Source organism: Prosopis cineraria, unplaced genomic scaffold (genome assembly GCF_029017545.1).
Source record: "Prosopis cineraria cultivar Desert tree isolate PC_DT_omini unplaced genomic scaffold, ASM2901754v1 PC2, whole genome shotgun sequence".
Classification (NCBI taxonomy): domain Eukaryota; kingdom Viridiplantae; phylum Streptophyta; class Magnoliopsida; order Fabales; family Fabaceae; genus Prosopis; species Prosopis cineraria.
The window spans coordinates 30,291,332-30,363,420 of NW_026555333.1; the positions used below are offsets into that span (position 1 = coordinate 30,291,332).

General features: G+C 33.2%; 1 protein-coding gene across 7 annotated transcripts; it reads right to left on the reverse strand.

The window, feature by feature from the left end:
* Positions 1–12,940: 12,940 nt before the first annotated feature.
* On the reverse strand, positions 12,941–49,231 carry LOC129303463 (uncharacterized). 7 transcript variants are annotated; one of them, XM_054942799.1, is made up of 10 exons: positions 48,816–49,231; positions 47,918–48,058; positions 47,454–47,819; positions 44,725–44,970; positions 44,308–44,400; positions 43,788–43,988; positions 42,780–42,949; positions 39,929–40,007; positions 31,896–31,951; positions 12,941–13,361 (listed from the first exon to the last, which is right to left on the reverse strand). In XM_054942799.1, the coding sequence occupies exons 1-9, from the start codon at positions 49,140–49,142 to the stop codon at positions 31,934–31,936; spliced, it is 1,641 nt and encodes a 546-aa protein (XP_054798774.1). In that variant the 5' UTR covers positions 49,143–49,231; the 3' UTR covers positions 12,941–13,361; positions 31,896–31,933. The 7 variants fall into 7 exon arrangements, with proteins under 7 accessions (XP_054798774.1, XP_054798776.1, XP_054798773.1 ...); XM_054942801.1 differs by lacking the exon at positions 39,929–40,007 and having other exon boundaries at positions 48,816–49,230; XM_054942798.1 differs by lacking the exon at positions 12,941–13,361 and having other exon boundaries at positions 31,474–31,951.
* Between the last annotated feature and the right edge of the window lie 22,858 nt (positions 49,232–72,089).

The window sequence follows — 72,089 nt, forward strand, 5'->3', positions numbered from 1 at the left end:
ATTTTCAAAATAAGATTTGAAAAACTACATTATATAATAAATTATATACACATGAAATCAGAGTTTCCAAGGACATTTTTAAACTAAAACATTGCATGATCATCTCCAAAATACCCAAACAAGTGATTCGAGTGTTCTCACTAAAATATACAACAAAATCTATTCGTTAGCTTTAGCTTGATACCCAATCATTTTTATATGAAAAATCATATTTATAAACTCATTTAGGGCCCAAATGACAGTTCTCGAAATAATAAACTTCACTGCACAAATCAAAGCAAATATTTAGTGTGAACAACTTGACTACAACATAATTACCCACTTCATCATATACAATTTTTATCATCAACTAAACACAGATAAAATTCATGGTTGGGTTATTACCACCTAACACAATTTATATAAAACTGAATATAATTAAATTTTTCTTTAAAATATATATAAATCCTTGAACATAGCAAATTAAGATCATGAGTATCAGACACAACTCTCATGGCCAACATATACAGAGTATATAAAAAAACTAAAGTCTACATGCTTAATTATATTCAAAATTTTCTTAAGTTGGCAAATATACATTATATCACAAAATAATGAGGCATAATAACATACACCAAGTCTAAGCCTCAAATGCTTCTCCCAATAGACCCGCTCCTGTAAAAAAATATTAACCATAAAAAATGAGACATAAAGGTTCTAGTAACCAAAAAGTATTATGCCGTAATGCATGTTATGCAACTAATTATGCGATTGTTAAGTGAATTATGCAATATAGTTTCCAAACAATTTAATTTGAACAAATTCCAAACAATTCCAAATGTAGCCAAATAAAATATACAAGACTACCACCTTATCTCCTCCTTTCTCTGGGACTAAAGTCCATGCCTAACACCTAACTCACTAAGCCAGAGGTAAGCTAGTTTAGACAATAGAGTGCCACTCATGGATCAGATGAGGGCATACCATGTGGTATATTTTATTTCCGAACAAAAATCTCCCAAATAACCTCCTACAACTAAACAAGTCATGCATATATGATTTCTAACAATTATAATTCCAAACAATATTTTATATTTTCAAACATAACAATTTCATACCAAATATAATTATATATATCAATTTTTCATCCCACTTGCAATTTATTTCCAAACAATAATTATACATTCCCCAAACATATATTTTTGAAACAACACTTAATTTAAATAAAATACACATAACCATTACACAGCACACACAACACAGTAGTAAAGATTATGTTTGCTCTTTATAATTAAATTTCCCCATACACATGGCTCTTCAATACAATGATTGCCAATTTTTACAATCTACATGCATAATAATGCCAAAATATAATTAATACTTGTAATCTGACACTAATCCTAAGGTTAAGTTAATTAATCTCATTAATTCAATGCCCTTCCATACACTTTAAATCTTAAAACTTAATCATCTCTATTGTTAATTCACTTCTAATACATTCGTTTAATCTCCCATTAACATAATTAACCACTTGGGAGCCTTAATTAATCCTAAAAATTTGGGACTTGCCTCAAGCCACAAATCATCATTTCAATACCTTACAAATATTTTTTTGAAGCCCAAATAAATTCCTAATCATTACAAAAAAAATCCCAATTTTATCTAAACTTTATTTTCTTTAAAAATTTCAATTCACTACCACAAATAAATTTCTCCATCCCAATTATATTCCTATAACTCAATATCCTTATTTCGCTCATTTGAGCTATTAAAGAATAATAACCTTCTCAAGTCATCCTTAATTTCACAAATTCCAACATTTACAATACCTAAAAAATTTACTAATATTTACTTTCCATCATAAACCTCAAAATCAATATATTTAATTGTCAATAGAGCCCCCATTAACCTAAAATAAAATCATTAAATTTGAAATATATTACTACCATAATTATAAATATCAAATTTCCAATTATACCCTAACTGTAATTCCTCAAATCAACTAGTTGGGCAAAATCTAAATCATAAAAACTCTCATACTTATATCATTAGCTCTATTAAGATCTAAATAGTTAGCAAAAACACTCAAACGTAACGTTTGAAATCTATCAAAACCTGACATTCTCTCTGCTAATAATTCAGAAAATGAATGAATGAAGACAATAAAAAAAAATGTTTAGGGTACTTATGTAGTCTTAATATGCTGAAAATTGCTCAGTACCATATTATGAAGCTTCCTTCGTCAAATCTCTCCCTTACTCACATTCTGTTTCTGGCAACGCGCGAGAGACAAGAGGAAGAAGACGAAGGGACTGGGGCGGGGATGATTTTGCTGGAATTAGAGGAGTGGGCTTGGGCCCACGTATCCATACCCATTTTTTTTAAACTTCTTTCTTCTTTTCTTTTGCCATAATCTTTAAAAGAAGCATGCGTGTGTGTATATAATTTTTGTATGGCTCACTATTAGAGATAATTAACCTATTTCTATTTTTTTTTTGTTAGAACCTATTTCTATTCGATCACCACTTAAACATATAGCTCTTTTAATTCAATAATTAAATGATAAATTTTAATTACTATGAAATAACTCCATTAAATTCATATCAACGCTGATAATATGTATTACATTTAATTTTGTACTTCTTCATAAAATAATAATTTGATACTTTAAGAATATAATTAAGATGAATTTATCTCAATCAATATTTTTCCCAATTTCATTTTCTATTTCACTGAATCCAAATCTGATATACCTTAGTACCATAGACATAAATTAGGTTACCCTAAATGTTAATTTATTTAATAAATTATATTCTAATATTACTTAAATCCTATGAGTAAAAATTAGGATGTTACATTTTCTCTTCTTGTGGTGACTTTGTAATTTCTTTTTTTCTTATTTTGTATATATTATTTTTTTAATTTATATTTTAGAAATATATATATATATATATTTCTTGTATAATTAATATGTTATATGCGTTGATTTAATTTGACTTATTTATTTAATTACTGTTGAATATTAGTTTGGTTGTTTGGGAATTCAATTTAGCTAGAATAATTATTATTCATTCAATAAAAAATGTTTAATTAATCCTTTTAGGTATTACAAGTATTAAATAGAGGGTTTAATACCTTGAAAACTTTCATTTTTAAGTCGTTATATTGCTAATTTTTTTAAATGTTTAGTTAATTTGTTCAAATTTATTTTTAGTTTGGTTGTTCGAATTTCATGTTGCATGTTTCTAATCGGTTAGACCATATCCTAATTTTTTTAATTACCATAACTCATTTAATTGACTAATAATAACTCAAAAAAAAAACAATAGACATACTAGTTGACTAATAATATTATTAGTAAACTATGAGACAATGCCAACAAGTCATGTATTTAACACTTTCCTATAATAGGTAGAGTGTATGGATCAAAAGTGGATATTTATTAATCAGTTGTCAAATGAATATAGGGATGGGGTAAAAGAGTTTATTCATTTTGCAGTTGAGCATCTAAAAGATCCAAACAAAATTTTGTGTTCTTGCTTAACTTGTTCCTGTGAAAAACAAATTTTTCTAACTGAGTTGTTGGATCATTTAATATGTCATGGTTTAGATCAAAGTTATACACAAAGGCATGGGGAGAGAAATGATGTATCCAATGACATGGTGTATACCGTGAGGTCTTTTGAGAGATAAGATAGATGTGATGATATGGACAACAATGTATGTGAGACTGAATGTCTTAATGAAATGCTGAATGTAATAGAGGATGATCTTCATAATTGAATTGCCCTCAAATGTTTGAAAGATTGATAAGTAATTCAGAGAAACCACTGTATCTTGATTGTACTAAACATACTAGACTATTAGCAGTTATGATATTGTACGATTTGAAAGTTGCCTATGGATAGACTTATAAAAGTTTCACTATATTGTTTGATGCTTTCAAGGATATCTTCCCTATTGGTAATGAACTTGCCACTAAAACATATACAGCCAAGCAAATGCTCTGTTCAATTAGGTTGGACTATGAAAAAATATGTGCACGTCTTAACGATTGCATTTTATTTTGTAATGAATATGTTTCATTAGAGAAGTTCCCTAAATGCAAAGCATCATGATATGAAAATAAGTCAAGTTTTGTGAAGTGCTATGGTATTTTTCCATTATACTGAGATTTAGGAGCATGTCTTAAAATCCATAAGTTGCCAACCTGTAGACATGGAATGAGAATAAAAGCATTAAAGATGAAAAGCTTAGGAACCTTGTAGATTCTCCTCAGTGAAAAAGAATTGATTTTGTGTACCCTAACTTTATAGGTGAAAAAAGGAATCTTTGACTTGCATTGTTAACTAATGGAATTAACTCACATAGTGTTCAAAGCAATACCTACAGCATATGGCCGGTAATATTAATAATTTATAACCTATCTCCATGATTATGCATAAAATGCAAGTTTATGATGTTGTCTATGTTTAATTTTTGGGCTTAAACAATCAGGAAATTATATAGATGTATATTTAATTCCTTTAATAGAGAATTTGAAATTAATATGGGACATTAACATGGAGGTTTATGATGGGTATAGGAAAAAAAGCTTTAGTTTGAAAGCCATGTTATTTGGCACAATTAATGATTTCCTTGTTTAGGCAATATATTAGGATATAGCATCAAAGGACATGATGCATGTCCTATATGTGAAAGGATACTTATTCAGTACGGTTGGATCATTGTAAAATAGAAGTGTACATGGGACACTATAGATTGTGAAACAAATGTTTACAATCTTCTCAGATTTAAATGACACTTTAACCATAACTTTCCCTAATAGAGCAACTGAAATCAAGTTTTCTCTAACTTCGAGCACTTACAAAACATCGTTCAATGCCAAACTCTTTGTGGATGTGAACTTTAAGACCACTTTTCCTCTCCCTTGAACTTTTATAGTTCAAGAATTAGCAAGGTAAACATAATTTTCTCTTTCCTCTAAGGATGATAGGAGGTAAATATTTCCCTATTTGTATAGATGTGCTTGGTAGCCCTAGAGTCTACCATCCATTTTTTCACATTAGAAATTAAAAAAGCTTGAGACACCACCATAACAATCATTTCATCATCACAATTATCATCTCGTTAAACCAAATTCACATTTGGCTTAGGAGGATTATCATGATTCACTCTCTTTTTACACTGTGTTGCATAATGAATTGGTTTCCCACAAACAAAATAATCTCCTTTTTCCTTAATCAAAGAGGGGTTAGATGAACTAGGTTTGTAATTAGATTGTTTATTCTTTATCTTATCTTTATTTTTATAGTCATACATCTTGTCGTGAGGCTTTGTCTCCACCAAGTTAGCTTTGGTTGTCATTTCTTTACCTCTAGTTGCAAGGACCACCTTTTAGTTGGTGTTTTCTATAATGATGTGAGTGATTAGATCAATCAAAGACAGCTAATTTTTCTTATGCTTTAGTTATTGCTTGTAGTTGCTTCATGACTTTGGTAGCTTCTTAATGAGGATTCCAACAATAAACTTGTTTGGTAGGTTACTTTTCTCAACATGAAGCTCCCCAACAATTTGTGATATTCATTTATCTGCTCCTTCACATTTTTTCCTTAGTCATCTTCCATCTATAAAAATTGCTAACTACAAACTTCTACTTTCCAGCATCCCTTAGCAATATTCTATCATCAATGACTCCTACATTTTACTGGCTTCTTTATAGATACAGTAGATAGCAAACAAATCATTAGTTAAAGTGTCAACAATAGTATCTTGGTATAGCTTGCTTGTGTATGTCTAAGCATTTTTATGAGCTTGGTCAGCATTAGCAAGGGGTTTGGCTTGAGTAAGAGTAGCAACAACAGCATGCAAATCAAGAATGGCAAAAATTCATTCATGCTAGCATTTGAAATTTCTGCCATCGAACATCTCTATCTTAGAGATATCTGGGAATGGTTTCAGAAGAGGAACGCCAACAAGGATAAAGGCATCTCCTCCACTATAACCACCAACACCACCATTGGAAATGACGTTCTTGGTATGAATATATATTATAACTCTTACAATTATTGGATGTTAGATAATTTGACTTAAGTCATTCCTAAGCACACTATTCTTAAGAGTTATTCCACTACATCGGTTGAATGTGGCAACCCCTAAGGATTAAACGAACCCTTCTTGCATAAATTAGGGTGCTAGAACAACATAAATACAAACACAAGAAAGAAGAACTTAGGAGATGGAAGAGGGATACTTAGAAGCAAAGAACAATGTATTCTGAACATTCCACAAGCATGCCTTATATAGGTAATAGATGTACATGAATGTTGAGCACCATTAAACAACACCATTAAAACCTTTTAGAATTTCTAAGCACTTAAACATTGAATCGAGATCAAGAAACTCATCAATAGACATTGTAGATTTCAAAAAGGTTAGAGCTTTGAATAAGTCATCATTAGTTACTTACAAAATTCTAAAGGTTAATGTATTGAATAATTAACCACCATTATGCATTGCAAAATTCTAAATGTTTGAACATTGATTGGTCCTTTAAAATATTTTTTAAGTTTGAAAATATTTTGATAGAAGAACCCAACAACACATCTCACTCACATACAATGTATAAGCACATTCACTATACAATGTATAAGCACATTCACTCCTCTTCTTGATTCACCTTACTTAAATAAATTCTCATCTTAGCATTTATACACCAAGGCTTCCTCAATCTTAGGAAAAGTGAGGTTTCTTTTGACATACATTTATATAATATTATAATAAGATCTTCACAGACTCCCTAGTGACCACATATGGAAAAGGAAAGAAACAAAAATAAAATAGTGAAACCTAAGTGAAGCCTCATAATTACATAATCAAAAGCTTAAAGAGAAATAGTGTCACATACCTTGAGAGGGCTTAACTATGAAAATATTGATGGCAAAGTCATCAAAAAGTGAAGACAAGATTGAAAAGGGAAAGAATGACATCAAAATGCAGAAGATTGCCCGTAGCCTGTATGGAAGAAACCAAACTGAAGGAGGACTTTCTCAAATACATGGAGAGTGAAAAGAAAGCACATTGTACCTTGTTCTTCCACCTAGTGGTGGCAGGAATAGAATCCCACCATTAACGAAGATGAAGCATTGCTGATCTAGGGTTTTACTTGACTCTTGGTTGTACTTCCAATTGAAGAAGATGACTAATGGGTCTCCTTCAAATGTAAGATTTTCCTACAATTTCAAATAAATGAATATGAATAGAGAGAAATTGAAGTATTGAATATTCATAAATGTTAATCTCTAAGTCTTGATTTTCGTTCTCATAAATGAGTACTATTTATAGTTGTTGAGCTTGAAGTGTCCCTTAGACTCATTAATTTTCTCATTGTGACTTGTGTTGCTTTGTCCAATAGTAATCAATGCCAACAGTATTGAGTTGCCCAGAAAAGAGGAAGGAAAGATATGTTTTCGGAACGTGTTTTACACTAAAGCAGTTGAAAAGCAAAATATGCATTTAATGTTTTGACATTATTACTGTTGAGTCAATTTTGAAAATAATGAAGATTTTTTAAATTCACAAATAGGAAATATTTGACTATGTTTCGAAACAAAGGAACACTTTTAAAATACATAATTTTTCATGATTTTGGAAAATAAGATTAAATAAATAAGCCCAGGACGCAAGTTCAAAGAGCAAGTAATGACTTTTTGAATTGAGAGGAATATGATTCAAGAATATATAAGCAATGGGTTTGGGATTAATCGAGAAGAATTTTCCAAGGGAAATGTGAAAGACATTCGCTAGGTCATATTAGGTAAAAAGGAAATAATTCAGTACTTTCGAAATTAAGCCGAAAAGGAATTTCGAATTTATGACAGTTTCGAAATTGTTTCAGAAACCATGAGGAATTTCGAAATTTATGAGAAGTTTCAAAATTCTCAAGACCATTAGAAATGAACGAGAGAAGGAATATCGAAATTGGGAATGATTATCGAAAATTGGAAAGGTGAAAGTATAAGAGAATTTCGAAATACATGAATACTTTAGGAAGTCTGGTTCACTTTTGGAATTTGGGGATAACTTCGAAATTCTTGGGCAGCTTCGAAATTCAGTTTAGCTTTTGAAATTCTCTATCAGTAGCTATATCAACACGATTTTGAAAGACCCAAAGGTAGATTCAAAACCAAAAAGAATGATCACTTAAGTATAGGTTTTGAAATCGTAAACTCAATTACCAAAAAGAATGATCACGTTAAGTCCTGCCTTTGAAATAATAAACTTAATTTTTAAATGCGTACGAGACTAAGATCAAAATTAAACCAAATTTTCAAAGAGAGTTTTGCAAATCAGAGAACGGAAAGGATGAAGGATATAATTTCAAAAGTTGGGAGCGGTTTCAAAATTCTCAAGAAAATTTGAAAAAAGAGAAATTAATTAAGTTAATCCTTCAAACTTAATACCTTTACTTTTATTAGGGTAACATAAACTTTTTAAACATAACATGTCCTCTAAATTTGTCATAATCAAAACTAGGGAACATATATCTACATTTATTTTGAGAGAGTTTAAGATCAGTGAGTCTTGTTTTTGTATTAAGGTTGCAAGTGCCAATTTAATATTGTTGATTTAGTTGGAAACTTTCAAGTATGATTTTGTAAGGTCTAGACATAGGCCAAGTGGCTGAATCAGTATAAATCTTTGTGTCTTGCTTTTTATCTCTTCAAGCTTCATTTGCATCAAACAATATTTTCATCTTCATTGATTCATGGAAAACTTGATACGGGAGCCTATTAACTTGGCTATCACAAATCTAATCAAAATAGTAATTAGAATTAATCCTAATGTAATAAAGGGTCAATCTAGGTCATCTCCTTAGGATTGGCTAATGTTTGAAAATGAGGTTAACTAGTGGAATAAGTGGCCATAAGTGGCTCAAAATGTTGAAGTTGAATTATGGACCAAATTAACATACAACAACAACAACAACAAGCCTTTATCCCACTAGGGGGGTTGACTACATAGATTGCAAGACGCCATTGTACTCTATCATTTATCAAGCTTTTAGGAATATTGTTAATTAAGAGATCACATTCAATAACTTCTAAGAATGTTCTCTTAGGCCTTCCTTTACCCCTCTTAATTGGGCTCAAACTTATATGTTCCACTCTTCTTACTGGTGCCTCCCTTGGTCTTCTTTGTACATGCCCAAACGATCTCAACCAATTTTCTACCATTTTTTCCTCAATAAGTGCTACCCTCATTTTTTCGCGTACGTGCTCATTTTGAATTTTATCTTTATGTGTATGTCCGCACATATATTGTAATATTCTCATCTCTGCTATTCTAACTTTATACTCTTGCTGTCCTGTTAGAGCCCAGCATTCACTACTATATAACATTGCCAGTCTGATAGCAGTACGATAAAACTTTCCTTTAAGTTTATTAGGCACCTTACGGTTGCAAATAACTCCTTTAGCTTTTCTCCAATTAAACCACCCAACTTGAATCCTATGTAAAATATCTCCACTGATTTCACCATCACTTTGAATAATGGCTCCCAAATATCTAAACTTTTCCACTTGAGATATAATTTGATCTTTCAATTTCACTTTCAAATTACTGTTGACTAGTCTTTTACCAAATTTAAAATATAAATATTCCATCTTACTCCTACTCAGACGGAAACCTTTTGACTCCAATGTTCTCCTCCATAACTTAAGTTTGTAATTAACCTCTTCTCTTGTCTCTGCTATAAGAACTATATCATCCGTGAAGAGCATACATTTAGAAATTTCCCCTTGAATATGTTCTGTCAAAACATTTAGGATCAAGTTGAATAGATAAGGACTCAAAGATGATCTCTGATGTAGTCCAATCTTTATAGGAAAATCCTTTGTTTGACCACTAGCATTCTTATACTAGTTTTTACCCCCTCATACATATCTTGTATGACTTTAATATAAGCAATCCGTACTCCCTTTTTTTCCAAAGCTTTCCCAAGCATTTCTCTTAGTATATGGTCATAAGCTTTTTCTAAATCAATGAAGACCATATGTAAATCTTTATCTTTACAATGATACTTTTCTATTAATCCCCTTAGTAGATAAATTGCCTCTGTAGTCGATCTACCTGGTATAAAACCAAACTAATTCTCAGAAATACTTGTCTCTAATCTCAACCTGTGCTTAATTACTTTCTCCCACAATTTCATTGTGTGGCTCATGAGTTTAATCCCTCTATAGTTAGTACAATTCTGAATATCTCCTTTATTTTTATAAATAGGAATTAATGTACTCCTCCACTCATCAGGCATTTTCTTGGATCGTAAAATCACATTAAATAGCTTAGTTAACTATCTCACTCCTTCTTTACCTAAACATTTCCACACTTTAATAGATACACCATCAGGTTCGTTGGCTCTACCATTTGCCATTTTCTTAAGAGCTTCCTTTACCTCCTTATTGTAACATCCCAATTTAAATTTTAATAGTTAATTTGGGTTAATAGAAATTTAAAAAAAATAATAATATTTAGAGTTAAGAAAATTAGTAAGAGATGATTATTAAATCTAACTTAGGATATAATTCTAAAAAAAAAATAAAAAAAATAAAAAAATTATTAAATTATTATTATTATTAAAAAAAAGAAAAGAAAAGAAAAGGTGTAAAAACAAGAAAGGAGAAGAACAAGGAAACTTTCGGCCGCCGCACATCAATAATGTATATAAAATAATAAAAAAATAAGAAGAAAAAGAAAGAAAAGGAAGGGAGAGAGAGAAAAGAAGAAATAATAATAAAAAAAAAGATGTGGGATCCACTAAATTTTTATAAAAACTCACCCGTTTCCTTTCATTTCTTCAATTCTTTTCCTGCGCGCGAGCTGAGGCGGAGAGAAGCGAGTCGCCGGTGCGAAATATCTAAATTTTTAAGGTAAGAGTTTTTAATAGAATATTTAGGGTGTGATTTTAAGCTTTTCAAGACTAAGTAAGTGTTCTAAAATTTTTTTTCTTAGTCATCCTTCTTCTTTGGTTTCTGAGTTTGTAGTGGTAGAAAATTTAAGATCTAAAAGAGGGATGAATTTATGTTGAATAAATATGATTTTAGAGGTTGTCAGTAGTATAATAAATGTTCTAGAGTATAAATTTATTGATGATCTTTGAATCTGTGGCTTATGGATCAAATTCTAAACTAGATCTGAAAATATATGTTGATTTATTGAGGTTTAGATGATTATTTGGGATGAAAAATGAATTATTATGGTTATAGAATTATGATTCTAAGCTAGAGACTCAATTTTTAATTTTTGGATATTTTAGGTACGAATTTATGAAATAAAAAGAAAATTTTGATAATAGAAATTAGTTTAGAAGTTAATTTTTAGATTATTAATGTTTATTGATAATTAAAAGAGGAGTTAAAAATTTTACTTAATAGTATTAACTATAGATTTGTATTAAGATTGAGATTAGGAATTATGTTATATTTTTAATTCTATTATTACAATTATTTTATTAGTTTCAAAAATTGAAACTAATATTTATAAATAATATGTTATTTGTAGATTGTATTACTGGTGAAGATTGTGGTGAGAGAGAAATTTTAAGGAATAATTTATTGAAAAAGCCACAAGGTAACCATGCTTTTAATTTATGATTTGTGTTACTTCATGTTAATTGGGTGATTATTGAGAAAATTATGAATTTTGTAATATTATATAATTGTGCAATATTATTATGAATTTGTTTGATTATTGTGGGAGGTGTTGGAAGACTTGCTATTATTGTTGTATTTATGTGCCACGTGGTACGCCCCTATTGGAGCTCAATAGGTGGTTTGTAAGGGCTCGGGCTAATCTACCTTTGGCCGGGTAATTTAGCACCGAGTGAGGGCTACGGGTCGAGGTTAATGGAGGAATATAAGGATGGTTGTTTGTGTATATTATAATATTTCTTATATTTGTTGGAATTATATTATTTTTAATTCTCACTTAGTAAGCATACACTTAACTGTTTGTATACACTATCATAAATTGGCTTTAGTTACTGGGACTTTTGAGTCTCATTATGTGGTTAATAATTTTCAGGAGAAGAGCCACGAGTGACACGTGGAGGAGTCCCAGGGGCTTAGTGGTACAGATCCACTATCTCTTTTGGGTATTTAATTTATGATTTATAATGTGTTATATTGCCAATATTAGGGCTTTTTGTTTATTGTCAATTATATGAATATATAAATGTAATCATGCCTTTCAAACTATTTCTATTTTTAGTACAATTTGGATGACTGTAATTTTAATATTTGGTTTACTTTGGATTGGTTAAAATGGCATGATTATAAGGCCAAATAACTGGCTTGTGTTGAAAATTTATTAAATTGCTTATTTTACTTGTTGGGAGTATAAGGATGGACAAATGTGATTTAGTTTACTTGTTGGGAGTATAAAGATGGACAAATGTGATTTAGCCTAATGGCATGTGGGAGGTAAAAATTTATCTGAAATGTTATAGTGTATGAGTTGAAGCCAATTATAAAATATTTTATATTGAAATTATTGATATAAAAATGTGTTGGGTGGCTGTAACCCAACTATGGTTGAGTTAAATTATTTTAAAAAAAAAATTTTGATGTGTTGCACTTATCACGTATTATTCGATAGAATGACAAATTTTGTTCTCCTTCACCGGTTACTAAATTCTCCAAGTTACTAGATGAACCCTCTTCATCATTGAAAAGTTTGAAAAAGTAAGTCTTCCATCTATTATCCTAAAGAATTAACATAGCTTAGAGAAAATTATCTTAAGCCAGTTAACCTAATTAGTTCAACTCTCTAAGTTTTAGATTAAAGTCCTTAGATTATTTCACTAATTACTGCAAGAATTTTTCAAACGTGTCAATTAAATCCCTCCCTTTATATGCCATGGCCAAGAACAATTTATGAGCAACCACAAGATTATGTCAAATTACTTAATATGACAAGTATCAACATTACAAGATTATGCAACATCAATACAAGTAATTCATTATATGGAAAAACAAAATTATGTATTATTGACATAGTGGCCAAACATAGACTAAGACAAACAAGGGAGAAAATAATGTCACAAGCCTCTTTTCTTTACAAAAGGATTAAATTCACATTAGAATTACAAGGCAAAATGATAATTAAATCCTAGATTAAGGAATCTAATCATCAAGTGAAAAGAGAAGAGCTAGGAATTTAGGGAAGTTTAGTCATATGAAGCTCATAGTTCATCCACCATCTTCTTCTCTATAGGATTCCTCTAAAAACGTAGCCTCTCATCTCCATCTTAATGAGCTCCTTGAAGAACTTGCCATGACAGAACATAATGCTCACTTGGATGAAGATTAGAAGCTTGAATCCTTGTGAAAGTGGTAGGGAAAGAATTAGATAATGGAAATAAGAAGAATGGTGTTGGTTACATGTGAGTTTAATTGTGTGAGAATTGAAGGAGAAATGAGGGTGGTTGTGAGGTGAGAGAGCAAGAACAATGAAGAATATGAGAGAAAATGCAAGGAAGTAATAGGAAAATGTATGAATGAGGGAAAATCAAATGGAATCAAATTTGGAACCTTAACATTCAAGCCCTTCCTAATTGAAAAATAATAAAAACTAAACAAAAAATGTGGCATCCTACTTGCACAATGCCTTGGCTGAAAATGTGATTCAATTTTGGAGGGAAGGGTGATAATTCTTATGCTAGTTCATTTGATCACATGTTGCACATCCTTTAGAAGCTTAGGCTACACTATTTTTCCTTGTTTGTGTTACAGTTACGCATAGCAAATAGGAGAATTGGATTGTATTGATAGCATAAACATCTCAATCTCAATTATTACAAAAATGCAAGCATGAACAGAAAGGAAATAATGGAATTGTTAGAAGGTACAGAAAGGAGAAACAAAATATCAAAGGGAAAAGCTCATTCACATTCATCACACCCTCTCTTACTACCATTCGTAACTTAAATACCCTCTATCTCACGAAGCTCCCACGTGGGCTTCCTCTGGCGAGTGCTTCGATAAGTGACCTTCTCCAATTCAACATGTTGGTCTGGCCTGGGTCCCAAGCCAAGTGTATTAGATCGTGGAGGCCTATACCTATGATGCGCATCTATATTAGATGTGGATGTCACAAACGTGACAATACCTACCCTATGAGAATGGACTTTGCCCTTAAGGTTAAAATGGGGGTACAGTTTCTTTATATCCTTAAGTAATTCCTATGTGGGAGAATAAGAGCAATCTTACTAAACCAAAACTTTTATAACTTGCTCATCAACATGTTGACTTTGCCGAACTTCTAAGATATCATTAGGCTGCACGAGAGGACCTTCTGGTATAGAAGATAGAGGGAGTAGAAGAATCGGTCAAAGACCATCACCAAAACACCTCTTTAAGAGTGAGACATGGAAGATTGAATGAATGTGAGCCTCTGAAGGAAGGCTAAGATGATAAGCAACATAACCACTCTAGAATAGGAAATAGACCAAAATAGCACAAGGCAAGTTTTTGAAACTTGTAAAGTTGCATAGAATGTTAGCGGGTATGGTTAGAGCTTCACATAGACTAAATCGCCAATGTCAAACTGAGCTTTTAAATTGTGCCGATCTATGAAATGCTTCATTAGTTCTTGCACTTTTGATAGAGCAATGAGCAAGACAGCAAGAACTTCATCTCATATAGATAAGTGGGCATAGATGTCGAAAGAAGTATCTTCCAATGATGCATGATGAAGCACTAGGGGTGGGTCATGGCCGTAAATGATCTTGAAGGGTGACATGCTCAGTGAGTTATGGTAAGCCATGTTATGCCAATGTTCCACCTATGGTATGTACTCTAACCACCACCGCAGGTGATCAAACACATAGCATCTAAGATACATCTTGAGAGTGTAGTTCATAACTTCTGTTTGTCCATCACTTTATGGGTGATATGAGGAGTTGAGCTTAAGTTGAGTCCCCTACAATTGAGATAAACAATGCCAGAAAGCACTAATGAATGATTTATCTCAATCTAAAACTATTGTCCTGGGCAACCCATGCAACTTCATGACATGATAAAGGAATGCATTACCTACCATTTGACTATTGTAGGGAGTACACAGGGGTACAAAATGTCCATATTTGGACAAATGATCCATGATGATAAAAATTACTAAGAACCCACGTCCTAATGGTAGACCAATGATGAAATCTATTGAGATGTCTTCCTATATACGAACTGGAATAGGGAGGGGTTGAAGAAGGCCAGCTAGGTGCAGTTGTGAAACCTTATCTTGTTGACAAATTTGACATTTCTACATATAGTCACAGATATCATGTCTCATTTTGAACTAATAAAATAGGGATGCTATATGTTGGAACGTACAAAGGAAGCCTGTATAACCCCTACCATTGAATCATGAAAATCATACAAAACCCGGCGAATCAAGTCATCATCATCATGTGGAAGCACCAAGTGATTCTGCTAATACACATCTCCATGCTTCAAAACATAACCAAGGAGACTTGTAGAATCAGAGACTAATGCCTGATGCATTTTTCTATATGAGATAGGAAGATCGAATATGTTGATACACTTCCTCCATCAAAACTGATTGTACTTGAGTTAGTGACATGCATGAGACACGAGATAGAGCATCTGTTGCAGTGTTGGTGGACCCAGGTTTATATTCTTTGGTAAATTGGTAACCTAAGAGCTTTGGTAAAGCAGGCTTCTTGCTCTAGTATCTGAACACATTGATCTATGAGGTGTTTCAAGCTAGCATGATCTGTACGTATTATAAACTAATGGCTAAATAGATAATGTCAAAATTTTAAGACCACTTCTACTATTGCATATAGCACTCGATTGAAAATTGACTGAGCTTACCATTGATTAGAGAGCTTTTTCAAAAAAAAAGGCAATAGGATGCCCATCTTGACACAATACAGTGCCTATTCCTGTTCTCGACTCGTCTGTTTCTAATATGAAAGGTTTTGAGAAGTTGGGTAATGCTAAAACAGGTGCCTTCGTCAGGGCATCTTTCAAGGCATCAAATGCACGATAAGCTTTACAGCTCTACACAAATCCATCTTTCTATAATAGATGGTCAAGAGACTCGTGATGTGCGCGTACTGTCATATAAATCGTTGATAGTAGCTTGTTAAGCTAAGGAAAGCCCTTAGTTGGGACATTGTAGTTGGCACCGGTCAATCTCTCACAACTTGTACCTTTCCTTGGTCCACTTCAACCCCCTCTTGGCAAACAAAGTGTCTTAGATATTTAACCTTCTTCTATCTGAAAGAACGTTTCATTAGTTTTCATGCAAACGCTGTTGTTGAAGGATCTGTAAGACTAACTCTAAATGTTGCTCCTAAGAGGAACTATATACAAGAATATAATCAAGAAAATCAACACAAATTTGCGAAAATATGGTTGAAAAATAGAATTTAAAAGGGCTTGAAAGGTAGTAGGGGTGTTCGTTAGGTCAAACGACATCACCATCCATTCATACAACCCCCGGTATGTGCGGAATATAGTCTTAGCTCGATCATCTAGTTCCATTAATATTTGATGGTAGGTTGCCCTAAGGTTTAGTTTGGAATAAAAAACAGAGCCATGCAGCTCATCCAAAAGCTCGCCTACAGTTAGCATAGGGAAGGCATCTTTAATGGTCACAGCATTAAGGGCTCTGTAATCAACACAAAAGCGCCAAGACCTGTCCTTCTTCTTCACCAAGATAACAGGCACAAAAAAGGGCTACTACTGGGTTGTATGTATCCCTCCTCCAATAGTTCACGCACCAACTTCTTTATCTCTACCTTTTGACTGAAGGGGTATTGGTATGGTTTAACCTTAACTGGTCCTTCTCCTTTTTGTAGATTAATCTTGTGAACGTGGTCTCGAGGAGGTGGTAGTCCTATGGGCTTCATGAACAGCTCATAATGTCATCATAAAACAGCAACAAAGTCCTCAAGTAACTCCATTGGTAGCTATAATGGTGCCTCTTCATCCATCATGCCCTATTTCACTTGTCCCTGGTGTACAAACAACTCGATAATGGCATCAGTGTTATAAATCTGAATTAATTGGTGTAAATGAGCATAAGCAATAGGAGCTGATTTGAAACCTTTGAGGGTAATGAAGTTGCCATTCTGCAAGAACCGAATCATTAAAGCATTGTAGTCCGCAACATGTGAACCTAGTGTCTCCAACCAAGAGGCTTCAATCACGACATTAGCTCTAACAACTGGTAAAATAAATGTTAGGAATGTAATAATGTGACCACTAATCTGCACAAGTAACTTTGCTATGGTCGAATCACACTTCATCAACTGACCCATTCCCACCACTACGAGAAAAGGTCGCACTGACTTCTGAGTTTTACAAATTAGAGAACGTTTCTGCAATCAACATCATTAATTGTTTCTTCCCATAATGATGAGATGGAGAAAATTTCTTACCACAGAAATAGACAAGACCTTTCTCTCTTTGAATTTTCATTTCAGCAGGTGTGATCCTTTGAATCGGAGGTCTAGCAGGCGTTGAAAGCAATGTTAGTGTTGTTGGTTTGCTATTGGTTCTGATTGACAATCCCTTTAATGATGACGCAGGCATATTTGCTAATGGTTTCCCACCTCCCATTGGTGATAGTGAGAAGGTAGTTCGAAGACGTGATGGAGTGGTCCCCAGTGCGTCACGTCTAGAATATAATTGTCCTAATGCCACCACCTGTAGTAATATGGTTGATACTTGAGCAACGACATCACGACGTAAATCTTATTTCAACCCACCTATGAAGCAATCAATCAACGCACCTTCTGTCATGTCAACGGAATGGTTAGCTGAAACGGACTGAAACGGACAACAGAACTAATACACGAGAGTTACAGAATTGAAGCCAAACGTGTTCCGTTACCCTTCATTAAGCCAATAAAACGTTTAGCATTTACATTTGTAACGTTAGCTGATTACCTGTTTTCGTTCAGAGTCCTAACACTATAAATAGGACTCACTTTGTTGTAAGAGAGGGGACTAGAAATAAAATTCAGAGTTTTCTCTTTTCATTTGGTTTCTGTGCCATTTTGGTATCAGAGCTGGTCCAGAGAACGAGAGAGTGAGTTACAGTTGAGAAAGTACGCCGGAAAGAAGAGAGATTCAGAGGAGGAGTCCCTGACGTCTTCGCGTTTTACAAACCGGGCATTTTCTCAGAAAACTAACATCACCATCGTGCTCAGGAGGTCCGAAAACATGGAACAAGAGGTTCCCCGTCACCAGAACCAGTCGCACGCGCCGCCACGTGCCACCGTCGAAATACCACACGCCTCGCCGCCGGTCCACGCGCCGTCACGCGCTATCCGAAGGTTGAAGACGCTGACGTCAGCTGCCACGTCATCGTTCTGACCGGTCAACGACAGGTCAGACCAATAGTTTTATGCCACGTGTCACAGTCGCCACGTCACTGCGCCCAGTCAGCCAACTTTTCAGAAATTACATTTTCGCCCCAAATCTTTCAGTAATTCTAAATTTACCCCTTTTTTTTATGAAATTTCATATTATCCCCCAAATTTTTCAGAAATTCCATTTTAACCCCTAAACTTTCCTAAAATTACACTTTTGCCCCTTGATTTTACCTGAATTCCAGTTTAACCCCTATATTTTTCATAAATTTCAATTTGACCCATCATTCTTCTAGAATCGCTATTTTACCCCCTAGACAGTCCAAAATCCCCATTTTGCCCCTAGCCTTTTGAAAAAAAAAATTCACTTTACCCCTATATCTTTCAACGTTTCCAATCGCACCCCAATCTTTATCCCTAGCCTTGACATTTATTCAAAATGCCTCCAAGACGTAGACATGTACATGAGGTTGAGATGGAAGAGTTGAGACGTAGGATACGAGAATTGGAAGCCACTGTGGAATTGCAGCAAACTCTGTTAAACAACAACAGAGAAAACTTAGAGAGAGATTCGGGAAGTAGTAGTTCGTCATCTACTGAAAACCGCCGCCGCCCACGACCACAACAATTCCGCCCTAATGACATCAAGGTTGACGTTCCTGAATTCGAGGGAAGGCTCCAACCAGACGAGTTTGTAGATTGGCTACAAACTGTTGAACGAGTATTTGAACACAAGGAGATTCCAGATGCGCAGAAAGTCAAAATTGTCGCCCTCAAACTCAAGAAACATGCTTCTATTTGGTGGGAAAACCTCAGACGGAAGCGAGAACGTGAGGGAAAGTGCAAGATTGAAACCTGGGAGAAAATGAAACGCCAGCTCACCAGGAAATTTTTACCAGATCATTACCACCAGGATAATTTTATCCAGTTGCAAAATCTTCGACAGAGATCTTTATCTGTAGAAGAATATACTAGAGAGTTTGAACAACTCATGATGAAGTGTGATATTCAGGAGAAGGAGGAGCAAACAATAGCCCGGTACCTTGCAGGCTTAAACACAGATATCAATCGTCCAGTCCAGCTTCAACAATATTGGACCTTGGATGATGTCATCCGTCTGGCCGTGCGTGTTGAGAAGCAGATGCCCAAGAGATCCGCTTTCCAACCTTCATCCTCTAGGAGTTATCCAGAAGGCCGTAAAGTAGAATTTTAGCAGACTAACTCCTCAAGCAAGCCACAACCTACTGCTATGCGCAAACCACCATCCAATGCTGCCAAGGAATCTGGTTCCAAAGCAATCAAATGCTTTAAATGCCAAGGATTTGGCCACATTGCTGCGGACTGTCCTACACGAAGGGTTGTCACCATTCGAGAAGGATCAGGGTATGAAGCACTTGAAGAAGGTGAGGAGGACGATGAGTTCTACGGCACTGATCCCGTATATGACGAGGAGGTCACACCTGCTGATCAAGGAGAAGCATTGGTGCTTAGACGAAGTCTGCATACAACAGTAGTCAAAGAAGAACCTTGGTTACGACGCAACATTTTTCACACTCGTTGCACGGCCCAAGGAAAAGTTTGTAATGTCATCATTGATAGTGGAAGCTGTGAAAATGTAGTATCTAACTACATGGTGGAGAAATTGAAGTTGCCAACACAAGATCATCCACAACCTTACAAGCTTCACTGGCTCAACAAAGGGAATGAGGTAAAAGTTTCTAAACAATGCCTTGTGACCTTTTCTATTGGGAATCGATATTGTGATGAAGTTTTATGTGATGTTGTTCCCATGGATGCATGCCACCTTCTCTTGGGGAGGCCATGGCAATATGACCAACATGCTATGCATAACGGGCGAGCGAACACTTATTCTTTTACGAAAGATGGTGTCAAGTTTACACTAGCGCCTCTACCACCCAATGAGATTAGCCAATCTTCAAGGGAATCTAGTGTTTCTAAGCCGTTAGTGTCTTTGTTGACTAAGGAGGAATTCAAGGTATCAAAATCCGAAGCCCAAATGATGAGCATTATTCTGGTGCTTGAGGTGAACAATGAGACAGTCAATCCACCTGGAGTCATTCCGTTATTGTCAGAATTTTCAGATGTAATATCCGATGAGATACCACCAGGGTTGCCTCCAATGTGAGACATACAGCATGCCATTAACTTCGTTCCAGGAGCAGTCATTCCTAATAAGCCTGCTTATAGGATGAGTCCCCAGGAACATGCCGAAGTCCAACGACAAGTTGAAGAGTTGTTGAAGAAAGGGTTAGTTCGAGAAAGTATCAGCCCTTGTGCTGTACCTGTTCTTCTAGTACCTAAGAAGGATGGGAGTTGGAGAATGTGCATTGACTGCCGAGCCGTCAACAAGATCACTATTAAGTATCGGTTTCCGATACCTCGGCTTGATGATATGCTGGACCAGTTGCATGGTGCCACTACTTTCTCCAAAATTGATCTTCGTAGTGGGTACCATCAAATCAGAATTCGACCAGGAGATGAGTGGAAGACTGCTTTCAAGACCAGAGATGGCTTATATGAGTAGAATGTGATGCCTTTTGGGTTAACAAATGCTCCTAGCACATTTATGCGCCTGATGAATTAGGTATTGAGACCCTTCATTGGTAAATTTGTTGTTGTGTACTTTGACGATATTCTTATTTACAGTAAGAATCAAGAGGAGCATTTAGATCACTTGCGGCAAGTTTTGCAAGCCTTGCGTGAGCAGAAGCTTTATGCAAATCTCAAGAAGTGCACCTTCCTCACCAACGAAGTTGTGTTCTTGGGTTACATCATTACCACGGAAGGTGTTCGCGTTGATCTAAGCAAAGTTGCAGCCATTGACAGCTGGCCAATTCCAAAATCCATCCAGGAGGTTCGAAGCTTCCACAGATTAGCTTCTTTCTACAGGAGGTTCATCCGTACTTTTAGCTCAGTTACCGCACCACTTACAGACTGCACCAAAGGAGAGAAGTTTCAGTGGACAGAGCAAGCTCAGAAAAGCTTTGAGGAGCTTAAGAAGAAGTTGACCAAAGCTCCAGTCCTAGCTCTTCCTAATTTTGATCAAGTATTTGAAGTTAGCTGTGATGCTTCTAACACTGGCATTGGTGCTGTCTTAAGCCAGGAGGGCCATCCCATTGCCTTTTTTAGTGAGAAGCTCAATGATGCCAAGCTCAAATATTCTACCTATGACAAGGAATTCTATGCCATTGTCCGAGCTCTTCAATATTGGAGTCATTATCTCCTAAATAAAGAGTTCATACTTTTTTCGGACCATGAAGCTCTCAAGTATTTGAATTCCCAGCAGAAGATCAGCCGCAGACATGCTCGTTGGAGTAAACTCTTACAATCTTATCCATTCCTTCTCAAACATAAGGCTGGAACTCTGAACTCCGTAGCTGATGCCCTTAGTCGTCGCCATGTACTACTTACAATACTACAAACCAAGGTTGTTGGATTTGACCTTGTCAAAGAGTTATATCAAGATGATCCTGATTTCCGAGGAGTGTGGGAAGCAACTATAAATCAACCTTTCCACCAGTTCTACAGACACGACGGGTTTTTATTTCGAGGTAAAACCCTCTGTATTCCACAGGGTTCCTTGAGAGAAGCCATAATTTGGGAAGCACATGATGGTGGATTAGCTGGACATTTTGGACGAGATAAGACAACTAACCTAGTGAAGGAGAACTTTTACTGGCCTCGACTTGAACGGGATGTCAATAGGCATATATAGAGATGCAGAATTTGTCACTTGGCTAAATCCAAGGGTCAGAATACTGGACTATACATGCCTCTGCCAATTCCAGAAGCACCTTGGGAAGATATAACTATGGATTTTGTTCTGGGTTTACCACGGACTCAGAGGCAAAAAGATTCTGTCATGGTAGTTGTGGATCGCTTCTCAAAAATGGCCCATTTCATCCCATGCCAGAAGACCAACGATGCTGTTCAAGTAGCCGACTTGTATTTTAAGGAGATTGTGCGTCTTTATGGCATTCCTAGAACTATCACTTCTGACCGTGATGTGAAGTTTCTTAGCCACTTTTGGCGGACGTTATGGAAGAAGATGGGAACTAAGCTCCAGTTTAGCAGCGCTAGTCACCCCCAGACAGACGGTCAAACTGAAGCTATAAATAGGATTCTTGGTAATCTTCTTCGCAGTTTCGTAGGGAAGAATTTGAAGCAGTGGGATCTTATTCTTGCTCAAGTTGAGTTTGCTTATAATAACTCTGTCAACCAAGCAACTGGGAAGTGTCCGTTTGAAGTTGTTTATGGCACTCGTCCCCTTAGTCCACTAGACTTGACCCCTTCACTTGATAAGCAGCAATATAGCTCTGATGCTGACCAAAGGGCTAAGGAAATTAAGAAGTTGCATGAGCAAGTTCGCGAGCGAATCCAAAAGCAGAATTTGAGATACAAGGCTCAACATGACAAACATCGAAGACAGCAGACTTTTAAGGTAGGAGACTTGGTTTGGATACATCTACGAAAGGAACGATTTCCTAAACAACCAAACGCCAAGTTGTCCCCAAGAGCTGATGGTCCGTTCAAGATAGTGCAAAGGATCAACAACAACGCTTACAAAGTAGAATTACCTGGTTCTTATGGTGTATCTGCCACCTTCAATGTTGCTGATCTATCCCCTTACATTGACGATAATGCCGAATTTGACTCGAGGGCGAGTTCTGCTGAACTCGGGAAGGATGAAACGGACTGAAACGGACAACAGAACTAATACATGAGAGTTACAGAATTGAAGCCAAACGTGTTCCGTTACCCTTCATTAAGCCAATAAAACGTTTAGCATTTACATTTGTAACGTTAGCTGATTACCTGTTTTCGTTCAGAGTCCTAACACTATAAATAGGACTCACTTTGTTGTAAGAGAGGGGACTAGAAATAAAATTCAGAGTTTTCTCTTTTCATTCGGTTTCTGTGCCATTAGCCAATGCCATAAACTTCTATAAATAGTCTTCAAATGAGTTATTCTGTAGGAGCTTGAATAATTGCACTCGTGCACACTCATAACGAGTTAGGCCAAAATGCTCTTCTACTGCTCTAGTGAATGAATTCTAGTCTATAAACTGATTCGATTTCAATATCATCTAAAACCATAAGATTGCTGGTCCCTCCAAATGGATTCCGATGATGACTAACTTCTGTGCATTAGTCGTCTCGTAAAACTTAAACTACTATTCAGCTCTGAATAGCCAATCTAACGGCTTTGTTCCATCAAGCCTAGGAAAAGCTAACTTCACCTACTTGGTAAGGATAACTTGATACACCTGTTCAAATGAGTTTTGACTTGTAGGTGAACCTGTATCGTGCCCAAAATTTGAGGATTCTGGTCGACAATTAAGGCTCTCAACAGACTTCATTAAAGATTCCAGCAAACCTTCGATTTTGGAAAATTGGTTGGTTGCCATATCTATCCACTCATGCGATATTAAAAATTACATTATTAAAAATTGATCAGGTGCAAAGACAATAATACACGTATTAAAAATTACATTACATCAATCAAGTAATTTACAGTTATTTCGTCATTAATTTACAACTATCACTTTAATTTTTCACAATTGTGACTTCACATATCAACAGCTAAACTAATCATGCGTTAAAAATTTAATACTAATTGTATAAAACTATCTTATCAGTAATTTATATTTATCACGTCAACATTTTATAACTTTAACTTTACATATCTAATAGTTAAAATAATCATATTTTACTAACAAAGTTTAATATTAATTATTTATAACTATTTCATCAATAATTTACAATTATCACTTTAATATTATAAAACTATAATTTTACATACCTAATAGTTAAACTAATCAAGCGTTACTAATAAAGTTTAACACTAATTGTTTACAACTATTTTATTAGTAATTTATAATTATCATTTTAACTTTTTACAACTGTGATTTTACATGTTCAATAGTTAAACTGATTATGCATTATAAGTAAAGGCAATATTGTCATTGCACCCTACTTACATTCAAGTTTCAAGGGACCTGTTGTGGTTTCTAAATTTCATAGAACTTATTCCTAAATCAATCTGCTATACTTGACCTATACGCAATTTTCCCTTAATATAAAAATGCCACCTAATTAATGTAGTCACCTTACGCACTTGACGTGCTTATTTACATATAATGGGCTGAAAATAAAATTAAAATATAATTAAAAATAATCAAAATGTTAGAAAGTTGTCTCCTTCAAATTTTTCAGCTTTATAAAGTTAGTTGTCAGCTCTTTCAAAGAAATCATTTGTATTATATGAGAATTAAGTTTAAAGAAAGTGTCATCCATGCTTTGAAGATTACAACTTTCTTCTTCATTTTTATTTTTTTTAATTCTTCATAGAAACATTGCCACCAATAGCTAGTTTGGTAACCCCTAGGAAAAATGATTCTGAAACTTCAGACAAAGCTAAACCACTCTCATATTGCCACATTTTGTCTAAATCCAATTTTTTAAATATATAAAGCAATTTATATTAAAACAGATCATCAGTACACATAGTAAATTAAAAATTTAAAACTCGATGTGGGGACCAGGCATTAGAAATTGGGGAAGGAAATCAGAAGCTAATTAAACAAGAAATAGTATAAAAAAGAAGAAGGTTTATGATGTCTTTATTGATGATTGAATATATGTAGCATAAAGGATCCCATTGGAAGAAAATTTTTGGTTTGCAGATGATATTTTGTCTAAATCCAATTGATTTCTGAACGTGCACTTCACTTCATTTCTACTATTTTGAGTGAAGGATTAGGTTCATGCATTCTTTGATATTTAATAAAATAATGATTTTTGTTTAAATATTTCAAATCTCTGGGTTGACATAAAAGGCAAATAAAGAGATTTTTGCCCCCACTTTTACATCATCTAAATTGAGAGAGAAAGATAGGAGAAGGGACAATGAAATTTTAAGTTCTTGGTGAAACTTATTTTAATTATCGGTTCTTTATGTTTAATTGTTATTGATTTGATTACTTATATTTTTGTTAAATTGTCATGTTAGTCTTTTTAAGTTTTAAAATACAAAATGATTCTCAAATTAATTTAATATATAAAGTATATATGTTGGTAACTTTACATGACTATGTAACTCAATGAGATTAAATTAGCTTTCAAATCAGTTTAATTTTGAACAATCTAGTCCCTTACTTTGCACTTTATTTTTTTTTAATTTCTGAGTATATTTTTTCTTATCTAAATAATTATATTTCTTTCCATTAATCTACATTACCACCATCAATACATTTCATTAGCTATGTCAGAAAATTCTAATAGTGTACATGTTACTTTTTCTTTAAACAACAATGAAGAAATTGATAATTAAATTTAAAAATTAAATTGATAAAAATTAAACTTAAAGAACTAAATATAATCATTAATTGAGACAAACTAAAAGAATAAAATTTCATTACGTCATAGAAGAATTTATGACTTCATCTCACACATGAGGTCCACTATACATAACCTTATATATGTGCACCTAGTTTTTTAATTGCTCTACTTCAAAAGTGTTCTATGAATGAATAAAAAACCTTGTAATCAAATTATGGGCCTAAGTGGGGGCCGGGAGGCACGTATTTAGTGTAATAATAATTCCAACACAGGTTTACCTACTTGTTCTAGGTTTCTTTATTCATATTTAAACATTTTAATAATAAATTATATAAAATTTATACGTGGACCATTTAAGAGGATTAACTTTCTTTGTTTGATAGAAGAAGGATTGACTTTCTTTCACTGCGTGTCACGGTAAGGCAGCATATCTTTATTTGCCTCTTGTTCTTGTGCTAATTGAAAATGAAGCAATTTTATTAATTAATTTTTTTATTTTTCATCTTTGTGGCAAAAAGGAAGACTTAAATTCATACATATTATAAATAAATAAAGATATAGAAGAAGAGAAGAGAAATATCAGAATGAGAGAATATTCAGAGAGTATGAGAAGAGATAATTCTCATTTTAGTGTAATACAACTGAGGTGCCTTCTATTTCTAGGCAAAAAAATAATCAATTAAAATAAATAAAATACAAAAACTATTATAACTAAAAGATATTGGAATAACTAAAAGATATTAAAGCAACTAAAAGATATGAATATCCACATAATATCTTAAATATTTATAACACTCCCCTTTGGATATGTCAATAGAACATATTGTGCCTCGTTAAAATATTATTAGAAAAACTAGTAGTTCAAAACCCTAATGAAGGAAAAAGAGCACACAATGTGTTCTTGACATTACCTTATTAAAAACCTTGCCACAAAAAGTCTAATGGGAAAAAACATGATCAAGCAAAAATAGTACAATGTATATATGTAAGATCCCTCTCATGACTAGATCAGTTAATACTCTTGAGCCTAGAAACTCCAATATTGTATACAAGCTTCTCAAAAGCTGAAGTAGGAAGTTCTTTAGTTAACAAATTTGCTAGATTATTACTATAACAAATTTGTTGAATTTGGATTTCTCCATTTTTTTGAATATCATGTGTGAAGAAAAATCTTGGCGAGATATGCTTTGTTCTATTTCCTTTAATATATCATTATCTCAATTGGAAAACATGTGCAACATTATCTTCACATATGATTGTTGGGATCATTTTTCTAGGAGAAAGACTATAAGTGCTTTGAATGTGATGGACCATAGATGTAACAAGCTAAATTTTAATCCAAAAACTAATTACTAATTAAGAGTAAAGTAAATTAGTGGATCAATTGAATAAATAGGATTTTGGATGGTGAAATGACTTTTTGAGTTGATGGTTGGTCGAATGATTTGGATCAAATGGAAGAATTAGGATCCGGATTGAACTGTCTAAGCTATAGTGAGAACACACTCATTGTGTCGCGTGTTGTGGCATATGTTGCATACGTCATAGCATAGCACATAATTTGAATAAGTAAGACGTGATTTAGATGATGGAAGAGGAAGGAAAAAAAGGGAAAATAGATGAAAGAGAAGGTGAGAAGGAGAGGAAGTGAAACTCTACTAGGGCATTAACTTTTGGAGTGCTGGGGGTTATTTCCAACTTGTCACTTGTTGAGAAAGTATTGTACTACCCTATGCTCCTATTTTACCCTAATTTCTCTAAGTTTAGGATATAGAGAAATTGAATCAGAGAGTTTTTAAGGAGTTGTTTTCTTATCTTTTGGTAATAAAAAAAAATTCTTGAGAGTTAAATTAAGGTTTTGCAACTAATTTAGGAATTAACGATTAAGCTTTGGAGCTATAGGATTAATTTAGCCTAACATAGAAGTCTAAGAGGGTGAAAGTTTAGTGTGGAGTGTGTTAAAGCTAATAGAAGTGATGAAAGGCTTAAAGAGAATGATTAGGACCTAAGGAGGTTAAGTGAAAATGATTAAATGATTAGTTGTGGTTGATTGTAATAATTAGTACTTGTGGTCAATTTGGTAATTGACTAATAATACCAATTTGTATAGATTGGCATGCTTAAGTGTGTGACTTAAGGTACTCAAAGCTAATAGCTTAAGTGAATGCCACAAGTGACCCTTTCTAGAAATAGAAAGATTAAGGTAATTAAATAATTCATTTTGTTCATTAACTAGTTTAATTATTTATGAGTAAATGCTTAGGAAAATATATATGATTTGTGATCATTTGCATGTTTTGAAAATTTGCATGACTTTGAATTGAGAATGGTTTTAAAAAGTTAAAAAGATATATATGGTTTGTTTTATATCTATGTAGAATACACTTAAGCAGTGATTGTGTTATGTGAAAATGACATGATCATATTAGGGGTGGAAGTTCACCCTTAGGTAGGAATAGTGTAAAAGACTATATGATATTTATTCTCCTTAGTACTTGACAGGGTGTAGTATTAAAGAATTCCACTCCTTAGTGCCTGCACAAATATTGTACTAGAGAATCTCTCCTTAGTGCTCATATGGGTGTGATGTTAGATATTTATGCTTCTTAGCATCTGTAAGATGCCAAAACCTTAATTTAACTTGATTCTTTCTATTTGTAGAGGTTATACCCTAGAACATAATTATTTAACAATTTTTCTGGCAGATGATTACAGTTTGATCCTATTGAATTTTGCTCTTGAAAGATTCCAAAGACTAAAGTCCCCTTTGGTCTAATTTGCATATAAAATAAGTGAGGTTAATGCCAACTAACCTGCTTGATTCATTCCCCAAACAGACCAATCCTCCCATTGCATGCCTCCTTACTCTTTGAATCTCATAGGTATTTTCATATTATTATCTACCTCCTCATGACCTTAAAGCATCTATGAGATGCCAAAACCTTAATTCAACTCTAAAGACTTTTTTTGTTACAAAAAGGTAAGAAAACAACCCTTTAAAATTGGGAAAATGACAATCAAGTCCCAAAGGACTAATTTTATACCAGTTAAGTCTCAAGTAATTCTAAAAGGCCAACAAAGTCCTATGCTGTTTTTCACAAATCAGAGTTCTAATAGAAATGATGAAAATGCCCCTATAATTATTGACTCAAGGAAGCTTTATTCTCTACTGAGTTTGTTTGGCTGGTGCATTTAGACATGTTTTTTTTTTGCAAATCCCTGCATCTGAACAAAAAAGTTGACTCCATTAAGGTCCGATTTCTTGCAAAACGGCTCTCGTAAGGAAGAAGATGGAACGCTTTTTTGCAACTAAACATGAAATATATTTTTTTATTTCACGTCACTAAAAATTTGGCATGAAGATTCGACATTTTGCAACTGAAAGTGTAAGAATTTATCATCGAGTGTCCATATTTTAAGATGGAATGTTGTCACTGTCTCACTGATGAAAAAATCACTTATGTCAAAAGTAACTTGTTTCTAAGTGATATATTATTACATTTTAATTTGGTAAGTTTGCAAGTTCAAGAATTAAATAATTCTTTGATCCAAAATTTCATGTACAAGTTGCAAATTATTCCTAATGAAGTTGCAAAATTTGGTGTCTCAGTTGCAAAATACTGGAACGTTGTCCTAAAAGAATAACTCTTGTGGAAATCTAATAGTTCTTCTATTCAAAATTTCAAATACCAGTTGCAAATTGTTACTAAGAAAGTTGCAAAACTTGGTGTTTCAATTGTAAATTACTGGAACATTATCCTAAAAGAATAACTTTTGTAAGAATTTAATAGTTATTCGATCCAAAATATCGAGTACCAGCTTCAAATGCTTCCTAAGGAAGTTGTAAAATTAGGTGTCTCAGTTGCAAATTATTGAAACATTGTCCTAAAAAATTTAACTTTTCTACGAATTTAATAGTTTTTTGATCCAAAATTTTGAGTACTAGTTGTAAATTATTCCTAAGAAAGTTGCAAAATTGGGTGTTTCAGTTGCAAATTACTAGAATATTATCCTAAAAGAATAACTCTTGTCGGAATTTAATAGTTCTTCGATCCAACATATCGACTACCAGATGCAAATTGTTCCTAAGAAAGTTGCAAAATTTGGTGTCTCAGTTGTAAATTACTGGAATGTTGTCCTAAAAGATTTAACTTTTCTACAAATTTAATAGTTCTTCGATCCAAAATTTTGAGTACTAGTTGCAAACTATTCCTAAGAAACTTGCAAAATTTAGTGTTTCAGTTGCAAAATACTGAAATGTTATTCTAAAAGAATAACTCTTGTAAGAATTTAATAGTTCTTTGATCCAAAATTTCATGTACGAGTTATAAATTATTCCCAAAGAAGTTGCAAAATTTATTGCCTCAGTTGCAAATTACTAGAGCCAAGTCATAAAAGATTTAACTCTTGTAGGAATTTAATAGTTCTTCGATTCAAAATTTTGAATACCAGTTGCAAAATTTTCCTAATGAAGTTGTAAAATTTGGTGTCTCAGTTGCAAATTACTGGAGCTTTGTCCTAGAACAATAACTTTCTTAAGAAATTCAATAACTACCCCACCCAAAATTTTGACAAACAGTTGTGACATTAGCTATATATAATTGATTTGGTTGCTTGTTTAGCTTGCTTGATAGTTACAAAGAGTGTTTTATATCACTTCACTTGTCCTAAAATAATAATGAAATTAGAAAATTCCATGATTCATTTGTTACATCGAATTGGATCACCATATGATTAAAGTAATATAAGTAGCAGCCCAGCTGTTTCAATTGGCAGGAAATACACATTACATAGATAATTTTCGCTACTCGTATTGAATCATTGGCTTCTATAAGACCACTAAATTTTCCTTCATTTTTTTAGAAACTCTTTCTTGAAGTTGTCATATCCAGACTTCTTTTTTGTTGTAGCTTTCTTGTTGTCCATAATTTCTTGGTGTCTTAGTTGCAAATTACTTTTTTCTGGTTAGCAATAAAAGCAACTGAAATAGATTCAGCCAAATGTTACACCCAAAAACACACCACATATAGATACACTGTTATGGAATAGTGAACATGTAGGGTGGCAACTTTTATTAGATTAATTAAAATTTTAGCCAATATGAAGAAGGAGAAAAGGGATAGCATAAATTGTAAGTAGTTTATCACACCTGATGCTATATCCAGAGTTAGACGAATGCTCAATTTTAACAGACTAATAGTGGTCATTTTTGAAAACATCAGGCACTGTGATTACCAAAGGTACCTTTTGAAAATTTATGCTTAAGAAAGAAATCATCTTGGTTTCTCCAGAATTTATTTGCAATCCAATCCATTAATGACCCAAATTCAGTTTTCTGACTTCTAGGAGTACTTGAAGGGCACCATTTATAAGGTGATATACAATAAAAATCCTCAATACTGATACTCCCACTATTCATAAGGTCATGATTAGACTAGAGGATTCAAGGATTTTAAAACTTGCAGTTGAGTTACTTATGACTGAGTTTTGTTCTTTTCTAATAGTATTACCAGTTTAGCTGGCATTGGCAGTAAATTTAATATAAGTAACAATTTTGTGACCTAAATAGCAACAGGATATGGTAACATAATTTTTATCTCCTCTATTTCTGGTGTGAAAGCTCTACATCTCTTGTCTGCCTACACAGCATCTAAAGATATTTTTGCTATCCCTCACCACACTTGACTATAATATATATATATATATATATCAAGGTAAGCTTAAGAAAATTGACATAGAAAGCTGAGAATTATCCATATTTCAAAAAACAAAGCAGCGTATCTGATCATTTATGTTAGGTATGATACAATACTTCAAGCTAGCTTCAAACACTACATGTCTTAAATTAATGCACTATCTACATCATGTTATGCTTCAAACTCGTAGCTTATGTATCATAAATCAAAAGCAAAGGTAACTAATCTATATAGTTTCATTCTACGGCTACGAACGAAGTCACAAAGAACTTGGCAATGGAATGGGCAAAAGATAACATTAGTACAAATGCAATAGCACCAGGACCTATGATGACTTCAATTTTGAAATCTAACATGGTATAAATATGTGCCTAATTACTTTTATCTCCTTGATGTTTTTTATATTCTATAACTCTCTTGAAATTATTCATATAGAAAATACAAGATACACTTACCAAGAACCTGACTGCTTGTCTTATTGCTTCAGCTCATCCTAAGATGATCCAGCATACTGCAAAATCCAAGGCAATTACTTGAAAATCAGAGCCATGAGCCACCATGGACATCCATAAACCAGTCTAAAAGCAACACTTAGCAACTATAGGGCATCACATCACTTTGTAATAGCCCAACTAAACAATATAAAACAAGACCTAATAGCATAAGCAAGCAGCAAAGAATAGTATTATGTATGCTATTCATTGTACAAATCTACATACTGTCATGTGTTTAGTGTATCAATGTAAAATACATCAAATTGCATAACAAGTGGAGATGAAGAGCACAAGTCTAGTCAGCACAAAATTCAACTGTTGGCAAAAATACTGGTGATGTTAACAAAGATTTGAGGTAATATTAGCAAAATGCAAAGGAGAGGTGATAGTGGTGGTAGCGGCAGCTGTGACAATGGTTTGCTTGTAAGTATGGTGTTTGTGGCTGCAACAGCAGTGATGGACAAAAAAATGGCAATGAAAGCAAAGATAGTATCAACAATGACAGTTAGTGATTATGGAAACAAAGTATAATGATATATTAACAAATAGAAACAAAATTTAGTTTTTATATTGAAAACTTTATATAGTTCTTATCAGGACCTGCCCTGCATCTCAGGTATATAATGTTGTATAGTGATAGCCATATAATGATGGCAGCCATATAAAAATTATGCGAGTAGAATCGATAAAGACAACAAAGCAAATGCACTAGAAATTATATGGGTAGAATCGACAAAAAAAAAAGAAATATAATTGGGAGGAATAGCACACAAAATAATAGATGCAAAATCTCTGCCCTAAACAATAAAGATGAGAAGCACCAGCTCGCAATGTCCAGCCGAACATATAGACTTATAGCAGAGAGAAGACAAAGAAGAGATGAACAGCTTCCTTATTCACTTGATCACTACTGTTTGTTGCTAGCGGTTATGGCAAAGAAGAGATTAACAGCTTTCCTCTACTCAATTGCAAGTGATCGCTTAAGGTAAAAAAGAGAACAATCGCCGGTGTATGTTGCTGATGGTAGGGCAAGGAAGGAATGGACAGCTCTTCTCTACTCAGTTGCAAGAGATCTCTAGGGTAGAGAAAAGAATGACCAAGCTCAAATTCATTAGCCAAATAAGGGTATTTTTGTCCTTTTCCATTATATCAAAATACCACTTAAGGACTTGGGGACTTCATTGGCCTTTTAGAATTACTTGGGACGTAACTAGTATAAAATTGGTCTTTTAGGACTTGATTGTCATTTTCCCTTTAAAATTTCCTGATTCAATTTTCTTTATAACCCAAACAAAGAGAAATTAGTGTAGAACAGTAGCTTAGGGTGGAACAAAACTTACCCAGCAAGCGACAAGTCAAAAATATCTCCTAATTGACTGCAAATGCTTGCCCTAACAAAGCTTGACCTTCTATCTCTCCTTTATGTCTCTTCTCCCTTTCTCAATTCTAAATCACGAGTTAACTCATGTTTGACTTAAGCAAATTTTGTGCCCTGCGCCGTGATGCATGAAGTGCATACTGTGATGCGTGGCATGTAAAGTCCCTTTCATTTTGTCTGGACTTTACCAACCCATAATCACATTACAATACAATATCAAAGTTATAGCCCTTAATTTATTTTTAAAATGCGAGATCCCGACTTTGTAGAAAAATATATTCAAATAAAAGGGGCTATGGAAGTGTAAACTCAAATTTATTTTTAAGAAAAAACAAACACATTTCTTCCTAAACATAGGCCATACGTCGCGGATCACACCACATGCATTGTGGTATGTTGTACAAAGCAACATGCCTCAGTTTTATAACATGCACCTTGGCTTACACAGCATGCCTTACGATGTATCAAATTCTGCTGTCATGATGGATTTTTCATACAAACTTCCACCGTGCGCCATTTTCACACTTGACATGTAATTTGTGTGATTCAAGCACCCACGTGAAGCTGATATCACTATCTATCTAATGAGATAAGTTTGGACATGATTCAATAGTTCAATCTTAAATTGGGCACCCAGGTGTAAAATGCTACTTTTTCTTTCAAAAACTAGTACCCTAAGTGTTTAACTCTCATTCCTTGCCCCATTAAATCACTTTAGGCCTTAAACCTAGTCCAAAGGGACCATATACACTTAGTTGACACATCATATAACATATATCACATCATATATACAATTTGACCTCTCAGTGCACATTATACACTTATGGTCTTATATGAGGCTTAACACATAACCATACATACAATACTATACTTGTTCTACTTTCTTACCTCCAACTTTCACATATAAGGCTAAGCCTCAACATATAGTCAGGAATCACAAATACATTTGATTCCTACAAATGGAGTTAGGCCTCACCATTTGATCAAGATCCATACACATGCATACTTCATCATTATAATTAACACATTTTTAATGGAATAAGTCATGTAACATAATATAAACTTGTTTGGATAGTATTTATGCCTCCCCTCATATTCACCACTATGATACACTCGGCAAGATGTACTATCAAATACACAAGCAAGTTCTCAAACAACAATTTCACATATATACACATACTTATATACATCCTAGTTGGCAACCCAAAGATTTATCAACACTATTATACCTTTATTATATACAATGGTAGTAATACCACTACCAATTGAGGCTACTCTTTCCTCATTTTCTTTCCTAGCCTTCTTGTGCTCTCTTCACCTTATAGAAAGGTAACAAATGAGACATACGTCCCAGCAAATTGGATAAACTCCAAATACTAATTTGTAAGTAAAATCATAAATAAGAGATAAAGTAGCATCATTTTAATAAAATAAAACAATATTGGTATGCATATACACAACATCATTCTCATTCACTACTACGCTCATGCACTCTCGATTCCCGTTAGCAAAGTAAGCTCGATGCTCAAACCAGGACTTTCAGCCTTACACAAAACAAGGCCTACCAAACCACTGTTTCAGACTAGATATCATCAAGATGGGGGTTCTCTTGAGTCCCTACTAGTGGAGTACACTTAATGTTTAGACTGTCAGGACTTCCTAGCCTTACACGGGGTGGGGCCATGACCCCTTACCCTAGTCTAAGGTACACTCATGGATAATTCTCCTAGGTCCTTCCTGGCAGAGCAAGCTTTAAACTTAAGACTTTCAGGACTTTCTAACCTTACATAAAGTAGAGCCGTGCCCCTTACCCTAGTTTAGGATACACTCATGGATGCAAATGTACATGCCTCTTCACATACATTTCAAACATCACTCACACATCCATATGCATATTTCTTTCATAATACTGCTACTTTATCAATTTATAAAACACAAAGCATATAATTATATAAAATACTCGTAAATAAGTTCACAAACCAACAGATAAAAAGGTTACTCCAGTTATCTTTTACCCTTACTGCTAAGGGTTATCGTTTATTGCTGACTTCTCAAATTGATCCAACTTTTGCGACCAAATTCTCAAAAGCTCAATCTACACAATGCAATGTCCCTAAGTTAATTCTCAATACTCAACATAGGCACTAATTTGGTCATACATTAAGTAATGGAAAACCATTTTCATTGTAGTATGGCCATACATTTTCTCAGTCTTACTTATCGAGGAGTTTAGTAATATCTCTTAATTAATGTGAGGGACAAATTTTATCTTAACCACTCATATTCCTCTTTATGAATATTACTAAACTCAATCATAGCCTTTATGATCACTTAGTTAAAGATAAATTTTGACTAAGTCAAAGTCCAGTGGTCATCATGTAGGAATTCATAATGATTTCAGATCAAAGGGCTTAGTGACTTGGTTACATGCGAGATAAGCTTATGACTTATACCATATAGCTTTCTCATAGCGGGTTAGTCTAGCATTACCCTTTCAAGTGCCTATGAATTTGATTTATATCTCCATAATTAATCAAAGTCATACTCATCTTATTTCATCTATGATCCCTCACAAGGGACATTTAGAACGATTATTATAGTTTATCCAAGAATATAGTTATCATAGTGAATATGAAATTAATATGATAATAAAAGAGAAATTCATTAAATAGTAATGTTCGTAGTATAATGATTGGCCCTAGGGTACAATTTCTAATAAGGCTACCCAATAGTCGTTAAAAAATAGTTAATGGATAAATTTGCACCTTTTTCCTATAATAAATTGTTGGTTTCAAATATTTTAACCATAGTAGATCTTTGATTTGGTCTTTTCCTTTCTACCATGGTTAGTTTACTTACAATTGTAGTTACAGCTTTCCAACTATGGTCTTGGTAATTACTATGGGCTAATCCTATATTACGAAGAGGTTTTGATTATGTGTTGAGGTAATAAGGACGGCATTGGATCTCCCCCACATAAGTTTTGAAGTGTTCAAAAGACCATTCACCTCTTGCATATATTCCTCGCATGACCCAAATAGCCTTTACATGTGCCCCAGCGATCTAGAGAAGCTTGCGCTTCTGCCTTGTTAAACCACACAAGTATTAGAGTGTGTCCACACATATATTGAACTAAGTCTTCTTGAAGCCTTTTTGTATTGCTCATACATGTGAATTGGAACCTAAAACATGCAAGTTTTAGAGTTTTGACATGCATTAAATGAGTTTCAAATAAAAATGTTTTTACTTCCCTCATATAAATACAATGTAACAATTCTAAACGACTAGTTAAGGTCTCTTATTAACGTTTATAATCTTCCTCACACTATAAATAGACCCTCATATTTAAGTGAGTGGGTAATATATTAACCAATTGCATTTATTATTTTACCAACTATATTAAAGTTTTCAAACTAGCTCTCTATTTTATTAGTTTATAAGCTTTCATTGTATTCTATTGTACTCTTTTGAGAGTTTGAGGTTTGAAAAGCTTTTTCTACTTATAAAATCTTAGAAAAGGTTTTTCCTAAGTGTTTGCTTATTTACAAAGAGTTTTAAGTGTTTGCACGGTGAATTCAAGACTTCTGAAGTCTTGTGGCTATATAGTGATAAACACCCATTGAAACTTGTATTTATAGTTAATACCCCTCAAATGTGATTTTGACAATTGGAGGTAGGCCATGTAATTGAATTGAATCAGTATAAATTTTTTGAATGAAGCTTCTTCTTCTCTAAATTTCTTTTGTTACAATCTCATTATTCAAACGTTATTTTGACATAAAACTCTATTGTTTTTGGAAAAGCTTTTGAAAATTTTATAGAACACTCGATTCACTTTCTCTCTAGGGTGACCAACATATTCAACAAGCCATTAGAAAGAAACATGACTTATTCTACAATTAATAAATTGAGTTGAAGAATTCAAGTAATCAATTTTAAGAAATCTATCATCCCGAGCACCCAAATCCCACCAGCATACTTCATAGCTTCCAATCTAATCCACTATGAGAATCCCAACTTTCAAATAGCCCTATCACCTTTCACACCACTCACCTGCATTTCAGACAATATCAAGAGCTTAACTGGATTATACTTCAATGAATCCACTTTGATTGTATTTTTCCTCCTTTTTTTCCCCCCAAACTTTGGCGTTTAGATTGACCCAAAAACCAATTGTTGTTCAGATTAACTATGTGAAGTCTAATCATCATTCCAATTATATTAAACGGTCAAGACCTTTTTAACGAAATTATCATTCTAGATATTAGCTTTTGAGGCAAGTGCACCCACATTAATGCTTGTGGGTCCGTCCCTTGTTAGTAGTTTGGCAAGGCTTTGATTCCTTTCGAATAAAAATAATTTATCAAAAAATACTTTATTTTCATTTATTAGAAATATATGAATTTTAAATGTATTTTTTTTACAAATTATTCATTTTGATTTAATTTATTTATCATAAAAAAAGTTTACTGTGATTTCTTTTCTTAAGCAAAATTTAGTATTAAACAAAAAAAAAATCCACTGATTTTATCTCCAAATAAATAAAATCCACTAATTTAACCATTGTTTTTCTTTAGACACTATAGTCTTTTAATTTTACACAATACTAAACCCAATGCTAAATTTTTAAATAGGGAAGGAAATTATAAATATATAAAAAAATTAGAACTTTTTTTTTTGAAAAAACTATTTATATGAGACTAAATTAAGGGAGAATTTCATTAAAGGACTAGTAATGTGACTTATTTATAAATCAAACCCAAAATAATTTGAAATATCACTGCAAGATTTTAGGTTTGAACTACAATTAAATTGAAAAATAAAAGGAAAAAATATCTGAAGATCCTTATAGTTTCACTCAATTTTAAATTAAGTCTTTGCATTTTATTTTATTTTAATCAAGCCCTTAAAATTTGATCTATTACATATGTTAACCCCCAAAGATTAGAATTAATAATGAGTTATTAAATTTAAAAAAACAAAAATAGTCTTGGAGTTTACAAAAAAATTTAATTAATACTTTTAGCCAAAAACAAAAAGCAAAAATTTATTTTAGTACACTATTTATATTTTTGTTGATTTTTTTGAAAATTCTATATGTATTTAGAACCTGATTATATAAATTTTGAACTATAAAAATTATGTAGTTAATTCTAAAGTCATACAATCATTTAATAAAATATAAAAATTTCTAATTTTGTTTTTTCAAAGGAAAAATTTGAGCATTTTAACCTTCAGGCATTAAAAATTTTAATTGATCAAACCATAAGGGTTTGGTTAAAACAAAATAAACTACATGAACTTAATTTAAAATTGAGTGAAAATATAAGGACTTGTAAATATATTTTTCCAAATAAGAATGACCAAAAGATTCTTTTTCAATTAAATTGAATAAGACACATAATGAATCTAACAACTAACAAGGGATTAACAAGTAATATTATGTAACATCCTAGAAATTTAATTAGGATTAATTAAATTAATCAAGGGTAAAATGATAAAAACAATGGAAATTAGAGAATTAATTAACCTAATTATGATTAAGAATCACTAATGGGCCTAATTGAACCTTATTTAGACTTAGAATTGGGCTTAGGTTAAGGTAGGAGTGCATTGGGCTTGGAAGAATGGAACAAAATCTGAGTTTGGCCCACTATACCATCCACCATCGTGAATTGTACATTTTAAAAAACAAATCTATCATGAGATAGATATTGAAATAGAAAGGGAAATGGAGAGAACGAATGAAAGGTTTCAAGGTCTGCTAAGACTTCATCATTCCACCATTTTGGCATGTTTTGGGGCTTGAGATTTCTTAGGTAAGTGGTTCTAACCTCCCTCCTCTCTTCCTATCCAATTTTCAATGTAGATTTTGGGTTTGAGAGGGTGTTTTTGAAATGGAGATGGGATGTTAATAGAGTTTATAAACCATTAGTTAGCATTTTAATGGGATTAATATTATTGGTTTTGTGGTTTTGACTGCAACCTAAGCTTGAAATTCACAATATGAGGATTAGATGGATAGAAATCGGGTTTGGTCAAGCTCTCTGGAGTCTAATAAAGCTAATGGAATTAATGAGCATTAAAGTTAACTAGCAAAATGAATTTTGGAAGTTGTGAGTGCAATGGGTAGTAAGAAAATCTATGTATATGGCTAGTAAGGTTGATAATTGCTATAGTATTAATTGTAGATTAACTACCAGATTACTTAAGCATACTTGGAAGCTTAAATTAAGGAGTATCAACGAGTACCCTTTGATTGACTCAAAAGGTGGAGGTAATTAAGAACCTAAATTCTCTCATATATATGTCCAAGTTGTTTTTGGAAAATGTTGTAAAACAAGTATATGACTAAATTGAGATTTATGGAATTTTAAATAATCAATAAATAAATGTGTGTGTGTAAGGGGGGAAAATCAATACATTTGACAAATATGAAATTTGAAATGAGAAAATATATATATATATATATATATGTTTGCGTGTGTAGGGTGAATCAATGCATTTGATGATTTTAAGGCATGATGAAAATTATATATGCATGTATATCTATGTTATGAATTGAGCATCATCATGAGTTTGGCATGAATGTGAAAAGAAAAGAATTGGAGTTCACCTTAGCGGCAAAAAATTTAAAAAGATCACGTGATATGGTCAACACTTGAATAGCTCCCAGTATTGTATAGTTGTGGCACCTGTTACAATAGGAGTTAGGCTTGGTTCTAACTCAGTGGAGAATACTTGATCTGGGAATGGGTATGTTATTGACAATAGATGACACTTTGTAGAAATTTGATTTGGAAAGGGGTTCATGGTCTAAGTTTGGCAAGTAGTGACCTTTAGCCTGATTAGCCTTCAAATATTAGAGAGATTAGGTTAGTCCATTCACATGAATTAGTCTTGTCATAGATTGTAGCACATGAACTTGGCCAGAAGGAATTCAGAGATAAGAAGGAAATAATGATCATGCATGCATAATTACTACGATAATTTGCTTTACAATTATGTTTACTCAATTTACACAATGCTTATTCTTGTATATGTTAAAAGTTAGGATTATTTGATTATTGAGATGTTTATTTTACCTCATAGTTTATATTTGTAAGTAACGCATCAGCCAATGGCAAAGGGAAGGAACAGGAGGGTAGAAGTTAGACACATATATTTATAAATCCTCTTGTCTATTTTGCATAGAGAACTTGGATGACATGTATGTATTGCCAACTAAGAGACATATTATGCATTGTTATTGAAATTGAAATTATGATTGAGAATGAATGCATGTCTAGCCATTGTGAAGTAAGCCATGAGGGCTTGTGATGGGGCTAGAGAATATTTATGATGGGTATGTGAATGTGACAAATAATGAATGAGGATTGATGATTTCAAAATGTGTGAATGCATAATGACACTCATATGTACTTATTGTTGAGTTGGTAGGTTAATTAATGAATTATTGATGATGGATTGAATTGGATGATTGATATATATATATATATATATATATATTTGTTTAGGTCCCTTAAGTATGGTTTTAGGCCCCCATTGAGGCTGTTGCCTTATAGTTAAGAAAATAAACACCCAATGAAAATTTGATATTAATGGTCCCGACCGTCCAACTTTCTTACAAGTTAATATTTTGATTTGAAACCATGATCAATAGTTAGAACTCAAAAAGACCTTTTTAATCAAATATTAAATGCAGAAATGGTACACATGAATGTTGGGCTTTGGGTGTTGTCATGTACAATTTCCTTGATTTTTTTCTCTTTATCTCAATTATTTTGATTTTACAGATTTAAAACTTGAAATTCCATTTTCAAAAGTATTTTCTATTTAAACTTGTGTTTAAATAGATATTGAGATTATTATGGTAATGGTTATTATGGAATCTAATACTTCATTACCATGATGATATTGAGATTAATTAGTGAGTTAATTAGAGTAAGTATTATATACTACATGTTTAACAAGTCAATTACATTACTTAAAAAGTAAATTAACAAAAAATTATTTATTACATGTTAAATGCTAATAAATGAGACAATGGACTTAACAAACAATGATAGGAACTTAACTAACACTATGTGTCAAACAAGTCAAACATTACTTAACAAGTAACTTAAGTAATGTATTTAGTACAAGTTAGATGCTAAGCAAGTAACATAATGGACTTAACAAGAAGGAATTAACAAATAATATTAATTGTTGAACATCTAACATGTAATGTATCATTACTTGTCAAGTTACTTTTCAAATAATGTAATCAAATTGTTGACATGTAATGTTACTTGTTAATCCTCTACCATTACTTGTTAAATCCATTATATGTCTAGTTCAATTTAATTAAAGGATATTTTGGTCATTTTACTTTTCATTTAATTTTAGTTCAGATATAAAATCCTGCAGTAATATTTCATATTGTTATTTATGGGCTTGATTTGTAAATAAGTCCCATCAATAGCCCTTCAATGAAATTCTCTCATTAAAAATCTACCATCAAAAGGTTAATGAGAGTTGCTTATGGAATTAATATGATAATTTTACTAGTTCGACGTTTGTTTTCATTGCTAAATTCAGCACTATCAAAATATTGTTGTCTCTTAAAACCAATCACAATTGGCTAGTTAATTAATTACATGTAAATATAATACAGATTTGAAAATCCCATCTATTTACATTATAATCAATACAGCTACAAAGATTATCCAGATTGCATGCATCATCTAATACAAGTTGTAAGAATATATACAATTGAATTGATGTTACTTCTCTTTAATCACATGTCTATTATAACACCATAAATTCAATTCTCACCCCCTGAACAACCCATGTGTCTGAAAGACAAATAATCTTGTGAAGCAGTCAGCCCTAATTGGATAAACATATTCTAGAGAAAACATAACTATTGATTCCAATAGTTTTATCATGTTTTGTTATTGATCCTTGTGCTATTTTTTTCCCGATGTGCTAGGTCCCTCTACAATGCTAGTCCCTCTACTCTTAAATATGTAGAGAGGGATGATGATGCAGCACTAATAACAGTATTAAATTATTTGATACGTAACTAACAATGTTAATCAGGATGATAACATGTTTAAAACACATTGAGTTAGCAATTTGAATTAGCATAAGGTAAAAAAAGGGATGATTGCTTTTTGACGAAGACTGTTCTGATGACAGCTCTTGTCAATGTCAGAAAGTGATTTCTAGTCATCGTACTTATGCATCAAATACCTTAATTTAATGCTGTTTGTGCCGCATCATCATACCTTTGGCATATTTAAAAATAAAGGGACTAACATTGCTAGTAGAAAAACTACAAGGACCTACAATATTAAAAAAAAAAATAAAAAATACAGAGACCAATAACAAAACACGATTAAACTATAGAGATCAATAATTATGTTTTTCCAAGATTCTAACAATTCTTTGATCTGGAATAGTCTGGTGGAAGAGATGGGCACCTTTCATTCATATGAGAATATGGTTGCATGGTGTTGTAGCCAGGTAACTCCATTCGATACTTCCCTTTAATCTGACAATAAGGGAGCTTCACAGTATCTCCATCATTGCACCATTTGGGCAAGCGACTCGATTTGTTCTCAAAAAAATTGAGCATGTAAGCATCTTTTATCTGCATTTATCATGTAGCACCCATAAACTTATACACCAACCCAACCACAACTTCAAGGATGAATTTCAAAAAATATCACATAGAAAGTAATATTTGAACCAAAGAAATATAATGAAATGCATTACAAGACATCATTTGTCAGATTGAAAGAGATCAAGAGAAATGGTTCTATCCACTTGATTCAGAAACTACGGCACTACAAACAGATTTCTTGACTTCTCATAAAAGTAAAAACACATCTTGGGAAGTGATATGCGCACTATTCTCAATAATCTACATTTATTCAATTGATTGAAAGATGTGGTGGTTGCCATTATTCACTGCACAGGCGTTCATTTGTTTCATAAAAGATACAGAATTAGTCGGAGGTGGTTTCATTCAATCTAATCAATTTTTGTCATGTAATCCACAAAGTATGAGAAGTCACACTGTTGATGACTAATAAATATTGTAGTTTACTATAGATTTTATATTGATATTGATGAAATTGTAAGAGAACCTGTCTCTGACCGTCTCCCCAAAACACAAAGAAGCAAAGTCCCACAACAGGTGTAACCCCTTTCATAAGTATAGAGACATGTTTCATCTTGCACCTATCAGCTATGGTTTTCACCCGTTCAAATAAAGCCCTCATCAACTCAATCAACACCACTGAAACTCATGAAATTTCCTAAATCAGTGTTGTGTAGGCATAAAATTGGAACGCCGTCACAATTATACATATAAAAAACGGCAAGCTAACAGATTCAACTTACTCAACCTTTCCTAGAGACTGTTGGCGAGAAACAATTGTTACTATATAATATATTTATATATAAACAAACTTTTATGAACTAACCGTAAATTCTGTGACTTGAATAGAGCTAGCAATTGGCTCAAACAATCCTGCTTCCTTGTACATCTGAAGAACAAAAGCAACACAAGAAGCTGATCTCCCATCACTGTAAACCCAATCATCTTGTTCTGGAATTGTCAGTAGTTCATCAAAAGATGATCCACGCCTTTCAACTTCTACTAAAATTTCAGGAAGGGTAAGTCCCTGAAGAAACCAATGAAAAAAAAAAAAAAACTCTATGGTTAATTCATTTAATGAATAATGATACTCCATATCATCACAAAGCAGTCATGATAAGAGATGAATGTGGCATGCCACATGTATACATGTCAAGCTCCAATTAATATTTGCACCAAAAGTAGAAATGAAATCCAATAACAAATTGTCTATACTTATCCATGTAATTGCAATGGATCACAAGCATTTCATCCTCTTTGATGGAACATACTGGTTCAGTTCAGTGTCATTAGACAATAAGCTTCATATCTGATTCATACCGAAACCAGTGAAGAGTGAATCGTACCTTAGTTCCAAGTCGTTTGTTCAAGGCTTCATTCCACATATTAGCAGCGTAATCAGGTTGGAGATGATTCCAAACAGTCATAACAGAAGCAACCTGCAGTACAACTTAGCCAATGGTCAAAAGACTCAAACTTTTTCTCAGTTATGTGGATTGTGGATGAAGCCAGATCAAATGCTAGGGATGAGGAGATGCTCTTTCCTACCAATACTTTGAAGGCCTCTAATGTTTAGTTGAATTCTTCAACTTGAATAATTCTTTTTCCCCTTCCCACAAAAAATAATTCTATTTTAAAATCTACAACATAGATACACATGCTGAGTGGTTTTACTGATGATGTTTTATATGCCATTATGAACTGAAAAATTAATGCAGACTTTAGGGGAGAACAAAAGCAGAATAGCTTATTAAGGTGATTACCGCATGAGCATCCACGGGAGGTGGATAGTTCGCACTTAAAGTATCTATCCAGCTGAAAATCATGTTATGGTAACCATAAGGTTGGTCAATCATGGTCCTTGCATACTCCCATGCAGCAGTCTCATTAAACTTTGCTCGGATATCAGGATGTAAAGGAAGCAAAGCAATGTGGGGGTTGGAGCTATCTTCGTTCAGTTCAAAGTCCCACCACTCATCCCAAGGTAACACTGCAATAATATCTTCCCCCTGTAAAAGAAACAAAGGAACCAAATAACATATGTGCATTGACTGCAAGTTATTTCTATACAAATGACCAGCCATTGCTCAAACTTACAAGAAGTAGGTTTTTCTTTCTTTTTCTTCTTTTTGGGTAGCACAAGCACAAGGAGTTGTTTTATCATAAAGGAAAAAACTATAATTTAACATGCTTAAGATTCATCTGAGACAGGAAAATTGCTAAATTTAAGCACTGTTACTCCTAAAAAGTATCTTAAAATGTGGAATGACATCGTTCACCAAGCTCTTTATAGTTTTATGTTATGGTAGAAAGAGAAAAGGAAAGAAACAGAATAGACAACAGGGCGAAATAGGAGCAGGATGAGAGACGAGAGAGAGAGAGAACAGAGGTAGGGAGAAAACTGAATGTATTTCAAGGATTTTTATCATTAAGCATACATAGCTATCCTTTAAGATCTCTCCTTATATAGGCTCTTCTACTAAGTATCTTATCTAATCCGAACTACTAACCTCCCAGTTAACTAACCAGATATTCTTTATATATTTATTCTTTTCATATCAATGCTCCCCCATTCAAAACCTTTGACCCCAAGGGTCGACAATCTGAACCCCAAGACAAAAACAACAGAAAAACAAATAGAACCATAACTCTAGAGCCAGTAGTGAAGACACATCCCCACACAGAGAGATCTCTATTTTGCCATCCCTTGCCCATTATCTACGATGTCTTCTGCAGCATCAGGTTGAAGCTCAATCAGTTGTATTTGCATCTATGGCCTCTGAAGAACCGCTTATGACAATAAAAAAAAAAAAAAAGAGGTTTTTTGACCGAGGATCATCAACGTCTTCTGCGTGCAGCGTTTTTGTGACTTCCGCATGAGTTGCTGAAGAAAGAGCCGATGAAGGCGACGAAATAGGAGACGGAAGGAACAGAGGAAACGGACCCTCGTTTTGAAGAAATAGAGTGGGCATCTTGCGAAACGACATTTTTGTCCTTAATGAAATTGGACCCATTTTCCCCAGCTGCCTATTTGCCTATGACGCGTGTAGAGAAGGACCCAAACGACATTTTTGCCCTTACCTGCGTCGAGGCCTTTGTTTTCATCGGACGCATTTGACAAATGTATGTCCTGCAATCGGGCGAGAAGTCGAGCATCCCAGAGGGATGTTGGCTTGAGTAAACGAACAGGCCCAGCAAATCTTTCTTGTAAACCTTCAAGATAGATCTACACCAGATAATCCTCTATTAGGTCAAGTTTGCATGTGATTTCATCGAATGAGTCACTGTAGTCGGCCAGAGTTCCTATTTGTCGCATTCGGCCATGGGAACCTCATAGGTAGGTCCAAACCGTTTCTTTATCGCTTCCGTATATTCTTCCCATGCCAACGCTCGTTCCTTTCTTCCACGCATTAGGGCTTGATGCCATTGGAAGGCCTTCTCATCTAGGTGACTGCTGGCCATCATCAGCTTCCATGCTTCAGGGGTAGCATCTATCTGAAAATATTGCTCGCAATTCATAAGCCACCCAAGAATATCCCCTCTCTAAAATCTTGGGAATTCCATCTTCGTGAATCTTGTTGGTGGTTGGTATTCGTGCTGGTCTTGTCTTCGCCTGTTTCGGCCAACTCTGCCATTGTTGTTGGAGCCTCCAGTGGTACGTGTCTCATCCACTGTGCGTACAAGTACATAAACGTTCATCGGTTTGATCTGCCATCTTCTTCAATGCTGACTGAGAGCGGGTTATGGGCGTACAAGGCAGGAAAGATAGGCTTTGATACCACTGTTATGGTAGAAAGAGGAAAGGGAAGAAACAGAGAAAACAGGGGAAAATAGGGGGGGGAGAGAGAGAGAGAGAGAGAGAGAGAGAGAGCAGAGGTTGAGAGAAAACTAGATGTATTTATGGGATTTTTATCATTAAGCATGCATAGCTATCCTTTGAGATCTCTCCTTATATAGGCTTTTCTACTAAGTATCTTATCTAATCCTAACAACTAACCTCCCAACTAACTAATCAGATATTCTTTATTAATTTATTCTTTTCAAATCATTTTACATCTGAATATTAGTTCCGCAACTTGCTTCCGAAGAGCTACTACGCTCAAGCTTAAGATATAAACAAGTCCGGCCAATTCAAATAAACAGATAATCCTAAGCTAGAAATACAAAATACAAACACTTTTGACTTTAAACAAAGGAGACATATGACTGCAGAGATTTTTTTTTTTTACTCCAAGTCTCTTAAATTTTATCTGCCTGCGTCATTAGTCCTTGTATCTTATATTTTTAAACATTTTTAAAAGGTAGAACTCTAATTTCCATATTCTGTCTACATCCTATCAATTTTTTGGGGATCAAATCCTAAAACAACTGAGCATCACAGTGCTTTATAGTATCTACACAAGCAAAAGCAGTTTAATCAAAACAATAAGAACTGATTATCAAATGTAATGCATCTCTATTCTGATAATTTGGGCAGCTTAAATGGTTTTACCTTGTCATTCTCATGTCCTGATTCACCAACCCATAGCTTTCCATCAGAATCTCTTAAGCAAACAGCAGTGTGACCAGCGTATGCTCCACTGACCCATTTCTCTAGAGTCTCAAACCCACCCCAGCGACCTCGAATTTTTGAAATGGCAAGGAAATCTCCAGAGTGAATGTCATCGACACTGACATTAGTAACCCATGGTTGAGGACGTGCTTCAAAAGAAGCTCCCATGTGTTCCTTTAGAAACCCAAGATTGGAGTTCTCCCCCCATCCAGTATTTGTAAACAAGGGGAAGACTTCCCACAGTGATTGAAGGGTTCCTAGCATCCCAGCTTTCATGAGGAAAATTGATACCCCCTCGTGTTTAACCTGATTACAAAGATAGTAAGGATCAATAAAACAAATGCATGTTTTAAAACAAACTTTACCATATGTCCAGCAATGATCTACTGAAGGAAGCCACTTACATACTCATACTCAGCTTTCCCCTCCCACTCTTTGAAATCTAATGTGTGCTCCCGAGACATGAAATAATAGTCCCATGCCACACGATACGGAGAAGCAAAGACATAAATGTCCATGCATGTCCAACTATGAGCATTACTTACCTGGTTGAGCACACAGATAATCAGCCATGTTAGAATTAATAACTGAAGATCACTCCTATGCCTTCAACTAACAACTTAAACTATAGCAACAACAAACTAGAGGCGGATTTGCAATTAGATGTGATAAGAAAACATGATCAAAAGAGGTAGACCAAGAACCCCAAGACTCTATCATAAGAAGCAATTCCAACAAGGTTTAAATCAAATTTAGACCAAAATTCACAATCCTAAAGTACTCGCATCCATTGGACCAAGAAAGATACTTGCCTCTAATAGTCAAGACTTTTAACTTGAAAAATAGAAGAGGTGACGCAATTTACTTCAAGTTAGTAGGACTATACTAAAATCAAGCTTACAAGCCCTCTGCCTTCATACATACACATACGTAAAAGCGAAATCTTACATCTATGAACTTCGCATAAATAGTCCACATAATTTGACCTCAAATTCAGGATTTTAAAATCTAGATTTTAAAATTTTGCAAAATCCAAACATAGAATAGCGAAGATGACAAACTGAATATTGAAGCGGGCAAACTGCAAGCCCATAAGTTAGCACGACCAGGTAATGTTTCATAACAGATAAATTAAAACCTAAAATGACTGAAATCAGATCCTTAAAATTCTTAAATTAACGTTCATTAAACCAAAAACTAACCAGAATTTCGATAATAAGAAAATCTGTCCTGAATGACTAAAACTTCGCAACCGCATAGATAAACAGAATCCAAACAAGATATCGAACTTTAGATGGAAACCTTCAAATGCAAGGTTCCGCCACCAAATTCGGTGCCGCTGTGGTTGTGAAACTCCAACCAGGCGGTGTTGTTGTAGAAGCACGCGCCCTTCCATTCCATGGAGTCATCTGGGGACGAAGCAGCGCCGACGAAGGACGGCAGAAGATCAGCGGCACTGTAGAGAGACTTGAGAAAAGGCCAGGATACCTGTCTCGGCAAAAGTGGAAGCACGTCATGAGGGTAAAACGGGGATTTCCAAGCAAAGACTTGAAGGCAAAAAATAGATAAGAAGGTGAAGATCATGCGCATGATCTTGCGAATGAAAGATTGCGGAGCGGAAGAAGCCATGGCATATCGGGCATCCAGAACGCACGGCGCAGAGACGGTTGGGCGTTAAAAGGGAAGACCTCACTTCGAAGTTTTCTCGGATAGGAATCACTGTTATTTTAATTATGTAATTAAAAGGTTCGTTTAAGGATTAACGGATTTTTTTGAATGTTTATTTTAAAGGAAAAATTATTTATAAATCTCCCATTGGAAAGTTTATTGCCCCAAGATCTCTAAACTCAGTTTGAGGACCTCGGGGCATTGGGCGATGATTCTATCATATTCTTCCTTCTTTTTTTTTTTTTTTTCCCTTTAATAGCTTAAACTTAATCTTCTATAAAATTATTATTAAAATATTAAATTATAAAAACATGAAATATTAAAATTTAGCCTACTAAAATTTAATATCAGTAATTAAAAAGTACAATAAAAACAAAATAAAAAGGATATTATACAGGAAATTAAATCTAGACTATCATAATCTTAATCTAATGGTTATAAATTAAAAAAAGGAGACTAAAAAAAAGGGGAAGAGAAGAAGAGAATCCCCACTCAAGCATCATAGAGGGGATAAGTTTGAGGGGAAAAAAGATCAAATTACTCTTATTACAAAAAAATGCATATGGTGAAAAATAAGTGGTGTTATTAATGTATATCTAATGTTATATACACAAGTGTGTGTGTGTGTGTGGTGGTAAATGAATATAAAGCCTCGTTTGATATGATGAAAAAATTTTTAATAAAATTGAAATTGGAATCAAAATCGGAATTAGAATTGAATTGAGTTATAAAAGTTTGTTTTTTGAGTATGGAATCCTAATATAATTTTAATAATTATATGCATTCAAAACAACAAAGTTACCAAAATGCCCCCTTGATAGAAAAAATCCCACCACACCTCTCCTCCTACCCATGACCTCAACAATTCAACTACATGGAAAGAGAGATGCCATGGAGAGAGAGAGGGAAAGAGAGAGGGGGGAGAGACGTTGTGGGCGGTGGCTGGTGGCCAAGAGCCTTCACGAGCTCAAGCACCTTTGCAAGTCCATGTTTTGCACGTAGATGAGCAATGCCCAGACTTGGGTGAGCACCGCTGAGGCAAAAGCCCAATGAAGTAGAGGTGGTGGTGAAGATAGAAATGAATATGGTGATGAAGTCAGAAGCATTCGGGTCCAGCTATGATTTTGATGAAAAATCACACTGTCTACCATCTCCCACGTCAATGCTGCAATTCAAAAGCAATTGCAGCTAAGAGACCAAGTTGCAGAGGGCATGAAAATCAGAGAAAGAAAGTGAGGTAAAGGCGACCGAAGTGGAAGATGTATTCCGAGAGTGTGAAGGCAAATTGAGAGGAGGAGGATCATTTCAAGTTTGATATGTCGAAGGAGGATTACTTTGGATTCGATATGCCAAATTAGGAGCAGGTATTCAATTTCTCAATATTGAAACCAGAATCTCATTACTGTTTGAAGAAACTCTACCGTGTTTGGGGGAGACGACATCGATCTCAGTAGAGGAAGGTTTTAGAGCGAACAAAACAAGTAAAAAAAAGGCAGAGATAAGATGGAGGGCATGGTGGTCTGAACAAATTAATTTCATGAAATTTGATCGGTTCTATCGTCATTATGATGGAATCCAATTTATAAAAATTTCCTTGAATCTAGATTCCTAAAAATCACAATTCAAATGTACCAAACTTGTTTCCATCAAGATTCCATTTCTATTTCTGATTCTTTTTACATGATTCTTGCATATCAAACATGACCTAAGTTCACTTTAGATTAGTATCATAAGAGCAATAATGGGTTTGAATTTAGTAAAATGAGTTAGTCCAAACTAAAGTTCAAATCCTCACTAAAAGATATGTCCATTTTTAATGCATCAAATAAGATTTTGTCTTTAACAGAATGATATCTATAAGTAATATAAAAAAAGAGTAGTATGAGAACCTGTTTGGTTTCAACCCTTACATATTTGAAAAGTCCTCTTACAAATTCATTTATACACATAAATTGTTTGGATTGTTATTAGTCTTCAAATAACCCATCTTCCTAACATGAAAAATCATACTTTTTACATTTAAAAGTGGGGTTCAATAGGCTATAGAATAAAGTTGCACAAGATAGAAGAATTTTGTGCATGAAGTACGATATGTTACACATGTGGAAGATATGTTGCATACTTGAAAAATATATTGCACACATTATAAACGGCATGGACCATAAAAGAAAGTTGTACATGGAAGACAAGTTGCACACATGAAAGATAATACATTTTGGAGCAAGAAACTTACCTTTGTATCACATGAACATTGTAGGCGAGAACAGAGTTACATGGCTAAACTCGGTTCTTGATTTTCATAGCAAATACACTCACATGGAGAGAAAGAGAATAGAAGAAGCAAAGACTAATCGCAAAACCTACATTCCATTCCAAAAATTAAAAGAGAGGAAATTACACTTGAGGACATAAGAACATTGGACATTAAGACCCAACATTCATTATAATTATGATAAAACCCCAATAACCTCCCTTAATATCCACTTGACCTTGGGAGGAGTTAACTAAATCACCACATATTAATACTAAACTAAAACAATAATTAATTTGAAAAGGGCTTAGGACCTAAGACTTTATTTTACAAATCATCAAAATCTTTTATGTGTCAGGCAAAACATAGCAGAAGCTAATCATATGCATTCATCACAATAAATATATACTTTTATAGCAAAGAAACCAAATCTGAAAAACAAGGCATGTGTTGTGACATACACCACATGTGCCGCGCTGTGGTGTGGCATGCAATACATTGTGGCGTACATGATAGAATTTTTTGCTGTCATATGATTGTTTGTAGGGCAAGCTTTCATTGTGCATTGTTTCCTTATACAACATCTGATTGGAGTGATTCAAGCACCCACATGAAACTTATCTCATAAGGTAACTAATAAGGGAGGTTTAGACATGATCTAATGGTCTGATCAAAATTTGAATATCTAGGTGCAAAAAGTTATTTTTTCTAAAAATTTAGCACACCTAAGAGCTCAAATCACTCACATTATCTTATTAGACCATTATAGGTATTGAATCAAGTTCAAAAAGACCTTATACACCTGATTGAACACATGTTATATTATATATACATAGAGATTAGAATTTGGCCGCTCAATAGCTCATTTACACTTCAAGCAACTATTCACAACTTAACACAAAAACACTAGTTTAGCCATTTTACCATAAGTTAACATCATTTCACAAGTTTACCACATTCACAACAACTAAATCATAGCTCATGCATCTCATTTCACCACATATTCACATATCTAGGATAAGATTTACAAAATCACAATAATTCACAACTTTAAACATGCATGCAAGTCTTATGGCAACTTATATACACAATATCCACAATAATTGAGTTTATTACACAAACTCCAAATTCATATGGCTTTGACAACTCTAAGCCGATCTTGAATCCTTCCTTTTACCCAGCCCACAATTATGACCTGTAAAAATATAACCACGGGGTGAGATAATAATCTCAGTAACAAAATAACTCTCTACCACTAATTATCACATGTAACTATAAGTAAGTATAACATAGTATATAGTTGAACGTAGCATGTAAGATGGATTTCACCTCAATTTACTATATAAATATAATATTTCACCACTTTCATAACCCATTTTCACAATAATTCACCACTAGATTATAAATCATATCACCTCCTTTAATCTAGATTTATTGATGAATATATATATATTGATAGGTGTGGACTGATCTATATGTATGTTTAGACATTAAAAAAATTTAGGAATTAAATATTTTTTATGTAGAATTTAGAACATATCTGAGAAGTGTCTGACAAAAAAAAAACAAGATCCTGTGAAAATATTATTGATAATTTGTGAGATTGATTGTGGTTTGGAGCCATGTCTATCATGGTTATTGCTAGAAGTTCATGCCAAATATGGATTTTTTTAAAATATGTTCCCAGGTCAAAAGAATAGTGAACTGTCAAAATAATTTATTTATCTATTCTTTCCATTGTCTTCATCGCATGAATCATTTAACCAACCATAATATTATGCACCAACTGCAAATACAAATATTTAGATTATCTATTTGTCATGTGAGATTTTAAGAATCTTCGTAGGCATTAGAATGATTTCATACCATGTAAATCAATAAGATTTTGCAAGTATGAGGATCAATTTTATAATAAATATTTAAGTCTCATGTGAGATTTTAAAAATCTTCGTAGAGACTCAAATTAATCACATCATCATGTGGGATAATATATCCCCGCAGATATCGTGATTCTCAATCTGTATATATTACATAAATGAATTTTTGTAAATAAAATAATAAATGTTTTTATGATTTTAATTAATTAAATTAATAAATTTGAATTATAATCACTTTGTCAAATTAGATCTTTTGGTCATGTGAGGTTTTTGAAACTCTATAGACCTTTAAGATAATCGTACTACCATATGAGTCAATAAGGCTTCGCAGGTATAACGGTTAAGATTTCTATATTTAAAAATATGCATTGTATACTTACGCATTAAAATATATTCAAAGTGAATATTATTTAATCCTTTTATCATATGAGACCTTGTATCCCTACAGATATTCAGGATAATCTCATATCGTGTAAATCCATAAGGTTTCGCAAATATGAGAGTAAAACTTATACGTTACTATGGGTTCAAAAGGCCCATCATTAAATTTAACTCTCTTTTTATAACCCAGATTAATAATTTATTTAAGTCTCATGTAAGATTTCAAGAATCTTCATAAGGACTTAAATTAATCACATTATCGTGTGAGATAATGAGTCCTCGCAGATATAATAGTTCTTAATATATATGAATGATGTTCGTAAATAATCATATAATAAACAATTCAAAAAATTAATTAACCAAATTAATGTATTTAAATGGTAATCACATTTACCAATTATATCTTTTAGTCATGTGAGATTTTTGAATCTCCATAGACTTATAAGATAATCGTATTATCGTATGAGTCAATAAGACTCTACAGATATAACGATTAAATTTATTAAAATATATATAAATTATATATTAAATTAATTAAATTAAAAGACGTATTTAAATTTAATTCCTTTATCGTGTGAGATTTTAGAATCTCCGCAGATATTTAGGATAATCATATTACCGTATAAGCCAATAAGGCTATACAGGTATGGTGATTAAAATTCTTTAAAACATGTATCTACATGCTAAAAAAATTATTATCAACACTTAAAAATGTACATATGAATATAAGAAAATAAATTAAATTGCCAAATTCTTTTATCGTGTAAGATTTCAGAATCTCCGTAGATATTTAGAACAATTGCATTACCGTATGAACCAATAAGGCTCTCTAGCTATAACAGTTAAATTCCTAATCATAAAATATAAAGAAAAATAATTTTAAACCCTTTCCTTTCTTTATTAAATATTCAAAAATGGAAAAAATAATTAAAATTAAATTACCTTTTGCAATTTAAAACACACATATCAAAATTTCAGAAATTATTTTATTTGTAAAATGGTGAATTATTTCTAATTAATTTCTCTTCAAAAAATATTTTCACCAACAAACTTTTAAGCTCGAACTATGTGGACTTTGATCCCCATCACAGGGTACGTAGGCCTCAGAGTCAGATTCTGAGTCAAGTCCGTCCTCCCTCATAAATAAATAAATATTTCTCACTTAATTCTTATCATTTTTTTAAAACACATGAATATAAAAGGGATAATTAAAATAATTATAAAACCATATTAATATAGCACAACAAACTTCAGGTAACCGTTCTGACGAACGGGTGTTGTGGGGTGCCTAACACCTTCCCCACACTCAACCGACCCGCGAACCTATTCTCTGATTTCGCAGACTATCCTTATCCTCCTTTTAAATGGTTTCTTGAGATTTACCTCAAAATCTTGGTGGCGACTCCTCATTTGATCCGGTTCCCCCCACGAAGGTCGGGACCTCCGCTCGCGCGCCATTCGCGTCGCATTTTTCCAGGTGTGACAAGTTCTGTGTGACAAATCACACATAGAATCATGAAATGGTCAGTAGAATGCCAAAGCGAATACTAGTGTGCAAAACTCAGTGGAACCAAAAGGCTATCACGTGTGAAATAGTAGGAAATAATACATAAATTGGTCTGGGTTCATTTTTACAGATGGAACTACACATGACTCAAGCAAGATTTTGCATGATCAAGAGATATAGATTTGTGAATCACAAATCATGCAAGTGAACAATTTTAATTTGGCTTAAGATAACTTAAGACTCAACATAGCAATATGTGATTATATAACAAATGACAAATCACACGTGGCTACCATCAGATCTCATGCGTGAAACAATGCTTTAACACAATGTAATGAAGCACAGTTACTAAAACTTGCATGGACAAGAAAGGCTCTCATGTGTGATTTTGCATACAAAAGCAAAGCTTAAGGTACCACATAACACAAATGATAAATCACACGTGAATCACTTCCTGACTCTTGCATGATTAAGCAATCATTGTGCTTAACTTGTAGATTCTCATGAGTGACTTGTAGAATCATGTGTGATTTTGCACCCCACACTACAATTAGCTATAATGAATTTCAACATGCAAGAAAGACATTGTTTGCAAGCTTTAATATGCTTAGATGAGTCTTAATGCATATCAATGAGATATATGATGCATTCATTTTATTGATTATGAAAAGTGATTAAGCTCTCAAAGTTTTCACATTGAATCTAAGAGAATTTAAAATAACTTATGCTAAGCATCTTTATCTCCTCTTGATTCTTCATGTTCTTGAGGTTTTGTCTTCATCCATGATTCTTTATGTCTACACACATAACAAATACCTTTTCTTTTGATTTTGTAATCATTAAAACACATGATCCAACAATCTACCTCTTTTTTATGATGATAAAACCTTAACATCAAGTTTCTTAATTTTGTTTAATACAAAGATCCCTCTTAAACTGATATGGGAGGATAAAATTTAAGAGTATACAATTATAAAATTTGCAATTGAGAAATTGGATACATGAATGAAAAAAATGAATATTTTATTGATAACAAATATATTACAAGTTATAGCATAATAGATTATCAATGAAAAAAGTGCTATACAAAAAGATTTCTTCTTATAAGGCTAATTCCTATAACTCTCCCTTAAGTCTAGCCTATCTCTTTACTATAACTTCTCCTCCTTTAACATTATCAAAAAGATACAGGCCTTCCTAAGAGAGAGGAAACACAATATCTAAGATGGACTTTCAGAATTTTTCTATCAAATAGAGGCTCTAGATTAAAGGCTGGAGTTGTTAGAACCAATGCCCAAGTGGAAGAATTATTTGGTTCAATAGGTAGAATGGGATCCAATGTATCAGTTAAGCTATTAGTAACTTGAGGAGAATGTTGAGGTGATTCTAGATCAACATCTTCAACTTGTCCTTCAGGAGGTAGAGGAACTTGACTTGTCTGAGGTTGATCTTTAGATCCTTGGTCCTCAGGTTCTTCAATGATTAGTTCCTCAACTGGTTGTCGAAAGGAAGGTTTAGTTTGTTTGGATTTTGGGATGTGTTTCTTTCTTTGAAAGGTTTTAGTTACTGATTAAGTAAAGGAGACAGTAGGTGAAGTCATAGGCATAGGTATGGATGAGGGTTTGGCTAACTCTCCAATATTTTGAGTGAGTTTACTAACAAGTTTGGTAATCCTCATATCACCAATATCTTTATAGAGCTCTTTAAAGGATGATGTTTCAGTAGTTTTGGCTATGTCAGAGGGTTTTAGTGGAGAGGGAATATGAGAGAATGGCATGCCATCAAATGGATGGATAGGCTTTGAGGTGTCTTGATGGCTTTGAGATTCAATATGGGAATTAGTATGTTGAGATAAATCTTGTGGCTGATTTTTTTGGTAAAGGTGGATGGATGACCCTTGGTCTTTTTGAAAGAGAAGGTTTTCTCGCTCTTGAGAAGAAGGATCAATAAGGGAAGGTATGTGGAAATGTGAGTGAGGTTGGTCAAAATAGGTTGTTGAGGTTGATGAAGAATTAACAATATGAATCGAACCTTCTTTAAACCTTAAAGGACCAGCCTTATCTTCTTATCTGATAGTCCCTCCTTATGCATCAGAAATACCAAGGTGATATATGATTCTATCTAATTTACCATTCAAGTACAACATCATGTTACCAAGGCCTTTAATGTCTTTCTTGAAATGCACCACTGCTTGATCAAGTTTGCCTTCAATTCCATTAAGAATTTTATAAAGGAAGGCATCGGACATATCAGGTGAAGTTGGCATCTGAGGAAATGGCTGAGAAGAAGAAGCTCCAGCAGCTTCAAAAGTCCCAACATTAGCTTTCTTTGGCAATTTTCTTTTCTTTCTTTCTACAACAAGGTCAGTAAGCTTTTCTTTTGGAATAAAATTGTTTCCTTCCAACTTAAACTTCATTTTGTAAAGGGCTATATCCTTGAATTCTTCAAGCTCCAATACTACTCTTTCAATGTACTTGACACAAAATCTCTTCAAAATTGCAGAAACAACAGTAGGAGAGTAGAGATTTCTATCCTTCTTCTATTCTTTCTTCCTCTTGGTGTCAATCTTTAAAGCATAAAGCATCTTAGTCAATATGTAGTGACACATATTGATCTTTTGCTTTTTCATTAGCCTTATTAGCAACTTAGTCTCAAACTCTATGCATGTGTTGAAGGCAGTCCTCTTATTGATAAAGAATCTTACCATAACATATGAAAGCATCCAGTGCTCGAATGGGAATGATATTGGTTTGAAGAAGAATCCAAACTTCAATACTTCATCTGGTACTTCTTCAATCATAATGATAACCTTAAGTCATTTGAATGAAGTCTAGGAGCATTTCTCTCCTTTTCATGATTAAATTCTTAAAGCTCCAGACCTCTAGCTTTAAGACCAAGGATGTGCCCCAAACTCTTAGCAGTGAAATACATGGGACATCCTCTAATATTGGCCTTGTAAGTCTTCTTTTGTTTATCATATCCAATTGGCATAGAAAGCCTTCACCACATTCATTGAGTAACTGAAATTAAGCTCCAACAATCCTCTATAGTCACTTAAATATTCATCTATATCAATGTTGTGAGCTTTAATAAAAGAGTTATATTTAGTGCAGTGACTTGTGACCACCACAGCAAAGGAGAAGAATTGATTGAGTCTTGTTTGGTGCTCAAAGCTTAGAAGCTTCCCTTCTCTGATACTTGCCTCTAAAACATAACTTAGAGGCACATTGTTGCCATCTAGAGACAGTTCTTGACCAAGCCTAATCAGAGCCTCATCTTGTTGATCAGTCAATGCAGGCTTAGATGTTGAAGTAGGCTTGTTGGATTGTCTTGGAGTTATGATTCTTTTAGATGATCGAGAAGGTGATTTGCTTCCTTTATTGATCAGGGCCTCTATGAATTTTCTCTTCCTTGTCACCTCCTTACTATTTCTCTTTCCAGTATCCTTAGTTCTTGCCATTACAAAGAATTTTGAGGAAAGAGATTTAGGTTGAAGATTGAGAAGAAATTAAAGTGAGGTGAGGGATGAAAATTTTTTTTAAAGGAATAGGTAAAGTAATTTGAGTGCTAAAATAGCAAGAGAAGAATCAAGGAGACAATTAAGAATGAGACATAGAGTAATGGCTAGTGAGATAAATGTTAGTTCACATGTGAAAATGAAGAGCTGACAAGCAAGATATATACGGGGAATGCAGGATCACCTATGAGGAGTAAGGCATTTCACAAGTGATTTAACTAATATTTCAGGCTATGTATTACTTCTCACTTATGACATGGTGATTTCACGTGTCATTTAGCCACATGGTTAACATTCATATTTTGCACATTTAGTACAAGCAGATCACGCATGGTCACAAATGGTCTTTATGTAAGAAATGATCAAGTAAGAACACAATGCCCTCAAGAGCACATTTCATATGAGTAAGACTTCCTACTTCACACTTGATTTAGCACTACTCAAGAAGGATGACATACTGTATGCTATTTCACGCAAGCAGAACTATCTTCTTTACATGTGATTTAGCACAATTCAGTAATGATGGTATCCTGAGTGTAATTTCACATAAGTGACCAAGCATGTCTCACATGTGAAGATGCAGCCATATAGAAAATAGCACAAAATAAAGCATTTTCATGCAAGATATGACATTTGAACTTGCAAGAAATGTCCTAAAACAATAATAACAATTCTCTAAAGCAAATTATACCTGATCTTCTGACTTCTTTCTTTAAGATTTAATTTGATTCATTCTAAAGAAGCCAAGTTTCACTAATTAAGCCCTGCAAAAATAAATTAAAATAACTTCGAAGCTTAAGTTAGTAAAAGATTCAAAAAGTAACACAATTAAGTTTAGGAATCTTGCAACTCATTGGGAGTTACCATTCCTAATTCCCTTCTAATGAATGTAAACTGCTTTGCAACTAGAAGTTTGGTAAAAATATCTACTGATTGCTTGGTAATAGGCATAAACTCTAGCAAGATATCCTTCTTTTGCACATGATTTCTTAAGAAGTGATGCCTTATATTAATGTGCTTGGTTCTTGAGTATTGGACAGGATTCTTGACTAAGTTAATAGCACTGGTGTTGTCACATTTGATTGAAATTTCTTGAGATGAACTCCTAAATCTTTCAATTGCTATTTTAACCACAGAATTTGTGCACAATAGCTTCTAACTACTAAGTATTCAGCTTTAAAACATGATAAGGACATGCTATTTTGTTTCTTACTAAACCATGATATTACTAAGCTACTAAAGGACTAATAAGTTCTACTTGTGCTCTTCCTATCTGTCTTGTATCCTTTATGATTAGCATCTGAATAAGTGATCAACTCAGGCTTTCCTCCTTTAGGAAACTAGAATCCTAGCTGTAAAGTTCTATTCAAATACTTGAAGATTCTTTTCATAGCCTTTAAATGAGATTCTCTTGGATCAGCTTGAAATCTTGCACACGTACAAATACTGAACGTGATATCAGGTTTGCTGGTAATTAAGTAGCATAGTGATCCAATCATTTGTTTGAATTTTAATTGATCGTCCTTCTTCCCTTTTTTATCCTTATCCATCTTGATTGATACACTCATAGGTATATTGCTTGGGATTGAATTTTTGAATCCAAACTTCTTTGATAGTTCATGAGTGTACTTAGTTTGGCTAATGAAGATGCCATCCCTCATTTGCTTGATTTGTAATCTAAAAAGAAGTTCAGCTTTCCCATCATAGACATCTTGAACTCACCTTGTATAATCTTAGAAAATTTCTCACAAAGAACCTCATTAGTAGCTCCAAAAATAATATCATCAATATAAATTTGAACTACAAGGATATCACTATCTTCAGTCTAATAGAATAGAGTTTTATCCACCATTCTTCTCTTGAAGTTATTATTTAATAAGAAGGTACTTTACCTGTCATACCAAGCCCTTGGTGCTTGCATCAGTCTATACAATGCTTTCTTCATTTTGTAGACATGATTTGGCATTGATAGATCCTTAAATCCTAGAGGTTGTTTTACATAAACTTCTTTATTGATTAGTCCATTCAAGAAATTACTTTTGACAACCATTTGATAAAGTTTAAAATCTTTAATGCAAGCAAAAGCAATTAAAAGTCTAATAGCCTCAAGATAGTAACAGGAGCAAAAGTTTCATCATATTAATATCTTCTTCTTAATCATAACATTTGGCTACTAGCCTGACCTTATTTCTTACCACAATACCAATTTTATGAAGTTTGTTTGTAAAGACCCATTTCATTTCAATTATAAGATGATCACTTGGTCTAGGCATTTAGTCCCAAACTTGACTTCTCTCAAACTAGTTTAACTCTTCTTGCATTGCCATGAGCCAATATTCATCAGATAACGCTTCTTTGATGTCAAAAGGTTCAATATTAAAAAGAAATGTACTAAAATGGAAAACTTCTCTAAGTAAACCTCTTGTTCTAACTTTATCACCAACTTCTCTAATGACTTGATCAATAGGATGTGACTTACTATATTTCTAACCTTTTGAAAGATCATTTGTCTGTCTATTTTAATCATTAGTCATGATATCATTGTTCATTTGATTTTCCTCCTTTTCTTTTAGTGAGAGATCATTGAGAGGAAGATTTACAATTTCTTCTTCCTTGTTCTCATATGGTAAGGAGTCATCAAATCTAACATGAATTGACTCTTTAACTGATAAGGTTCTTTTGTTAAAGACTCTAAAAGCTTTACTTCTATTGGAATAACTAAGAAATACAGCTTCATCACTTTTAGAATCAAATTTATCTAGATTGTCCTTATCATTGTTGAGTACAAAATACTTATAGCCAAATACATGTACATGAGAGATGTTAGGCTTTCTTCCCTTGTAGAGCTCATGTAGGGTTTTGTTCAGAATGGGCCAAATGTGTACTTTGTTTGTGATGTAACATGCTGTGCTTATGGCATCTGCCCAAAAATATTTTAAGAATTTCTTCTCATTCAGCATGGTCCTTGCCATTTCCTCCAAGGTTCTATTCTTTTTCTCCATAACTCCATTTTGTTGATGTGTTATAGGAGTTGAGAATTCATGACTAAGTTCTTATTCTTCACTATCACTGGTCTCAGGGATCAAAATCTTCCTTTGTCACTTTTAGAGCCAGTAACTTCTTCTTCTTATCAGCATCTTCCTTTAGTATGGATAGTCTTTCTTTATGCTTGGCAAGACTTCCAAATAGTACTGGCATAGATCTCATGGAGTCACTTTTTGCTTCTTTAATGGTAGTAATTTTGGGTTGCCATTTAGTAGGGAGACTTCTCATATTTTTTTTGACTTGTTCCTTTTAAGTATAAGTCTTTTCAAGTGCTACAAGCTTATTTATCATATGTGTGTATCTAACTTGCATATCTTTGATACTTTCTCTAGGCTTCATCTTGAATAGCTCATATTGCTGAGTCAATATACTCATTTTATTCTCCTTGACTCCTTCAGTGCCTTCATGAGCAATCTTTAAAGTATCCCATATCTCCTTTGCTATTTTCAAATTACTCATATGGAAATACTTTTGTTGACTCAAGGCACTTGCAATAATTAATTTTGCCTTAGAGTTTAGCAGCATAAGTTTTTATTTTTATTTTTTTATGAATTCACTCCTTTCTTTTCTTACAAGTTACCTTTCTATGATTTTATAAGGAATATAAGGACCACTCTCAACAATCTCCCATAGATCAAGATCTGTGACCTTAAAGAATAATCTCATCTTACTTTTTTAGAAGGTGTAGTTTTCACCATTGAATACTAGGAGCCTATTAATCTTAGCACCTTTTGGGAGAACACTATCACTAAGACCACCCATAGGATCCTCTTAGACTATTAAGTGCTTAATCAAGAGTCCAAGCTCTAATACCAAATATTAGGATAGGCTGGCGCCGAAAAAAGGGGTGAATTAGGTAACACTTAAAAACTTTTGAAAACTTAAAAAGGGTGAAAACTTTACTGTGAAGGAGGAAGATGAGACACTCAAGATTTATATTGGTTCAACTCTAAACTTAGCCTACATTCGGTCCTCAAAATCACACTTAAAATTTTCAACTAAGTTCACAAGCTTCAATAGGTGCTTGCCACCACAGCATAACTCTTAAAACTTTAAGTTGTCTTGAATCACTTAACAAACCTTGCTACAACCTAATAAATTATTGGAAACACTTGAAAATACCTTTTTGAGTTTTTTGAAGAATGAAATAAACTTTCATAGAAAACTCTCTTAAAGAGTCGATGAAAGTATAATTGAAAGCTTATAAACTTATGAGAGCCTTTTCACAATTATTTTCAAGAATAATGAATGAATGCAAGACGTTAAAACACAATTTGAAAACTTTTCAAATGCTCAAATGAAGATTAATTCGCTCAAAAATCATTAGTTCTTATTCTGGCTCAAAATGAATTGCGTATATAGTTTTAACAGTTGATAGACTATTAGAATAGTGATTCTATCTGTTGGTGCAATTTCTTACGAGTAATTAGTAGAATCATGCATGAAATTACACTTGACTTGTCTAGATATGTGTTGGATAGGGAGGTACAGCAAAAGATTAAAAGTTTAAAGTCCTTATCCTGATATGAACTGAACGAACTCGTTTAAGTTAAGGTGAATGGAAGAGTTATATTTTAATTCTTCAAACTTGGTGCATGTTCTCTTCAAGAGTTTGGATCTCAGGAGCTGACAATGTAAATTTGCTCCCTTTATCAGTATCAACACGAATAATTTTCTAACTTGAACAGCGTGTTAGTGCTTCCAGTGTCCGTTCTTCTTTGAGCATTAGTTTTCTTTTCTACAGGGTGTTTTATAACTCTCAAAGTGTTTTTTCCATCAAAACTTTTTTAACTATCTCATCACGTCCCTATCTACATATAGTATATGGATTAGAGTTTTCATCTTCTACTTAAAGAGCTCATGAAAATTTAATTAAATTTATTTCATAAATTTAATCTATGATATCATATTTAATTCAAATTTATCTTATAAATTTAAATTATAAAACTGACATGATATTCTCTCATATCATGTTAGTTATTAAATTTAATCTATGATATAAAATTAAATTGAAAACTAACACAATATAATATAATATAATATAATATATATCACATATACATATTATATTATATATACACGAATATATATACATATATATATATATATATATATAGATTTCAAAAATATTATATATATATATATATATATTTAATTTTGTATATCATATACATATACATATATATACATACACATATGAATATATATATATATATATATATTTGAAAATATATATATAATTATATTTTGAATTCTATATTTCATGTATATAATATAAATACTTATCAAATAAATATTCAAATATATATATATATATATAATTTATTCACCTTGTATTGCATTTATTGAATCTAGACATATTTTAAATTAAATGAATTTGGATATTATAGATTGAGTTAGGCTGTTTTTATGTACGACCCTGTAGGCCCATATGAAGTTAATAGTAGGTTACTTACGCTATTAGCCCACAAGTCACAAGTGGCTTCTAGCAAGACATTATAACTACCCAATCACATAGGGATCGATGATTTGATGTAACCAATCATGCAACCGTATCACATTCCTTTTGTCATGCGATATTTCAGTGAAGTGTGAGACATGGAATTATCATTCTCCTTTACCTAACCGTTAGTTTCTTGATCTCTTAATAGACTGACTATAGCAATGGAAAAATGCCTTTTCATTGTAGTATGACCATACAATTTCTCAGTCTTACTCATCGAGAGGCCCAGTAATATCTCTCACTTAATGTAAGGAATAAATTCTATCTTGACTAGTCATATTCCTCTGCATGAATATCATTAAACTCAATTATAGCCTTTATGATCATACGGTCAAAGGTGACTTTTGACTAGGTTAAAGTTCAGTGGTCATCATGTAGGAACCCATGATGATCTTAGGTCAAAAGACTTAGTGATATAGTTATATATGAGATAAGTTTATGACTTTTACTATGCAACTTTCTTATAGCGGGTCGGTCTAGTACCTTGTCCTATTTCAAGTGCCTATCACTTTGATTTATATCTCTATAATTAATCAAAGTCATACTAGCCTTGTTTCATCTATGATCCCTTATAGATGATTTACCAGGGACATTTAAGACAATTACTATAGTTTGTCCAAAGATACAGTTATCATAGTAAACATGCAATTGATATAATAACAAAAGACAAATTCATTAAGTAACAATGTGCAAAATACAATGATTGGCCCTATGACACAATTTCTAGCAATATGTATATGTGATAAATCACGCGTGAACCCCATGAACTCTCACGTGTGGTTTTGCACTTATGAATATGCATTTAGTTTTATGTGGTAAAACTTATAAGTGAACCTATAGCTATCACTCATGATTTAGCATTTGTAAAACTATCATTAGTTCTATGTGCTAGAACTCATGTAAAACCTCTTTGCTCTCATGCATGGTTTTGCATATGAGAAACCATCATTAGTTTTGTGTGGCAAATCACACTTGAAACCTCTTTACTCTTACATATGAAATGGCTAACAGAATGCCAAAGCCAATACTAGTGTACAAAACTCATGTGGAACCAAAAGGCTATCACGTGTGAAATAGCAAGAAATAATACACAAATTGTTTTGGGTTCATTTTCACACATGGAACTGCATATGACTCAAGCAAGATTTTGCATGGTTAAGAGATATGGATTTGTGAATCATGGATCATGCAAGTGAACAATTTTAATTTGGCTTGAGATAACTTAAGACTCAACATAGTAATATATGATTGTGTAACAAGTGATAAATCACATGTGGCCACCATTAGATCTCACGTGTGAAATAACACTTTGACATAATGTAATGAAGCACAATTGCTAAAACTTACGTGGACAAGAAAGGCTCTCACGCATGACTTTGCATGGAGAAGTAAAGCTTAAGGCATCACATGACACAAGTGATAAAGCACACGTGAATCACTTCTTAACTCTTGCATGATTCAGTAGTCAGTGTGCCTAACCTATAGATTCTCGTGAGTGAATGATTTTGCACCTCACACTAGAATCAGCTACAATGAATTTCAATGTGCAAGAAAGACATTGTTTGCAAGCTTTAATATACTTAGATGAGTCTCAATGCATATAAATGAGACATATGATACATTCATTTTAGTGATTATGAAAAGTGATTAAGCTCTCAAAGTTTTTACATTGAATCTAAGAGAATTTAAAATAACTTATCCTACGCATCTTCATCTTCTCTTGATTCTTCATGTTCTTGAGGTTTTGTCTTCATTCATGATTCTTTATATCTGCAAACATAACAATACCTCTTCTCATAGTTTTGTAATCATAAAAATACATGATTCAACATTTTCATGTAATAATATTTATACTCTCAAATAGTTACAATAGATAATCTAATAGAGAAAGTTATTTCGTTATCTCAATGCTTTTGTCACAAGAAAGGTTACTCATAGACTTTCACAATCACTAACGATAGCTACAAGCTTCCTTTCTCACTTTACACATAATAGAGGCCAATCTACACACAATTTTCACCATTAATCAATTAATCCAATTAATAAAAAACACTTAATTGTTACTTAAAGCTATATTTAGCCGTCCATTCTTTTCCACTTAGCCACTCTAGGTTCATTATCCCTCAACTTCTACTTTCTATTACTTTTAGTGATCCCATTTCACTTCTAGTCAATTTCCACCCCTTTTTACAATTGATTTAAGGCCAAATCAAGCTTACAGCTTGACAGTTTTATCATTTAACCCCAAAATAGTCACAAAGTCTTAATTTAACTACTGAGAACCTTTTCATTACTATTGGGTAAGAAACTAACCCCTTAAATTTTTTTATTCAATTTCTCTATAACTTATATGAAGAGAAATTATAGCAGAATTGATGGTAAGGGCGATACAAAACTTAACTGATAAGCTACCAGTTGAAGATGTCTTCTAAGGTTTCAAGAAATCTTGCCTTAGCATAGAGATGACCTCCTCTTCTCTCCTTTTATGCTTTTTCTCCTTTTTCTCTCCTAAACCATGAGCTGACCACATATATATCAAGTCATTTTCTATGCCAAGCATTGTGGCACGGGCAACTTGAACCGCAGTGTATGGTACAATGAGGAAAATCCTTACCGCACGCACACTATCCATTCTGAGATGCGTTTCTTCCTCTTATATCTATTCATTCAACATTTCAAAGACTCAAATCATCAAGTAATCATCTAAATTTTTAATTATTGCTAATCACTAATTCACTCTTAATTAGTAACTAATCATAAATTAGAAAATCAAGATGTTACAATTCTCCCCTCCTTTTAAGAATTTACCCCCAAAATTCATAAAATACCTAAACACAATTGTTTCATAACGAACATGTCTCGAACACGAGCATACACATGTATATTTAAGGTAATCTTCCTTTCATTTATATATCACTTTGATAGGAAATAGTCACTTTCTTAACATGATATCTTTAGATTGTGTCTATAATGATCTTAAGATATGTGTTAAAGTAGAAGACATTGTAATATATTTCTATGATATTGTGAAATTCAAAGGATATTTTTGAAAGGATTTTCCTTTCAAGGACTCACACAGCAATAAAGTGAGGATTTATTCACTTGCTTCTTAATTGTAGTTTTTTAGCACATCTGGAATGAAACACATGCTACGGCATTACTTTTTCTTGTAAGAGAATATATCATTTTCATTTATTATCAACACCATACAAACTTAAGTTTAGATACTCACAATACCTAAACCTAAATTCCTCTATTATATTGATCTCACATGACATTAATTTAAAAGAATTTATTATTTGGCTATAGGTACCATGGATATAAGGATCTATGACTTGATCAAAGTATACTTATAGATCTCATCTCGACTTGCTCTTTTTATTGAAGCGACATATGATTTGTGTTTGTTTTTTTACCATATCAACACTTTTGCTATCTTACTGGTGAACACAAATGTATCGTCTTTGAACATTCCTTTTGAATGCTAAAGGCATTTTCTTGTGTGAGAAAGCCAACTTTATCAACCTATATGGCATACTAGACATTGTATATTCTTGCGCACACAAATGGAAGTAATGAAAAAAGAATAATTCTTATTAATATAACCAAAACATCAAGTTTCTCTTTTAACAATATAGACATACCAAGAGCCCTTAATGTTTCTCAAATATCTCCTTGGCTATGGCTTTTATTAGGGAATTTTTTATCATACATTTCATGGAAATATATTGTATAGTAATAATTTTCTACACTATATAATCCCTTAAAAATTGTACTTGATGTCTATATGTTTGGTTTTGCTGTGGTACTTAAGATCATTGGTGTAGGCTATGTTTGTCGTGTTGTCACAATGAATTAACACTAGATTTATACTTTCATTTCCAAACCTAAGACATGCTATAAACTCAGCTTGCATAGAGTGTAAGGCTATGCATGTCTACTTCTTGCCGCTCCAACAAATGGTCTCATTGTTCAACAAAAAAGTATAGCTTGAAGTTGATGTTTGTTCATCTTCATCTCTGCCCAAATTTATGTTGGAGTATCCTATCAGGTATAGATCACTCCTGTGGTAACATAGTGCATAATCTATAATACCCTTCAAGTATCTCAAAACCCTCTTCATAACCTTCCAATGTTCTTCACTAGGGTTGGACTAGTAGTAATTCACAAGTCTTCCCACATAGTAGATGTCTGATCTTGTACACATTATTGCATATATCAGATTTTGGACCACGCTGACATATGGAACTCTTTCCATCTTTTTGGCTATCTCTATTTTAGGACCTATGTCAAGACTAAGCTTCACACCTGAAGCTACTGAGGTATACATGGGTTTACATTCTTTCATATTAAAATGCTCAAGAGTTTTTCTTCTCTTGTGAAAGAGAAAGGAGCTTCTTAAGGCAATTTCTTTAGATTTTAAGTCCAAGAATGTATTTTTCTTCACCCATGTCCTTCATTTCAAAATTTAATGAAAGTCATTCTTTAATAGTGATTATCGAAGGCAGATTATTTCTACTAATAGAGTATTATCCAAATAAAGAGATAGTAGTACAAAGTTCCTGTTAAACCTCTTGATATACACATTGTGGTTTTCCTCAATCATTTAGAGGTCATATGATGTTATCATTCTATGAATCCTCAAATACCACTATTTGGATGATTTTTTTTATCCATTAATAGATCTATTTGATTTATATACTTTATCTTCTTTTCCTTTTTCAATGAAACCTATTGGTTGTTGCATACAGATTCATCCATATCACCTTTAGAAAAGCAATTTTACATCCATTTGGTGTATGATTAGACACATTATTTATACACTTTATCCATATATTTAGGACCTATTTTGCATGATATATTCCCTAACTATGTGCATTCTTGGTGTTAAAAGTGATAAAATTGCCTAAGGGGTGAATTTATGTACTAAGGGTATTTTGGTCCAAATTTACACTTTTTATGAAAAATTGGGTTCTTATTGGATTAAATATCATGGTTGCCTAGATTCCTTATGGTCTTATTAGTTTTCAAAAATTTATTTTTATTTAAGAGAAATTGCATAAAAGTCACACTTTAGGGTTGTTGACTTGGTTGACTTAGTCTGGGCTTTGCATGTGTATGTGTTTACATTGTGCTTCTCACGTGGCATTGCTCTTGAGTTTCATATATAAATATTTCCCATTTAAATAATTAAATCCTTGTGTAAAAATATAATTTATTTTGTCACACATATATTATTGGATTAAATCAAATGTTATTTTGTAACTAGGGTGAACAAAGGTACTTGGACTTGCGTCAATTGGGCTAAAGGCAAGCAAGGAAGGCTTTTGGGCTTGAGTTAAACTTGTAAGGCCTTGCAAGAGGAGAAGGAGCTATAAAATTCAACATCAAATTCACAATGACAAGCATGTGGTGCCACATCACTCAAATCTTCTAATTAGGAAACTCATATTCTCTCCTTAATCCTTGTTTTGACCTTTTGATTTGGAAATTAGATTTGTAGCCAACAAAATCTCCTTGAAATCAGCTCATATGCTGCCCTTCTGATCTGAACCTAACCTCTTTATGCCCCAGTTCATTATAGGCTTGATCTATACACTTAATTTCGACCAACTCATACACATATCACTTATCACTGACACAATCATCCATACTTATTCAAGGTTGGAGCAATTTCTTCCAAGACTTAATTTCATTTACTCATCCACTCATTTGTCACATTCTCTCATCTCTTCCCTTCTATCTCTCTTTATGAATTTCATCTATCACCTACATTGCACTAAAAAAAAACACACACATAACCCCGGTCTCTATCCATTCATCAATCTAAGGTTTTCATCTCCAATGGTAGGTGAGTTTTAGTTTGGCCAAGACATGAAGAAGATGTCTTTCATAGAGTTTGAAGGCCAAGGGGCTTGTAGATCTTAGAAGAGGAGGAAGATGATGAGGTTGAACACTTATATTTAGTTTATAATTACTCTACCCTAGTTTTCTTCAATGTCTTGATGTTATAAGGCCATAATTTTAGATCATTTCATCATGTATTTCAGCTATAATCTTGGTTTGGTTGTGTTTATTGTTGAGAACTTGGTGATTTGATTTTTTTTTATTTGGTACTTCCTTATATTAGTGGATTTATCATAATCTTGAGATTTCCATTAGTGTCTCATCTTACATTTTTTACATCATAATCTTGAGTGGTTGATGCTTGATTTATTATTTTCTTACCATAATCTTAAGAGCTTACATGCTTTTTGGGAAGGGCCAAATCACTTATGCATAATTCACATCAAACTTGGTCAATGTTTAAAACTAACCTAATTAATTAAACTAAGGATCTTAATTTAGGACTTAGGCCGGTTGTTGGGAAGGTTAAGAGGCTAGAGATAATTTTTTTTAGTTTTCTTCATTTTAGGCCAAGAGAGTAAAGTAATCTAAAGCCAACTTGATTAATGTTTAAGCAAATGAATCACTCACTACTCCAACTCTAAGATCCTACCATTCTATAAGAAACCACCAAAAATACTTTAATTTAGTTTTAAAGCTTTCTTTTTAATTTTTAAAAATTCAAATAAAAATTATAAACCCTTTAAGTAGTTTAATTCACACTGGTTTATCTTAATCATGGTAGGTCTACTTAAGAGAATTGACCTAGATTGACCATTATCTACATAGTGTGAAACTTAGTGCTATTTTGGCATTTAACAACAAACTCTTTTTAGTATAACTCTAAATCCAAATTAGTTACTATTGCCAGAATTAGTCTGATAGAATTGAATGCACAACAGGGGAAAAGTATTCTAATAATCTATTCCCTCTTATTGTGTATACCCTTTTGCTATTAAGCGAGCTTTGTATTTATCCATTAATCCATCCTCTTTTCTTTTGATTTTAAGAACTTACTTGTTCCTAATAGCCTTTTGGCCATGTGGTAAATCAACTAGTTCCACACTTGGTTAGTCCTCATGGAATTAATTTCCTCTTCCATTTATCCTTACTCCTTACAGGTCCTCATAGTGCTTCATTTATAGAATATGGCTCATCATCATCTTGAGGAGTTACCATCAGTGCTTCACCCTTAATTTAGAAACATCTTTTAGGCACACTTTCTCTATTACTTCTATGAAGTGGGGTCTGTTGGATAGGGAGGCACAGCGGAAGATTAAAATTTTTAAGTCCCCATCTTGATATGGACCGAACGAACTCATTTAAGTCAAGGTGAATAGAAGAGTTACCTTTTAATTCTTCAAACTTAGCCCATGTTCTCTTCAAGAGTTTGGATCATCTCGAGAGTTGACAACATAGATTTGCTCCCTCTGCCGGTATCCACACGAATAGCTCTGTAACTCGAACAACGTGCTAGCCTTCCTAGCGTCCGTGCTTCATTAAATCTTAGTTTTCTTTCTATAGGGTGTTTCATGGCTCTCAAAGTGTTTTTGCCATCAGAACTTTTTCTAACTCTCTCATCCTTCAAAAAGGACATCCCTAACTATACATAGTATATGGATCAGGGTTTTCGTCTTCCACTTAAAAGCTTATGAAAATTTAATTAAATTTATCTCATAAATTTAATCCATGATATCATATCTAGTTCAACTTTATCTTATAAGTTTAAATTATAAAACTGACATGATATTCTCTCATATTATATTAGTTATTAAATTTAATCTATCATATAAAATTAAATTTAAAACTAACATAATATAATATAATATAATATATATCACATATACATATCACATATATATATATATATATTTTGAATATATTATATTATATTATATTACATATATATATATCATATATATATATCTGATATATACACAC

Coding starts and splice junctions, on each gene's coding strand:
- LOC129303463 (XM_054942797.1), bottom strand. CDS start 49,142: ATGGCTTCTTCCGCTCCGCAATCTTTCATTCGCAAGATCATGCGCATG. Junction 44,971..47,453: donor CAGGACATGAGAATGACAAG/GTAAAACCATTT, acceptor TTTCTTTTACAG/GGGGAAGATATTATTGCAGT. Junction 40,008..42,779: donor TATTCTCATATGAATGAAAG/GTGCCCATCTCT, acceptor CTATTGTAACAG/GTGCCACAACTATACAATAC.